General features: G+C 44.9%; 1 protein-coding gene across 2 annotated transcripts; it reads right to left on the bottom strand.

The window, feature by feature from the left end:
• Nucleotides 1-26370: 26370 nt before the first annotated feature.
• Nucleotides 26371-69421, bottom strand: NHLRC2 (NHL repeat containing 2). 2 transcript variants are annotated; one of them, XM_078593039.1, is made up of 12 exons: nt 69232-69421; nt 57628-57780; nt 54713-54977; nt 53867-54072; nt 51128-51249; nt 50556-50688; nt 46803-46896; nt 43793-44027; nt 38108-38230; nt 34295-34510; nt 32540-32747; nt 26371-28159 (listed from the first exon to the last, which is right to left on the bottom strand). In XM_078593039.1, exons 1-12 carry the CDS (start codon nt 69392-69394, stop codon nt 27894-27896), a joined length of 2184 nt encoding a protein of 727 aa, XP_078449165.1. In that variant the 5' UTR covers nt 69395-69421; the 3' UTR covers nt 26371-27893. The 2 variants fall into 2 exon arrangements, with proteins under 2 accessions (XP_078449165.1, XP_078449166.1); XM_078593040.1 differs by lacking the exon at nt 69232-69421 and adding an exon at nt 69121-69224.
• Between the last annotated feature and the right edge of the window lie 2668 nt (nt 69422-72089).

The following is a 72089-nucleotide window of genomic DNA, read 5'->3' as shown; positions in this document are numbered from 1 at the left end:
GCGCCCTTTGCAGGGCGCTTTAAGATGAATTCCGACGGCGTTCAGTGAGGAAGGTGACGGAATGGATGGAAGGACAGGGGCTGGGACTGGAGCTGATGTTGCAGGGGTAGGTGAGACAGAATAAGGTGGAGTGTGACGGTGAGTGAGGGTGTCTGATGGGTGGTGCAGCGTGGATGAGAGGCAATCGGGTATGGGGCGCATGCGTGAAGTGGTGCAATGGGCATGGATGACGATTGGTGGAGAGTGGTAGAGGCAGAGGTCTGGTGGCCGGAGATTTGAGCCGATGGAGACGCATCGAGTAAGCTCAGAGAACGACGCCGGGTCCGAGATCAGGCTCGAGTTTTGACAGGGCCACGGACACGCGCTCGAGAGAGAAGCACCACCCTCACTTGACAATTATAAAACCTGGCCCCCCACCACTGCCCCCCGTGACTGACAAGGCAGCCAAAGCCGCCTCCCCTGTGCTGTTTGCGAGCACAGAGCAAGAGGGGTCTGTGTTGGCCAGCACCACGTCCGGTCGCATCTACCTTCCCCAGTGATGATGTTCACGCACTTCACAAGGTATTCATTCATTGGCGGCTTAACCGGAGGATGCCCAGCGCCGATTCAAATAATCGCCAGTGATGTTCGCTGTGGCCAGGAATACAAGTCGGGTTTCCGGGTGCGTTAACCACAGCGCCACCGCTCCCCTGTATCACCTATGAAGGCTGGCACGGCACACGAGGGGGTGGGTGGCCAGCACCACGCCCGGCCGCCTTTGTCTCCCGAGCGACGATGTTTACTGCACGCCGCTCCGGGTACTCCTTTTGAGGCTGAATCGATCGGTGTTGGCCGTGAGCGGGAATCGAACCTGGGTCGCCAGGTTGCTGCTGGAACACACTCCAATGCAATCAACAAACGATACACATTTTAAAATCAATATTACGCTGTAAGCAACGCCTCGAAGCACACTACTCTATTGTCCACGTAAATGCATATTGCACTTAAGCTACTGCACCGGTATGTGAAAATGGGGAAAATTGGAGGACGAAATTACTTATTTTCTTTTTTTTAGCTGCCACGCTACAGTCGGCTCCTACGACATCGCATTTCCCCAGAGGACTCTCGCACATCCACAGGGCCGAGGTGACCAGCTTTGCCGCAACTCACACAAAGAAAAAAAAAACAGGGGTGAAGGCACAGCCCCGCAATTGCTTGCTCGTGCCACTGCTGGCGGAAGGCGCCTCCGGGACAACGACAAGGGCCAGCAAATGCATCTCGCGCCACCCACACACTCGTGTGCCGTGCCCGGCCTTCATAGGTGCTCGCTAGCAGCACTTGCCCCAACAGTCTGTTGAGGCTATACGGGGGATCTTTGTCTTCATCTTTTTGTGTTCACGTGATCACCTGCGTGTTCATCTGTATGTGGGGAGCGGTACCGCAACCCAGCGACACGACTCCGATTCCCGCTTGCGGCCAACACCAGTGACGAATTAGCTGAACCGGTCATGGGCCTCCCCTAGGTCAACTCAGCCTCAGATTAGTACCTGTGCGGTGTGTAAACATCCTCACTGGGGAGACAAAGGCGGCCGGGCGTGGTGCTGGCCACCCACTCTCTCGTGTGCCGTGCCCGGCCTTCATAGATGCTCGCTAACAGCACTTGCCCCAACAGTCTATTAAGGCTACACGGGGGATTTTTCTCTTTGTGTACATGCGTGTGTTCATCTGCATGTACGAGTGTGCGTGTGGGCGTGCATGTGTTGTGTGAACTCGGCTGTTTAACGGGAGACGTCTACCCAAGAATGTGCTTAATAAGTCTGACAGAAGGAATCGACTCAGAACAGGGGCATCGGAAACCAAAATAACAAGAAGAGCCATTGTTTTTTTCGAATTCGGTAAAACAATCAACAACAACAAAAAAAACAACCTCAATATTTCAAGAATACGCAATACAACGTGGATACGAGACCGGCGGTTGTCCATGATAAATAAAGAACCGTCACGAAGCCGCCGGTCCTTCAAGAGGCCACGCGCGTCACTGGACCCGCGGGTTACCGCCCGCTGCCCTCGGAGCATTAAAACTCATCGGCACGTACACCCAATCGATCTTTAATTGAGCCGATGTACTGTACCTTTCTCCATCTACCACCACACAGCAGGGCAGCTGCGTTGACTTTCTATTGTCTGAAAGCCTACCGTGAAAACAAGAAAAAAAACTGAACAATTAAAACAAAACATTTTTCGATTTAAAGCTTTCGTGACTGCAGGGATTCATCTTCTTGGTTATTTCGGTAAAGTCACGTCTGTCGAGAAGGCAGAGTCTGAATGTAGACTCTGCCTTCTCGACAGACCTGTTCTCCACCTGAAGACAGCTGCTTGCGTTGTGGCCGAAACGTCGTGAGAATTATTTTATTATGTTTTATTTTTATTATTTTATTATTTTCCTTCTACGTGACTTTACCGAAAGAACCAAGAAGATAAAACAAAATATATTCAGTGTCTGGCAGTTTGGCAACGAGGTCCGAAATCTAAACTCTAAAACTCTGACCTCTCTTCATATTCACTTGAACAATGGATTGTCAGACAGACGCATTTAAGTATTGCAGCGAATGTAGTATAAAACATGTGTGTGTGTATATATACGTCATTGATGTTAACTGGTAGATAAACCCCCGTAAGAGACAGCTGACATGGCAATGCACAGTCCATGTAAAGCCCCCTCTTGTCATTCCACTGCTGCATGAGGTTCTCCCAACGCAGGCAGTGAGGGTTATTTGACCATACTTCACCACACTGGCGAGTGCGAGTCGGTGAAGGGGGGGGGGGAGAAGTGCAAAAATCAACAACGGTATCCCGCTGCGTTGCCCTCTATTGCCCACGATGGCTCACTGCACCCGTTTTTTGTGCATGGCAGTCGATCCATCCAGGCACCATCCGGGCTCAAACCTGCTGACAGGATCGGGCGCGTTCAGGGCTACTTTGGTCGTGTGCCAGTAAATAATGTACGAGGTCAAAAATAGGTTCCTCCAAAATGTTGCTTGTAAAATTACATTCTGTGTTGTATGGACAGGGTACAGAGTAAGCGTATAAATAGCGGCTTGCGTGTGTGTGTGTGCGCGCGCGCGTGTTGCTGTGACGTTCGCCACGAGAGAAACTCGGCTCTGCGTGGCCAATAAAAGGCTTGCGTCGTGCCGCGCACCGCAATAACAATTTCCAGGTCATAAATTTTAATAACCCAGGTTTTATTGGACCATATTTTAAAATTTTAAATCTCTTTTTACGTTGTGAAAATGGGGTTAAAAATAGAACATCATCACAAGGGCCATCCAAATTTTGGGTTTAAAATTTTTTTTTTGTATAAATCTAATCTACGAATAATGTGTTTTTTTGTGCGCGGCGATGTTTTTTCTCTTGGGTGTGAGAGGAGAAATTGGGTAAAACATTTAAAAACAGGAAATGACAAAATCGAATTGATCAGTCAGATGACTCTGAGCCAAATAGCACATTCATCCCACTGTTTTGTCTGGATAAAAAAAGTCCCCATGGTATTTCACATCGCAAGATTAATCTAAACTCTAAATGTGCTTGGCAGGGTCCAAACCCCACACAAGACCGCGTGACAAGAGGCTACTTACAAACGGGGCATAAGCAACTCAACAGATGTTAGCCTGTTACAAATCTACCAACCAACCCCTGCACATATTTGGCAAGTATAAATACATTTTAAAAGGTGGTGGGAATTTACGAACTTGCCCACATTTTTAAAGAGTGGCACCAGGGAGATTGAATCGAACCTGCGACCTCTGAGTTGCGAGCCCAGTGTGCCGACCGTAACACCACGACAGCCTCACCGGAAGTACGTTAAGTGAACGTTAATTAAAAACAAACATGTCTGTTTACTATGTTTCATTTATCATTATTTTCTGGGATGAAGCACCGTACACACTACCTTCCGCAAAACACCCGTCTCGCAAAGTCTCCGCGCTAACGCCAGCACTTATTTTTTGTCAGAAGCTAAAAGCCCTCTTCGCGTTCAAATATGCAGAGCCCCGCATCAAACGGTTTACATGCCGACGCGTACGAGCTTGCACACGGACACACAAAGCTACACCCGCGTGCACTCACACACAGACACACAAGCGCTAACAAGCTGCCTTCCTCGCGCAACGAACATGCGGTGATTTTAGGGAAGGAACATTTTTCCTTCATCCTCATGCGCAAGGTTCTCCCAATCTTGCACGTGCCGTGGGGTGCCCGAAGGTGTGAATGCATCCTAAGCGGAGGGCTGGACGACGGAGGAATAGAAAATTGTCATTGCGTCCTAACATCCAATCTTTTTTTCGGACGTCTTTGAACATGTCTCCCTCTTGGTCATCGCCTTTGCAATCTTTACTCAACCCATGCCGTGTCGGTCGTCAGCAACGTGTCACCGTACTTCATCGTACTGGTTGGTGTGGTTTGGAGAAGGGGGTGATGGGCGGGAGGGTGACAAGACTATTTCAGATACCATCCACCACTGAAGCTCTCCGTGGCCAGGAATCAAACTCGGGTGGCCGTGTCACATTCCAGGGCGTAGATCACTCACTGTACCACCGCTCCTCCCATGTAGATCGAGATACATGCAATTTCTCTAACATATATAATCACAAATTCAATCGGTTCCTCGTGCCAAGGAACACACGCGTAATGTCTGTGTATATGTATCAGCTCGCGTATACATGGCCACTTCGTGAATTAACCACACAATTTGGATTAACAAGACTTTTATATAAATAAATACAGCGTTACGTATTATTGGTGAGATGCCATATATATAAGTAGCGTTCGATGACCTTTCGTCGATAAATGCGAATTTTCCTAACATTGTAATTGTAACATTCATTGTAACATTCAAACCATAGGCCTAGTGGGTCACTGGGAGATCACTGCGAAATGACTCAAATATCTGGTGGCTTGCTAAGGCATCTCGTGGTGCATCGATTCGTCAATTAAAAGCGATTATTGCACTAAAGGTGCATAGTCTAAATAGACTCGTGTGTGTGTACAATTCGGTGATATAATAATACAGTATTCTCAGGTTTTTTCGGTAAAGTCACGTAGGTAAAAACATTAAAATTAATGAAAGTAAAATAAAACAAAACAAAATAAAATTCACGAAGCAATGATTCAAGATGTAAGGGATTACATCTTGAATCATTGCTTCACTTGATGCAGCTAATTCGGCTGTGACGGTCCCACCTGATGACGGAGACTTGTGTTGCCTCCGAAACGTCGTGAATTTTATTTTGTTTTGTTTTATTTTACTTTCATTAATTTTAATGTTTTTACCTACGTGACTTTACCGAAAAAACCTGAGAATATGAATCATTGCAGTCACGAAAGCTTCAAATCTAGAAATAATACAGTAGTTTCATTTTATAGAGCGTCATTCAAACAATTGCATCCCACAACGCTGCAACATCAATTAGCCAGTCCCGTACACAGACGTTACAAAAACAAAAACCCCACTACTTAGCAAATACATGTTTTTTTTATTAATGCCAGTTATAAACAAGTTATGTACCCGTTGAGCATTTAGACTTATAGGGGAAAAACGAAACCTTGCCAATGAGACGCAAGTGATGAGAAACCAGACGAGAAACGAGGGAGTGAAACATACTGTAACTGCTTCTCCAACTGCATCGCCATCCATGAATTGTGGCACTTCATCGAATCGCTGGTCAAACCTGCGGCTGGATGGAAACCTCTCTTGTGATCCTGCAGGACAAGAGTCCATCCAGTAATCGCACCCGAGATAATTTCAACGCCACTTCTTGAAATGCACGATAAACAAATGATATACCCATCCTCCTCGACACGTTTTATTCATTGCGTCATTATTCTTCTTGGTTCTTTCGGTAAAGTCACGTAGAAGGGACGTAATAAAATAATAAAAATAAAACAATAAAATATATTATTTTATAATATTATTTTATCATGTTTTATTTTTAAAGTCACGTAGAAGGGACGTAATAAAATAATAAAAATAAAACATAATAAAATATATTATATTATTATATTATTTTATTATGTTTTATTTTTATTATTTTATTACTTCCCTTCTACGTGACTTTACCGAAAGAACCAAGAAGATGAATCCCTGCAGTCACGAAAGCTTTAAATCGAAATTGCATCATTATTATTCGTGACTATCTGCCATCATTCCGTCCAGCGGCGATGGATGTCCTACCCAAGCCGTTTCATGTCCACAGCTAATTGATTATGTTTGCATTTGTGCAGCTAATCTTTGTTTCAGCTTAGCTGAGAGCAAGCAACGCTAAGTTCATGTTGTGTCATCCAGTGATGCACAGATTTCCGAAATCCGTTTCACTCCCTTTTGCGTGAATGAAACAAATATCATTTGTGCAGCCGGCGCTGATATGAGGGAGGCCCTTTCATTGAGCCCACGAAATTAGGACAAGGCCATGCACTTATCAGACTCTCTACGATGCCAATTATCGTAATGTAAGCATGTCGGAAATGTTGCATGCGATACATTTAATGAGTTGTTTACATCGATTTGCATGAGCAATTGTTCCCATGACCCCGCTTCCACCGGGTAAAATTGAGTTCAATCCTCAAAGAGCCTCTTCTCTTGGCCTTTCCTAATTATTATCAATACAATTTATTTTAAAGCTATATTTACCACGGTGAAAATGTAGTAAACCGTTCCACTGGGAATATCGCTTAACATATCGGCGTCCCAACAAATGTGCAAATTAGCAAAGTCATACATTATAATCAATTATGTTACCTTGACATAATTGATTATAATTGTACAGCTCTTTGTCAAAACAGTGCTGGATGAAGGCCTGCACACTCACTTGGTCATGCCGGTGTTCAGCCATACTTCACCCCGCTGGTCAGTGTGGGTTGGTGAAGAAGGGTAACCATGACCGCTTCAAATATCACTCGACACTGAATCGAACCCGGGCTGCGGCGTTCATAATTCAGTGCGCTAACCCCTGCGCCACCGCTCCCCCCAAATTGATATACAGAAATTATAACGAGGAAAAAAGATGACCATATGAATTGTACGCAAAGAAAAGCCCCGTGAAATGTGATTGTTCAATTATTTCATTAACAACTGTATTAACTGGTAACATAATACATGTATTAAATAACCGTATACGTTTATATAAGCAGCAGTTCACGACAATTTGATTTGGTAAAGGTATTTAAACCTTTCAACAAAAATTGTTATGAGGACATCACATAATACTAGCCGGGTGGCACGAAAATGAGTCAACTCAGCCCATCATCCCTCCCTGGCCAGTAAAGTAAGTACCACCTTGTGAAGAAGTCAACGGTGCTTACGGAGAGCCACTCCCCCCGCCATAGGAATGTGGAATGTTAATTGCTGGCTCAGGGCTGTAAACGGGATGTAAATATTAATTGTATTATGTTTACATTACGCAACAATCAACGCGTCTCGTTGCCAGCGTCTGTCAATTATTCGTATTATTAAGTCCCAATTATTTTCAGCGGGGTGGGGGGGGGGAAAAAAACTTCAGGATAACTTTCGTTCCCTCTTCCTCCAACAATCGGAGCGTCGCCTTTTGGGTGCTACGGGCGCCTCGGCAAGAGGCTCGAGAGCGAGGGGGCCTGTGCCACGCCACGGGCGTTCACGACCCAAGCGAGGGCGCGTCGCGCGCACGAAGCACGCCGGTGTCAAAGGTCAACGCGTTCGGGTCGTCGACCGCGCGTAACCTTTTTTGAAACGCGATGGACCCTCGTCGTCGCCCGGCCTCCAGGTCACGCGGACACCCAAAAGATTGTGCCCGGCTGTCCGTCAACCGAGAGGGAAGAAGTGTGAAAGAATCGAGCGTCCGCAATGGTATTGCACACGCGGCGATTTGCGCAACACAGAGGCGCAGTTTTAAAAAAATAAAACATTGCATTCAACGCCCCATTTATAGAAGAGTACCTTCGGCGTATGAGAGAGCATGTTCGCCGATGTAGAAGATTTAATAATTGTTTTTTTACCCTTCTATCTGGCAACAAACGGACACCTTTTTACAAGGAGTCATGTTTGCATAGACCACAATACCTGCAGTCATAATGCAAACAAAAAACATAACTCTGTATGCACTGTCCTTAAAATGATTGGTCCACACCCGAGACAGCTTTCCTGATGACGCCAAAAGGCCTTTTGGCGTCATCTGGTCCAACCCATGTGAGACTAGGCTCTAAGGAAAGCTGTCTCGGGTGTGGACCAATCAACTTCAAGGACAGTGCATACAGAATTATGTTTTTTGTTTGCATTATGACTGCAGGTATTGTGGTCTATGCAAACATGACTCCTTGTAAAAGGTGTCAGTTTTGTTGCCAGATAGAAGGGTAAAAAACCAATTATCATATTTTTTACTGGCAAATGAGGTTCCAATGATGTAGAAGATCGTCGACCATTCCGAGGACCAGAACCCGTCACTGCCAGGCCACGTCCGCACGTCCGATTCGCGTGGTTGGCTACGTACGACGCGAAAACATTTTTCAACATACGAACATACACAAGGCACTTCAAGGCCCCACCTCTTCCACGTCTTCTACCTCTATAGCCTTGGCTTTCAACGCCGATCTTGGCGCCACACCTCAGAGTACAGTTTTGAGCGCGTTACAAATTGCATTATTATCATCATGATAAGCCATGGTCATTCCACCGCTGGATGAAGGCCTCCCCAAGCTGCTGCCATATCTCACGATCCTGCAATGTATCAATCCACCCGGCACCCTCACACGAACTGATTTCATCGCTCCATCTCCGCGGAGATCATCCTCTCATTCCCCAGCTGTGACTCCGTCATTATTTTTGAACAGCAGCCATTATCGCTTCTGGCACGTGTCCTGCCCAGGCCCATTCTTATTTAACAGTGTGAAATATGCCTCTAAGCTGTCGATGTCTCCCCAAGTCGTTACAAGCGTGCGTCCTCTCCGTGTTTCTTTGTGGGGGGGATATCACCATCCACACCCCCAATGGTGAAGAACCATGATGGCAAGAATTGTTCGAGACAATTTTTCTGTAAGTTCACCTCAATGGGATAGCTGAGTTGTCACCTCCTAATCTTGTTCTGGAGTATTGTATGTTTGTGTGCGTGTACGTGTGTGTGGGGAGCGGTAGTGTAGCGGTTAGCGCGCTGCGTTATGAACCCGGCGACACGGCTTCGATTCCCGCTCACGGTCACCACCAGTGACGATTATCTGAACCAGTCATGGGCCTCCCCTAGGTCGACTCAGCCTCAAATGAGTACCTGGTGTGGTGTGTAAACATCGCCACTGGGGAGACAAAGGCGGTCGGGCGTGGTGTTGGCCACCCACCCCATCGTGTACCGTTCCGGCCTTCATAGGTGCTCGCTAACAGCACTTGCCCCTACAGTCTGTTAAAGCTACACGGGGGATCTTTGTCTTTGTGTGTGCGTGGCTAATCGGAGGTGCCTTGAGAGAGAAACCCCGCGCGTGTGCCCAGCAGTCACGTGATGGCAGCAACAATAGGGGACAACCGTCGCCCCCACAAACACCGGCTGCTACACTCAAATATAAAACATATCGTTTTAAATTCTAGATTTGAAGCTTTCGTGACTGCAAGGATTCATACTCTAAAAATAAATAATAAAAAATAATATTTATTTTAATTTTTACCTACGTGACTTTACCGAAAAAAGCCTAAGAGTATATATCGTTTCAAAATTAAGCAAATTATTTGGCGACGCTGCATTGGCAGTGGTGCACAAGCACGTCAAATAAATAAATGATCTCGACATTCGTCAATAACAAAATGAAGCAAACATTTTAAATATATGACAGGCATGCGCTATGAAGAAGGCCCATTGCCCAAAACGTCACCTGTTATGTCTATTTAATTTTTCTTTTAAGGCAGTGTTATTGACGAATGCGTTGGCATTTGTTTGCATCATTTTTTAAGTGCAACTGAAAATGCACAGAGCTTCTTTATTCAGATTAACGGCGCTTGAATTCTCAACGCTCCAGAGCGTTGCGAGCCGGTCCAAGAGTAACAGGGAGGAGGAGATTGCGCAAAACTCGGCTCACGTTAAACTCCCCGCCCCCACGCCACTTTGAAGCCGCCTGGTCGCGAACGGCCCAAGCGCTTCTCGCACCGTGTCAAGCGTGAACGACGCGGAGAACATTCGACGAAACATTCGTTGAATTCGTCGAATGTTTCGTCGCGAGCCACTGGCTTTGCGGAGACCTGCCAATGTGCCCTAGAGGGACCGTTGGCATTGTGGGGTGGGGGGGGAGGGGGGTGTGGGGGGGATGTGGGGTGGGGGGCAATGGTAAGAATTTCAGAATGCCAGATAAGCATTGTCGCGTAAACCGCGCATTATCAGACGTGGAGGGGGGGGGCTGGGACGCTTTAAAACCGTGGCACTGATTGCGCTCCTGAATGGGGGGGGGGGGCGTGTTACGGTGGATTACCTAAGCCACGCGTTACATCACTCGACCTCGCCGTCCTAACATAGTTACCGTACTCCCAGAATTTGCTTCTCGTCTCAGAGTCGTTGCCACGGTGTTAAGGGTCTAACGCACGGGGGGTAGTTGCCGGCTCGATTCGATCTCCCGGCACGGCAGGTGAAACAACGGTGAGACTTTATTAGCCCCCCCATCTACACCCCCCCCCCCCCCCCCCCGTCTTTGTTCACCGACGACAAAACACAATGGGCACACCACAGTCACTCGATCGACGGATCACGTGTGGCGAGGTAAAGTGTCGGTTCCTTCCTACCTTTGCCAAGGCGTCTAAGCCAGGGTGGAAGAGTAGGCGAAAGTACCCCCCTTCCCCCCCCCTCCTCCCAGAAGTACTCTCTGGTTTGAGACTCTCCCAGGAGTAAGGGGAACGAGCGAGTAATCGCAGCGCCGCAAACTTGCCGGTAACCATCAGGGAAGATGCGTTTGATGGCTTTTACCCATCGCTCGTCCCGGTGGTTGACGGTGGTGGTGATGATGGTGGTGATGATGATGGTGGTGATGGTGATGATGATGATGGTGATGATGGTGGTGATGATGGTGGTGATGATGATGGTGGTGATGGTGGTGATGATGATGGTGGTGATGGTGGTGATGATGGTGGTGATGATGATGGTGGTGATGGTGGTGATGGTGGTGATGATGATGATGGTGGTGATGGTGATGATGATGATGGTGATGATGATGATGGTGGTGGTGATGGTGATGGTGGTGATGATGATGGTGATGATGATGATGGTGGTGATGGTGATGATGATGGTGATGATAATGATGATGATGGTGGTGATGATGATGATGATGGTGGTGATGATGATGATGGTGATGATGGTGGTGATGATGATGATGGTGATGATGATGGTGGTGATGATGATGATGGTGATGATGATGGTGGTGATGATAATGATGGTGGTGATGATGATGATGGTGATTATGGTGATGATGATGATGGTGGTGATGGTGGTGATGATGATGGTGGTGATGGTGATGATGGTGGTGGTGATGATGATGGAGGATAAATCTCGAGGCGACGGCGCAAATGAAAGCGCCGCGCCCTGTCTCGACAAAGCCGCGGGGAGCGGAGTCGCTCTCTGCGTGCGGAGCGCGCGGACGCCCGCCGAGACGTTGATTTGCACGGAAATTGTCCCAAACAGGACGTTTGCCAGCACATTCGAAACAATGGCTGCAAAGGGCACCGTTAACGTACCACCACGGTCAGGGGGTAGGGGGGGGGTTGGAGGAGCCGGGATTGGGGGGGGGGGCTACAGCGTCAAATTCAATATAGCAGCAGTAGCAGCAGTAGCAGCAGCAGCGGCAGACGGCAAGGTTAGCCGTCAAGCCGCCGCGAATGTGGGCGCAAAAGATTGTTCCGAGAAATGTCACCGATCGGCCTCCTTCTTACACCCGAGCCGCAACTTCAGTCTAGACAATGATATTTGATAATGTGCGATAAAATTGCTTCATCGTTTTCCCTCTGTATCAACATTTAGCATTTTAAGCGTGGAGACGGCGCGTCATTCATCACCGTTTAAGAGTTTCGTTGCTTTTTTCCCGCCCTTCGAGTATTTGTTTTAATTTCCTGTCACATATTACGTGACCTTAACAAAACATAATCGTGACAAAAGGTATGCAATTTTACGAAATGTTTCTCTTATATCAATGTGTAATATTTATGATGCAATATACAATCTTTACGATTCATTTTTTTAAGAGACAGCTGGAAAAAAATGTGACTTTTTTTTTTTCAAAGTGAACTTTCTCTTTTATGGAAAATCAAATTACTTGAGAGTTTTTTTTTTCTCCCCACGAGAGAACGAAAACACTCTAGGGACGATATCAAGAACGGCAAAAACAGACTGCGCATGCCAATCACGATCGTGGTAAGGGTACGTGGAGAACTCTTTAGAAACAAAACCACCGGACAGAACTATTTGTAAGTGATCAAATTGAACCTGCAACCACGTGCAAATAATTCTGCGTGTCGAAGCGGGAGAAGGGGGGGGGGTAACTCTAGAACTAAACTATTTTGCTTATCAGTTAAAGAGACTTTTCAGACGCCACCCGGCTACACATGATAGTTCATCGCAGTGGCTTTTATATCAACACACACGTGGGAATTTATATTAGCAGCCAAATAAGCTAAGAGCGTGTTTCTGAATGTGCAGGGCAACAGCGGAGGACCCGGATAATAAAATCCACACGACCACGAAGAGAAGATGCAAACTCCAAATATGAAGGCATCGTCAGGGTCTGGATTGAACCCACGATGTCCTGCATAGCAGGCGAGGGAGATAACATCTCGCCATCGCAGCAAGATAGGAAGGCAAAGGCTGCACTGAAACACATTCCTGCGGAGGGAGCTCGTAGGAACGTTGGGTTGCTCGGTTAATGGCCAGGGTCAACGGCGGCGTGGTGTATTCCGCAAATATGGCCGACTGGGAGAGCGGGCACAAGCCGGCGTGAGTAGGTTAAACGTTGAGTTTTATAAGGGCACCACGGGGTGACCAGCCCCTCCCCACCCAGCCCCACCCCTCCCACCCCCCACCTAGCCCCTCCCCACCCTCCCCACCCAGCCCCTCCCCACCCTCCCCTCCCCACCCAGCCCCACCCCTCCCATTTTTGGATGCACGACGGATGGATGGACACAATAATCCCCTGTGGGCTGGTGTAACCAGGATGATTCTACCAGTAGAATCTTCCATGTTTAGAGGCACGGTCAAGAAAACTCCTTTCTAGGGAAGAAGAATGGCCTCTAGGCATGCGGCAATGTATCGATTCATCAATGGAAAAACATCGATTCTTCCACTCACGATACTTGCATCGAATTGTTCGCGTAAACGCCGATTGTTGATGATTTATACAAATCATCTGCTGTTATCGCACTTGGCTTATTGGGGGGAGCAGTGCAACATGGGACAGGGGAAAAAAACGAGAAACGATACAAACGAGGTGGTAAAAATTTGATTAAACAAGTGAGTCTTGATTACTTTGGGTAAGATCATGTAGGTGTAATGTCAGAATTCGTTTTACTGTACCCCTCCATCACCCGACAGCGCGAATCAAAGCATGCTAACGTGTGGAAAGCAAAGCACTTGATTAAAATCATCCTCGTTGGGCCTTGGTAAATTATGGCAGCGGAGGTTTTTAATGCCACAGCGGGGAAATTCAATTACGACGGCAATTGTTTTGTAAATGAAATCGAGTCAACATTTTTAGAGAACACTCACTGAGTTTACTGGCACACCAAAGAGCACGTCCCTTGAGCACATTTCTTGAAAGAGAAAAAAAAATGAAAGACAAAGCCACTGAATGTGCCAAAGTTGGGCCAACATTGGCACGCGGAAGGAAACGGTGGGCCAAACGTTCCACATTCAATGGGAAGGCATTTAAAATAAATACGCGGGCTACTTCTCCATCCCCGAGACATTCAAATTTTTTCATTAAAACATTTCGATGTCTGCAACTTGTTGAATGATGCGTGTTTAACTTTGCAGTTAACCCTGACATTTCGTGCTGGAATTAAAAAAAGCAAACAGCGAATGCTCATTTATTCACTTATCACACGATGAATAATGCAGGCGTTTGTGTGCTCGTGCGCGTGCGTTCGTGAGGGAGGGAGTCCGCACTGCTTGAAGGCCTTCATGAATATTTAAACCACGACTGCCTGTTCGTTCCTCAGTGGACATCAAGCTGATTTATGAGACTGGATTTGCGAAAGGTTTGTGGTAAATTGTCCTCCCTATTTCTTTCCGCTTACCGAACACGACCTCATGAAACCTTTATACAGCCGCGTTTGAACGAATAAAGGAACACAATCATATTTCTTACGCGTGCGGACCCATGGGCTCTTATCTAACACTGTGGCCCCCGTAGATAATTAATGACTTTCTCTCTGGAGAATGGGAAGCGATAAGGCAAGTGGTTGCCACAACAGATACATGAGTGGCATAAAGAAACTCTAGCACATACACAGGAAGCGTTATTCACCGTGTCGGAGTGAATCCGTCTTTTTTTTTTTTACAAAAAAAGTTGGGCACGCGAAGAGATAAAATCATCAAAGCACGAACGCCTCCACTCGAGGTGGACGTTCAGGACCACATTCAACGTCCTTCACGACAGCAGACCAATTGGTGTGACGGTGCTCTCTTCTCTCATTCAACAGCTAAACAAGTCTCGGACCAAGTCGGATCAACTAGCCACAGCTGGAAGTGAAAACACAGAGCAACGCGAAACTTTCATCAAGACCGTTCGGCAATAAGTCTCGAAAGCTTCTAATGGCACGGTGATAAAAACTCCGTCGCGAGGATAAGAAGGTTAACTCCGGTACTTCCAATAACCAGCTTATGGCATATATTCATATTTTATTTCACAATTCCATCCCCGAAATAACAAATATCCTTTGCCTTACATAAGACGGGCGTTCGCAGCGGCGACCGGCTTGATTGACGCAGCAGATCCCAGGACCGTGCTCCATCGCAGGCTGGAAGGCAAAGAACTACTCTCGTGACATTTCGTGCTCATTACAGACATTTGGAAGTGTGAAAAGTCGTGGTATTTTACCGGCAATAATATTCAAAACGATAGAACGGCGGGGCGTTCGTAACCGAAGACAGATGAGCGGCGCGCGCCGATGCGGAGAACGGTGGGTGATGGAGAATGCGACGTCTTCGCAAAATTCTCGAGCACGCCGACTCAACATGACAGCGACGGGCAAAGTACGTGGCAACACTCGTCTTGGTCGTTCACGAAACAACAACAATGTTCGTGTTTGCACCGGACAATCCAACATTCACGTATTGTCGTGTTTTTGCTGTTGTTGGAGACTTGAAAACAGATGGCAATTGCCAATTGTAATATAATACAATTGTAAAATACTAGTGCTTTGTCATTTCATGGAAAAATACATTAGGTGTAGCTGTATAATGATGATGATGATGATAACAATGATGCCAGTGTCACCAGAAAATGTAAAACATTTAGATTCTCGAGAGTAAAATAAATAACGGAGCGCCGCGGGAGAAATTTGGCGTCTTTACGAGCAGAGTTTGCCCACAGCTTTGGGTTTTTCCCTCCACATTTAGAATCATCGCGCGTTTAGAGCATTTGGCTGCTATAAATTTCCACACGATCGCGTCTAAAAAGAGCTATACAGCTCAGTGGGCCATAGTTTTATAGTTTAGTTTACAATCTCGATGTCAGCATCGGGGGGCTCTGAACGGAAGCTGCTGCATGAAGCTGGGGCAGTGAGGCATCAGCCAAAGGGCTTCCAATAATGAAGAGGAGGACCATCGCCCGAAATCCTCTATGTGTGTTGAACTTCTTTTGCACCTTACGTAGCTAACCGTGCTAACAATCGGAGGTGATGCCAACGAAACACGTGGTGCTTAAACCGAGGCCGCTGCACCACCTCTTACAATCGCTCGTTCAATTACCGACCTGATAGTTTCTGCTCACAGGAGGATTTATGACGTAACCACAAGAGGCACTTCTCCATCTGTTTTCGTTGTTTCCAGAGGCCGGTGTCGTAGGATCTTTTGAGGTAAGGAGGGTCGAGCCTAATTAGTACTTGGATGTGATACTGCTTGGGAATAACAGGTATTGTAAGCTTCGTCTGTTGCGTGCCCGAGAGATGGCGAAACAGAAATTGATTCTCGAATCCATTAATGTGGAGCTTTGAGTGTGACATCTTCACACGCCCGGGTTTCCTCAGGGTACTCCAGTTTCTCCCTGCACGCCAAAACATTTCTTTGTTTAATCGGAATTGGCCAAGCATCTCGAAGCACGCCCCTCCTGAATTGATTTATCTTCTCATTTCATATTTATAGAGCTCCTTTGACCAATTTATAGTGGACGGAGACTATTATCATTATTACCTATGACTACCCACAGAGCCACCTAAATCTCTCCCCCCCCATCACCCCCGGTTATTTCGTGAGGCCTCCTTCACAAGCAGTGGAATTCAGCCCGAGGCATCACGAGAAGCCCGAAGCCTGTAACGCCAAACTTCGCGCGACACACCACACACACACGCGCGCGCGCGCTCGCAGATAACAAACAAGCTCTGCAAAGGTCAAGGACAGGCCGGGGCGAGAAGGCAAATTAATGATGGTGAAGAAGCAGAAGATAAAACACCATAAAGAGTAAATAATGAATGAAAAATAGGGCGGTGAAAAAAAATATCACGCGATCAAATATATATAATGAATGCAAGCCCTGCACGGTGCTTACAAAGAGGCCTATGACAAGTAAAAAAAGCAAGAGGTTGTAAGAGGCACGAAATGGCATGTTCTGCAGCGTGGGGGTGGATTGTGAAGGGGAGAGAGAGAGAGGACTTTTTTTTTTTAAAAAGTCCAATCCGCAACAATTCCCAAATGCACCTCACCGCCTGAGGAAGAGATATTGAACTAAACGCTCCGCCCCTGGGGGCGTGAGTCGGCAGCCAGGAAAATGTACACAGAGTGGAGTCTGACTTCTGTGCCCTTCTCACCGAACCCAAAAAAAAGGTCGCTCTGCTACAAACACCAAAAAAAACCGCCCTAAAAACAAAAAGCATCGCCCGAGGACGCAAGCACGCACGGCACAATGCCAAAAACGACCGCCTTTCTTTGCCGCTACTCGGCAAGTTCGCCGTGTCACCGCCCTGCCCAGGGGGCATTGCAAGTGTCGAACGAGCACTTTCGTCGAGTGTTCGCCCCCGACCTTCCATTCCGTCACCGGATTTGTTGAGAAGATTTCAGGTCGAACTTGGTGGTAATATTCAGTGCGCCGCAAAACGTTCCAGGCTCGACTCGGCACGTGCTGGCCGTACCAAACGCTCCGGCTATATCCGCAATGCGCCCATGTGGAGGGAATTATGGTGAGGCCGAGCGGGGAATTGTTACGCAATTGTTTTCCGAAACTTTCTCTCTTCGTTTCATGTTCACTGATTTTTTTATTATTATTATTAATCCCAGCATTTTCCAAATGACGATGTATGTAGTAGATACGTATATCTCCCACCTCAGATGAGCACTGCTGGTTGGCTTCGTACGGTGAGAAAGAAGTTCAGCGTGCATACAAACATGCGACGAGAGAAGAGGCAAATAGCGTATAAGCACGTGGACGAACGTGCTGTACGAGTAGCTGGCCACACGCAGCAGTGGGACTTTTGCTTAAAATAATGCGTCTATGTATGTGTATGGGTTCCTATGTAAGTCTATGCAAGTGTATATGGGTCTCTATGCAAGTCTATGTATCTCTTTCTATGCCTTCAGGTCCCGATGTGAGGGCAGTGGACGTGACTATTTGACATCTGTGAAAAAATTGCTTGATAGCTGATCGGATGCCTCCAGTATCAAAATTATGATTCCATGATTCCAGAAAAGGCAGAGAATACGTGTGCGTGAAGAAAGAGAATCCGCGAACCCAATCTCCATGCAGTCGTGGGACTTTTGGCTTAGAAGAGACGCATCTAGGTACGGACAATGACTAACCTAGGATGTGATTGGGTAAAGGGGCCTGGCCTAGGTGGCTTGCTATGATGGCCTTAGAGGGGCTTGCTATGATGGCCTTAGAGGGGCTTGCTATGACCGTACCAACGTAGCATGATCGAGCCAAGCCGTGATGCCACGTACGCTTTTGTGCCAATGTGTGCACCTGGGCGCAATGGTTCATTAGGGCTGGCTGCTTCCAGATCTGAATTGCTCATATGCTCCTTTCACACGGTGTGGGATTGAGATTAATTTTCAGGCTTTGTTTGGCAAGGCACTAAAGGCACCTTGAGAGTATCATCATTCCTTTAGATTGAGAGCAGATTTAGTAGTGGGGGTGATTCATTGCGAGGTTGTGGCTCCAGTGACACAGCTATCATCAAAGTCATCCTCACACGAGCCATTTGTTATTTGAATTCTTTAAATATCTGTGTTTTGTGCCGTTTTTTTCGACAAAAAAGTATCAATTTTCATTTCCATTGGTTGTCATGACTGTGCCATCAGGAGAAATATGAGATGTTAATGTGTTTTTGATTAACTTAATCTATCACAAAAGCTGCAAAGTTGGGCTCAAGATAATAAGCAGGGCAAACTGTGGTGGACAGCAAGTACCCAAAACAAATGCAAATATCTATTCGAGGGACACAACTGGCAAGTACATCAGCGTCTGTGTGCCTTGGGGAGTCTTTCCAAGATGAACCAGCGCTGAAAATGGTAAAACAAAGAAAAGGACGAGAGCAGGCGGGGGTGAGTTAGTTTGTAAAACTGACCTTAATAATGAGAAGCTACGTACCAACGTCCCTAAAGTGGAACGATTTTGAATCAGTGTATATTACCCGCTTTTACGTACAAATAAGAGATATGGACATTGTTGCAAGGCAATGGAACGAGAGGTTATGAGTGTGAAACGGCGCATGGAATTACACCAGAGACATCGGGAGAGGAACACAAGTATCGCAGAACGAATGCCGGTCGGAGGCGTTATTATTATTGATCGTTATAAAGAACAATCAGGTTTCCCCGCGACACATCACTCGGACGGATGATTGCCGATTGAGATGAATGAAGTCATGGCAGCCACAGGAGGGAAGGCGGTGGAGGACCAGTAACCGTGGAGATGCAGCGATGAGATCGACTTGTGTGCAGGGAGGGTCTAGTGGGATATTTGGCAACACGGGACCATGAGAGACGGCCACAGCTTAGGGAAGCAGCAGTGGACTTGATCATGGCTGGCAAATAAAAAAAAACAGGAATTGTATAGACACCGCCAACGGAAGAACGGTCATTTGTTTCAATTAAATTACGTGCGTAGAGATGTACAAATATACTGCTTCGTGCAATGTCAAACTGTTTAAAGAAAAACAAATTTAAAATACAGCCCAGTCATCAATTTCACTGCCAATTGACGAGCAGTAAAAAGATTTACCAGTCGAAATATGGGTTTATCGCTCGTTTTAGTATCTGGTGGCAAAAAAAATGGCCAACAAAAAAACTCAAATGACTTGCGATTTTCACAGCCCACAAGCTCTCCCAAAATAGGGCTTGTAATCACAGCAATTAAACTCTAACCCTGCCGAAAGCCTCGACGGGATTTTAACATTTCCGTGACGGCCACGCGAACCGCGATGTGGAAAGCGCAGGCTCCGATTTAAACCGGTGAAATCCTTCATTAGATCGCTGCCCCATTAGGTCGCTAGGCCATCCCTCTGCTTTGAGTGAGCGCCTGCCCCCCTGCAAATTACGGTCATTATAATTAGTCCTTCCAAATTGGGCACACGTAAATGCGAGAAAGCAACCGCCTTAAAGTGACCTCCGTATTTAATAGCGCTCTTTGGTTTTTGTTGTTTTGTTTTGAAGACTTGTCCGTGTCGCGCGCGCGCGCTCGCGACATGCTGCCCCCCGTCTGATCGATGCGCAGGGCGCAAGCCCCCGAAGATCCGCGGTCTGTCGTCTCGCGACGAGGACGAGGGCGGCACGGGAGCGTGAACCCGGCACGAGGCCCCCAGCTGTAGCATGGCAACTGCGGCCAGTTGACGAAGTTGTTTATTGTGAGTTGTCCTTATCTGGAACCTCTTGCACTGTATGCCGCAACTTTCGAAACATCTCATGTGCAACAAAAAAAAACTAATAAAAACATAAATTTAAATAGCAGACAGGAAGTCTGTGGTGATTACTCGTGCGGGGCTTCTCTGCCTTCCAGCACCGGGCGACCAATTATGCCCCGGAAATAACTTAACGGAAGATTAGATATAGCTTTGTGCGCGCGACTGCTGCTGCTGCTGCTGTATAAATGGGGACAGTTTGAATGGGGAGGAACGCGTTTACATTGTAACCGATTTTACTAATCGAAGACCCTGGGTAATTTGAAATGTAATAAATAGGCTAGAGGCGCAGCCCCGCAATGACTTGTTCACGCCACTGCTGGCAGAAAGGGCCTCCACTGTAGAGGGAATACTAGAGAGGGCATCTCTCTCTGGAGGGCGTGTTGACCGATCCTGCCACGCTGGTCAAACGTCAGAGAAGAGGTTTGGAGAAGCCACTCTTTATTTCGCAACGCAAGACCTGCCTGATTGACCAACCGTGTGAAATGTAATCTCTTGTTAAATATGGCTTGCATCAGTAGAATTTACAATTAACGGTGTTGGGTCACACTCCGAATTAGTCATCGTGAACAAATTTGTGGGTCTTTATTTATGTTCTGTTCAAAACTTTCCCATCTTTATTTTGCCCAAGCCTCACGAACAGACGCAATATGGTATCTGGATTATATTGGTCAAAGGATAATTATTGTTAATACACTTGTTTACACAGGAAAGCCTCACTGACTCTCATGGAATCTTATTCCAGAAGGGTGTTTCCATACTTTCGCAGATGGGGGTCGACAATTGCTATGTATATTCCAATTGAGTCATTTTTAGGAGATTTTCCGAATTTTTGGACTGGCACGCAACCCGCCTCCTCTTGCGAATGACCTCATGGGATGTGTAACGGCCACTGTGACGCAGACGGCACGTGATTATTACCATTAATACACACGCAGTATTAATCAGGGTGGCCGCTGGGCACAAACTGTGAAACTTTGCAACAAGCGCTCCCGCCAGATCACCGCCTGTTACTATATATGGACTAAAATATATGTTTATTTTTACGTGGAGATACAGAATGGAGTTCTGCTTACATATTATTTCGCCTATAACGCTCACACAGTAGAGCATAATGAGTTTGTGTAAAATATTGCTTTTTTACGATGAACAGAGCCAAATTGTTTAGATGAAGTCCCTTTTTCCAATAACATCAGTAACACAGCAGGATTTTCCTAAACAAATGCAAGTGGGTAATTTTGTTCTGCAAATCCAATAGGCTGATGGTCTAAAATGGGTTTTTTTTGCATTTATATGTGGAGATAAAGAACGGAGTTCTGCGTACACATATTGGTATCCCAAGAGGCTATTTTGCCCGTGTCTCACTCACAAAGGGAGACTCGCAGCGCCACTCAATTTACATTGATGAAGATGTCTTGACATAAGAAGTCTATTGGCAACAATAGCAACCACCGAGGATTACATATCGTTCATATTTACGTCGGCAGTGTTTACCCGGTAAATGTATGCGATGAACAAAAACCAAAGTTAAACAAGTGTATTCGAAAACTTCGTGCTGTTGTGAACACCTCTGAGTGACACAAAACCTCGTCAATTCACTGCCCGATGGACCTCAATTCACCGTTATACCTATAACTTTCGTAGAAACGTATCTGCCTGTAAAAGGGCAAGCGCGGTTTGTCGAATTATACAATTTGCACAACTACCAAGTCGCGTGCTCGCTGTTGTTGTTCAACATCGCGAGAGAAAGATATCTTAACCGGTCCCTTCTCACCAACGCAAACCGACCGGCGCTTTGAAAAGAACGGGGGTCAAAACCAGAACAGCCCCCAGGATCCACGCGGCGTCTTATAGGCCTTCATCCAGCAGTGGATTTGACTAAGGGCCGTGTGATATCGATGAACACATAGCCGGTGATGCGCACACCAACTGCGATGTAATACAAAATAAAACCAAGCTTCTTGCCGTAACAGTTTATGTCACAGGATCTTTAGCGCACACTAGAGATGGATGGCACCTGACAGAGTGGGTGGGATTGCATTTCATGGAGAGAGAGAGAGAGGCGAGTTTCACCTCCTCTCCAGTGTCAGAACCCGGCAACGGGATCAGCTGTTCCACTTTTGTGCGCATGTCACCGTAGCTCCCCCTGGCTTGGCTCTCAGAAAAAAATTTTAAGAAAAAAAACTGCTCAGCATGCAATTAGCTACTTGGCAAAACGTTCAAATAACTTGGGGACTTTGTAGACCAAGATTTTAGAAGAAATAGCAACTTACAAAGACAAAGATCCCCCGTATAGCCTTTACAAACTGTTGGGGCAAGTGTTGTTAGCGAGCACCTATGAAGGCCGGCACGGTACACGAGGGGGTAGGTGGCCAGCACCACGCCCGACCGCATTTGTTTCCCTAGTGGCGATGTTTACACACCGTGCCAGGTTACTCATTTGAGGCTGAGTCGACCTAGGGGAGGCCCAGGATCGGTTCATATATTTGTCACCGATGTTGACCATCAGCGGGACTCGAACTTGAGCGGTTGGGTTCGTGGCACAGCGCGCTAACCGCTGCACTACCGCTCACACTGCAGTGCTTAAAACACACGCGCACACAAAATGGCACTGGCAAAATAAGCTATTTTAGTTCATGTGGCTCGAGTAATTAAAAGCCATAAGTCATGCCTACTTGATAGTTGTCCAGCATCCACTTTGAACACATTACTGTGGGCGCAAGTGAAATGAGCACCACTCGGCCTGTCTCCAGCCGAATGTCACGCCACCGTTCAGGGAATTGTGCGCAAAAGGTTACAAAGATCAGTTTTGTCTGGTCCCACGGCCCCGCTCCCCACAAGCAGGGATGAGGCTGCAGCTTTGGCGTACATTTAATCCAACATTCGGGCAAAGCAGGACACTGCATGTTTGTCATTCGAACACGGCACATCTTTAGGGTGAAAAAAATTTTTATTTTGAATTATTTCGACGATTAATGCAAATCCATCATTTCTTCCCCCCCACCCCCCGTTTTCGACTGATGGGAGATCAAGAGGCGAGGCCTCGTCTCATCACGCATTAATTTGTCTGATTATTTATGAAACCCCTTGTATGGCCTTCTGAGCTCGCCGCATTTGGCAGGGAACGTGTTGGGGGTAGAGAAGGAAAGAGCCTTAACATCTCAATGGACCACTTTTTGTTTAACTAAAAGCTATTTTTATTTTACCAGGTAAGGTCCACTGAGCTATGTAGCTCTTTTTCAGAAGTGACCTGGTCACAAATGAAAGCTCAACGAAGTGGCTTATGGAGAAATTTCTAGCAGCCAAATACTACTCTAAATGCATGTTTCTAAACGTGGAAGGGAAAATCGGAAGACCAGGAAAAAAATCCACACGACCACAGGGAGACAGACACGCAAACTCCAAATATTCAGCAGGACATTCAGGGTTGGGATCGAACCCACGATCTCCTGCATACCAGGCGAGGGAGTTACCTAACACCTCGCCACTTGCTTTCACATCGGGCACACACACACGCACACACACACGCACGCACACACACACACGCACGCACACACGCACGCACACACACACACACGCACGCACACACACACGCACACACACACGCACGCACACACACACACGCACGCACACACGCACACGCACGCACACACACACACACGCACACACACACACACGCACGCACACACACGCACGCACACACACACACGCACACACACACACACGCACACACACGCACACGCACGCACACACACACGCACACACACACACACGCACGCACACACACGCACGCACACACACACACGCACGCACACACACACACACGCACACACACACACGCACACACACGCACGCACACACGCACACGCACGCACGCACACACACACGCACACACACACACACGCACGCACACACACGCACGCACACACACACACGCACACACACACACGCACACACACACACACACACGCACGCACGCACACACACGCACACACACACACGCACGCACACACACACGCACGCACACACACACACGCACACACACACACACACACGCACGCACACACACGCACGCACGCACACACACACGCACGCTTAAGAGGCATGATGCACCACAAGCGCTCGTCCTCAAAATGGGCGGTTGTGTGTATCGCAAAATGTACAGTTAATATGTGAAAACATGCAGCCTTGATGCTGTGCAGACACGGAGCCGTGGCTTTTGGGGGGGTAGGGGGGAGTCTCAGTGGGAAAAAAATACCAAAAGAAAGCCCCCCCCCCCACCGCTACGCCGAGATGCTCGGCCGACAAGTCAGCTGCGTTGAGAGGGGGCTCCGTGTCTCCTCTTCAAGTTTGGAGGCTTGAGTGTAACTCCCTAAAGAGCCGGCTGCCATTTCCCATTCGCACACCCGTGATTAATTTAAACAAAAGCACTTGAGCATGCTCTTGTGTGATTCAAACTCCCATACATAGGCCGTGCGAGGCACGGTTGCGTTGAGTTATGCAAAATGTGCGAGTCGGGCAGAAACTGAATCGAACAACGGAGGATAAATCCACAAAATGTCCCTACGATTGCCAACTTAGCGAATGCTCTGCGTAGCAATTTACGGCCAAACTCTTTTTACAAGAGGCTGAACAAGGAAAGTACTTAACACCCTTAGCCATACACGGGACTATGTAACCCGTTCTTTCTGAGGACGAGGGCTTGACCCAAGAGCAAAAACGTAAACGTGGCGATCGCGAGCCTCACGCCCGAACAAACCGCGCGCACGTGGAAATGTTTACACCCCCAAGAATGTACATTTGTGCAGCATGCCGTTTTGCGAACTTTACACCGGCAACACCACGCAACGCTTCTCACAATCCATTACGGGCTGCGTTTTCAGTTGATTTAATAAGTCAACAAAGCTCGCAGCGCTTTTCTCAAGCGGAATCAGCCAAACACGAGGCAACGGCACCTTCACCCCCCCCCACCCCAAATTTACAGCCGTACACCTGGGAATACACGCTGACGACTTGTTGAAATGCAAAACACCCCACACGGCATGGCGCAGAACTCGGGCATATGCAGCCGTGCACGAATTATCCACGTACGCAGGCGAATGCACGCGCACACAGATCGGTGGTGCGTTCCAAGACTGCGTCGGTTGACTGGCCAGCCTGTGCTGATACGGGGTTGTGTTGACAAATGCAGGTTTTCAAAACTCGTGTAATATTCAAAACCGTGGTTCAAAACCCCCGGACAATTTGTTCGGGTCAGTAGGTTTATCAGATAGTTGTATGCGGTGTGTGTATGAGTCTTTTGTAACCGCCGGGGACGTAGTAGCACACTGGCACCGTTGTTTTTAGCGAACGGCTCGATCAACGATTGTTCACAGCAGCCAGCAGTATGGCATGGGAGAGCCTCCAGACAGCTTCGTGGTGTTAATTTAAAACCGTGCAAAATCACGAGATGCTCTAAGGCACCGCCGATGTTAATAGTAAGGTTACATAATGCCGTAACATGAATGCGTGTGGTGTTGCACCATTCTCATATAGCGCAAGGCCATTAATTTAAAAGGGTGTAATTTTTGAGAGACAGGCGTAGTTTTCCAGTAGGGGTTGATGTGGTTTTCCCCATTTGGATACATGAGATAATTACGAATGTATTTTTTTATTTAGAAAAACCTAGACCGCAGCGAAGGCACGCACAGGCCTACTCGTTTTCGGATAACGTCGCCGGGTATTTAACATCCACTCTGAAAACAGAGGGCACGTGTTTGATTTTTGTGTTTGTTTACGTTTAACACGCCCGTTGGTAGAGGCCGGTGCGTTGGGTGACATGCTCGATAAAAAAAACATTTTAATCTAAAATGATCATCAGCCGGCAGGGGCTTTTCCTCATTGACCAAGAAGGGGAATTGAAGTGCAGGTCAATGAGATGTGTGAAGCGGCAATAACAACCAACAATTTGCCAAAAAAATGTTTTACACGAAGGAACAGGGGATTAGGTTTCACCAATGAAAAATACATTTTAAGTGCAAATGCGCTGCGCATGGCGGTTTCAAAGTCACGAATGGCTCACTTTCCTTTTACCATCACCGAAATGTGTCATTTCCCCAGACAGAACGGGACGACTATCGCGCCAACAAGCGTGGCGGCGTTTTTGTGGACAGAAAATAGGGAAACGTATTTGTGGATGATTTTTCTCTCTCTCTGTTTGAACTGATAACGGAGTAAGCAGCGGTGATTACGAGGTGCGACTGCCACATGGGACACCTGAAACATCACAATCTATTTAGCAAAATAAACGAAAGCGACTATTCACAAAAGACAAACGCCATTTATTTTCACATTTTCAATGAACAAAATCCTTTGGTATATTCTATTAACTTACTATACGTGTGAATACGTAGAGTACACATATATATTTTTAAAAAATGGCTAGTGTGCACCGCATATTATTGCAGAATATAGTGCACAGAGAAGTCATATGAATACCGTGTATGCGCCCCAAAGAAGTATATCCAGGCGAAGGAACAATGCATGTCTGTGCTGGACCCAAGCATAATGAAAGCAAGCTTCAGATCCGAGCAAAGGCCGCAGCTTTTCTGGCGTTGCCTTCATCGGGGCAGGGGGATCGGGTAGCATTCACTCAAGGTTACACTTTGTCAGATAATTTTAACTTTTTTTCTGTACTTCGCCACCGATTCATTACGGCCATTTAAAAAAACCTGACATTTGTTTTGGCAACAAAATGGTCCAAAATAAACGTGATTAATTAAGGCACCCATGTCATCGACGTATTTTCTATTTCAGAACTTAATACGGAAAATTGGCTAGGTCAACTATTTTTTTTAAATGTGGCTTTTGAAATATATATTTGTACATATGATCTGCTTGTTTCTCGGCAAGGTTCGTTGAAAGCTCTAAACGCTGCATATTTTTGTCTAAAATTGTGCTCTGTGGTAATTGGCTGTGCATTTTAATCACACGTATGTACACCCCCCAACACATTCGCACAAACACATGCACGCCCATGTTCTCACGTTGGTAGAGATTTCTGCCAAACTGAAAGGACCACCTCCCCCACAAACCCCCCCACTCGCGAACAGAGGAAAGTTGCCATACGGGCAGACTTGCATCGTTCAGGATTTAGCCCGGTCATGAAAGGAATAGAATCATCTACCCACGCAGACCCTAAAGATTCAGCAGCTTTGCAATCGTTCCAGCAGAAGTATATAAAACAAGCTTCAGTAGCAAAGGTGAACTTCTGATCAAATATAAGATTTGGAGTGATTACATTTAAAAAAGTGAATTAGCCCTATCCGTCGGGCTAATTGGTAGGTGATATCTCTTCCAGATGATTGTTGACCATTCTAGTCATTTGGTTTCTGCAATGTGGCAAGAGTGGCAGCTGTGCTAGAGAATTATGTGCATCAACCCTTTCCCATTCCGAGACGACTGCAATTTGCAGGGTAGATCCCGATCGCCGCTGAAATTCGGAGACTGCTTTAGCGACATGAACGCACTCTACGATACAAACTGTGTCACACGCGCTCCCGCGTGGTCTTGTGTGAGCTCGGAACTGATAAAGTATTTTTTTTTTCTTCCGGTTGAAACGGAGCTCGAAGAAAAACTGATGACGTACTCGTGCGTACGTCATCGGAACGGGAAAGGGTTAAGAAGTCACACGGACGCTGGCGGTGATACTGATCAACAACACACCCACCGACAATGCTCCCGAATTTTGCGTGTCTCCTGCACACACGGGAGAACCGCAACACTGCAGAACCACGAAGGGCCCCCCCCACCCCCCATGCCTCTCCACATCAGCCCCGTCGCCAGGAGCTCAGAATCGGTGCTCCAACCTGACGGCGACGTCCCCGCGACCCGGGCCATCGGCCACGACCCGCAGCGGAACGCGGAACGCCACGCCGCCCATGAGGCACGTGCCGCTTGCCTCCGCGCAGTAAAACACGGCGGCCTCCAGCGTGATGGTCGAATCGGCACCGTCCTGGCCCCCACGGGACGCCACGAGCAGCGGCACCGTCGTGTCGGCCAATGGGCGCGACAGCTGGCCCCTGGTCGACTGATTGCCCAGCAGCCACTTGGGACCTAGGAGAGAGATATTGACAGTAATGAAATAAAAAATGTGACTGACCGGTTGTACGGTTGTTTGACGACAGCTGCCTCCTAAAGGCAATTGAGGAACTCAATAGGCAAGCCTCCAAGTAACGTGGGTGGCACTAGCTTCTTGATCTTGTGGGAGGCCACATTTCATCACACCGTTTGCACCATGCCACGCACTGTTCAAAACAATTGTTTGCGCGGTGTGGGAGTCAGTGGGCATGTCTCTCGCGTGGCGTAGCTAAGTATGAGCCCCCCACCTTCTCCGAGGCCTCTGACCGGTGTGGAAGATAGGGCCAAAATTCCCCCGAGAGGGGCTCTCTAGAGCTCCCTCTAGTGGAGACCCGATATAATACCTGCATACGCATGGCAAATACGGCCTCTGACCAATCCACACTGACAAGCATTATGAAGTATAGTCAAGTATGCGCCAGGCACTGCACGGTGAGTGGGAAGCCCTCGTACAGCAGTATGTTTATATTTATGTCTTCAGGGAAACGTATGCACTAAAAGTTAAAATAATAACTGCCCAGCTTACATGATCAATAATTACCGTTGTGAACATTTACATTAGATAATGTACTCGTACGGCAATGGTATATTCTTCGACAGCATTCTAATAGTCGATAAACATGATGCACAGATGAAAGGATTTTTTTTCATGGGAAAGCAAGCAGGGCACAAGGCTTGAGCCAAATTGCTTTCATCAGGACGCAGGGGGAAAATAAACAGAAACGCCGACTATATGGCAGGATTAGAGTTACACGGCTCAGATGTGGGGGCAGTTCATTGTTGAGAGTTCTAATTCAGACATATGCCCATAATCGAGCCAAATTTTTCAATAATCACAGCTGGGGGCTCCACAATGCTATACACCGGAGGGGCATCTTTAAATAGATTAAATCGGCAGTAATGCTGAAATACGCAATGAGATGCAATGCCGAAACTCTAAAGATGTCAACTGCATATACCTGAGATGTGTTAACGATTCACCAATAAACTAATCAAAATCAATGTAATGCTTGCGATCCAGGCATCGAATTGTGCGTGTATCAATTGATTAGTTACAATTGATGCATATAACGCAATATGGAATGTTACATTTGAGCTGATGGAAATTATTGAAGCACAACGAGGGAGAACATACGACATATCGAATATAAGAGAAATATAAACAAAGTAAAAAAAAATGCATGATCAGTTCGTGAAACAAATTGACAATTCGTTAATGCACGAATGGTGACAGAACCATGTGTGTACACAGTTGTTATCGCAACCTTTATATAATGTACTAATAGGGGTCACTAGATTGTAAAAAATAATTATGAATATATACGTACTTAATAACCTCGTACCACAGATAAGAGTGCCCGTCAACTATAGAGTATACATATGAGTTACGCACAAATACCCATACACACACAAAAGTAAATGCTGTACTGTATATAGATTAACGTGGATACATTCTTGCTGGCTGCGTGCAGCAATCTTGCGAATGAAGAGGCATGCAAGTTGTCCAGGCATATTTCGAGGTTGCAAATCGACATCGCATTTGCAGTGCAACAATTTCCTGCACATTCAAGAGCTGTGAATGGACCCCCTCCAACGTTGCCCGTGCGACTGCCGTGCAAAAGGAATCTAGCAAATTATTTTTCGGACAATTTCTGACGTATCATAGTAACACCTGGAATTTCCACTGGCACAAATGGTAGAAAAAAATCACATTAATCCGGCAAAGCCATTGAAGGCGGGCAAGCCACGAACCCAACAGCGAAACAAATTGTTTGGTGAGAATGTATGCAAGGCTCCAACAATGCGGCCAAAGCCAGATGGCTTAATCACATTTCATCAACGCCCATGTGCAGAACTCATCCGGCACAGTGGCCTCACTCCCTTGTTCCGAAACTACATTTCCATTTGCAGAGACATCCGATCCTCCACCGATGTTTAATTATTTACCCCTTCAGTTTTCTTTGTTGTTGCTATTATTGTTTGGACTTCTGCGTATGTTAGGTATGGTAATCCATTCAATGGGATCAGGAGTTGCTACATGTAAAGCACTTGTGCCTCCCTTTTGGATTTATTATCATCTTATTGTATTACCGTTATTATATTATTTTCTATACTTACTGTTATATATGTATATTGAGATTCTGTGCTCCTGACCAGAATGTAAAAATGTTGGTGATTTTTTTTTAAAGCTGCCCTTTCGATTTCAGTATTTGAATTACAACAAACAGCAGCCAATTTTATCACATTCCTTTGCAAACCGCACATTGTTTTTGTGAAACTGTAACCGAGGCACTCCTAAAGACACTAGAAAATACATCTGATGTACACTATTTGGGCACTCAAAAAGAGGCTTAGCTTACTCCTTTTCGCTCCCTGTGGAGCATAAAGTCGCAACAAGGCCACGCCATGTCGGATGGTCTTTAGCAGCTTTCTCGACTCAAAAAAATGGCAACCTCGCATTTGAGTTCCCACACCGCAGTATCGCTGAACGAGACAAAACAATGACCAATGTTTAGCAAAAACTCCAAAAAGCTATTTTAAAGAAAATAATAAACAGAATGATCGATTTACAATAATATTTTTTTGTATAGAATAATATTTTCAAGTATATACGTTAGATTCAATGTGCTTCAGCAGCGGCTTTGGTGCCATCTCTGTAACGGTAATAACATAACCTTAAAAAACGAACGTCTCGTGCTTGCACTACCTTTGCTTTTTAAGTTAAAAGGACATGCAAATATTCACACGCATCAGCAGCGGTATCATACTACGGCAATATTAAATTTGGTGGCCGGCACGTGGGCCGGCCCAGTGCGCGGTGGTGACGTCACCGCATCTATCTGCGTGATGACATCACGCGCATCCAACTGCGTCGATACGATTCGCGCGTCGCAGCGCCGACTGTCATAACGCCTCTTCCACGCGCACCCTCCACCTCAGTCGAGTGACCCGCACAAATCCGTGGCCAGTCCTGGTTTCTGTAATGACGAAAACGTCTTTTAAATCAATCGCAGTACCGCACAATGACGATTTTGAAAATACCTTAATTGAGCCATCTGTCAATAGGCATCTCGAGTGCGAAATAACAAGCAACCTATCATTCCGTTTCGACGTTCTTTTGCTCGCTGTCCCGGTCAGGTCATGGCCTCTGAAAAACACAAAATGTGTGTATTTTGAAATGGGAAATTTTTGTGAAGGTAATTTTTGGTCTATTGTTAATCCTTCCACTTTTATATGAAGAATAACAAGCGAACGAATAGTATTACACTGAGGACTTTTTGTTATATAAAAAATACGTATTCGCATGCTCTGCAGCTGCATTGTAATGATCTATAGTTCGAACTCTAGCTGTTTAGATGTGTTAACTCAATACATGGGATTATTTATTTGATTTAAGAATTGCCTATGTATTTTTTGCTGATGTCTGCTTGTCCCCTCATCCCACTGATCATGTTTATTTCACCCTATATCGCGTTTGTTCAACACAAAGTGTACAGCGTGGTACGCTCTTGTAGTGTGCCCTGAGGATCCGAACGGGTGGTATAAATCGTGGGGCTCGCAACGTTACTGCAAATGCCATGGACAGCGCACACAATTAGCCACGAGAATGGAGCCAAATTTCCTTCCATTCAGGACAAAAACATCGACTTCGAGCCACCATTAAATGAAGAAAACTGCCGTTCTTTGGGTGCATCAATAGAGCCGGTAAACTATCCACGAGGATCCAACAAGAAACCATTATGGGGACAACAAAAAAAGGACACTGCAAGGAATACTTGGATTCACAAAGTAACAGACTGGACAGACTTAAACAACTCCAGCCAGCTAATCTGTGAGAATCAGGACAGGGATAGGTGGAGGGAGATAAGTATGTATGCGTGTATGTTGAACTTCTTTCGCCCCTATACAAAGCCCACCGTGCTAATTGGAGGTGCGGAATGATGATCAAAGCTGCCAACACAGAGCCTGAACAACCTCGTTGCTAAAACCGGGAATGGGAGATAGGCGGAGATGGATTATCAAGTCCATTGTAAATACGGGTAGGTGGCATGGCAATTAAAGCAGAAAGCTCTTCATCGGAGAGTTGTGAGTTTAAATCTTTAGTCGGGCATTCACTCAGCCATTTATCCCTCCAGAGCTGACAAAACGAGTACAAATTTTGAGAGAAGCCAATTGTGCGGGCGTAGCACAGACCACATGCCATACGTGGAATTTCAAGCAATGGCTCAGAGCGCCTTAGACAGCTGACAAGCGCTGCCCCCACATTCGCTCGAGAGAGGCGGCGCACTTGACAGTTTGCTACGGGATCACAAGGTGCGTCTCTGCTTGCACACGCGCGCGGGGGATTCCGCGCACCGAGAAGTTGCCACGCGCTGGGCGCTCCTGCCGTGAGAGCTGCCCCCTCAGGGAGACTCAGCGACAGCACCAGCGAGACCACGCGCCCCACCGCCACCTCCACCGGCGGCGCCACGGCGTGCGTGGTGGCCGATCGCGACAGCAGCGACCGCACAGGGCCGCTGTCGGACTCCACTTTATCCACCTTTTCCGGAAAATGAATTGGCAACTGTCGGGGGGGGGGGGGGGGGGAGAAAAATACATCTTTGAGGGCCTAGGAGACAAATTGACAATCTGATGAAGTACTGAGTGCAGTTATAAGTCAGTTACATCTCAACGGGTCTTTTTTTGACAAAGGTTTGAGTGATATTGTTTTGTAATCACAATGCTACCTCACATGACCTAATATATGAACACATTTCTTTTTTACTATTACGTTTGGAATTGCGTGTGAAATGTGAATTATGCTTTTGCCTACTACGAGGTATTTCTGCAAATGATAAACTAAGCTTGTTGATAAAAGGACTATGGCTCGCTCTTTGCAAACAAAGAGCGAGCAGTGGAGTGGTTTTGCGCACTGCACTATGAACCCAAGCCACCTGAGTTCAATTCCTGGTCCATGCAAACATCCGTGGGAAAGTGATATTTGAACCGGTCCTGGGTCCCTCCATCACCAACCCACAATGATCGGTTCGGTAAAGTTTGGTCAAACAACTCCAAGATTCGACACGCCATAGAGAGGCCTTCAACCAGCAGTGCAATGGCAAAGGTCTGTAAATTATCATTATTATCATTATTATTACGAGTGTGCAAATGGGTTAAAGAGGTTATTTGGAATGAGTGACAATACCGTAAAGAGAAACAACTTAAAACATTTTCAAATCTACACGATACAGGTGGACGGTACAGAACACACCGGCATGTACGTATGTGCACGGGTGTTCATCAGTTCAAAAAAATGATGGGGTCAGGGGAAGGAAGGGGGATTAGTCTGCCAGATTTAGAGAAGATTAATGCCTCCAAAGCCACGTGTACAACTTAGATATACAGAAATCACAAAATAAGGAAATGTGTTCTCAAGATACCAGCGATAAATATTAGATAGGGGGACACTGATGGAAGCGAGTCCAAAGCGGGAGAAAAATCAAGCGTGAAAACGGACATTTTTTTTGCAAAGGCCTTACATTAATAACTCAGCCAAAACTATGCCACAGACACCAACGAATACATTTCAAGAATTCCTCAAAAACCGAGCCTTCTATATTTTGTCCGTTTTTAAAATGAATCACCAAGACCAGCAAATCCCATTTATCCGCCACCCCCCCCCACCCCCCTTACAATACCCCCCCCCCCCCACCAGCCTGCGAGTGATTCATGTCCCGGTGTTTTCACAAGAGTGCTCATCTTTCGGTCCAGCACCCTCCTCAAAGCCGCCTCACCAGTCCAAGCGCACCATACAAAACGATGAACTCTTTTGTCAAGAGACTCGTCACGCTTTGTAAACACGAACGAGATTTTCTACGCCCGACATCCCTGGCAGCGCCAATAGCAGCAATAGGTGGCGGTCATGCCTGTGGCCTAGCGTGGTGGTCGGCATGGGCCCTGGTGCGAGAAATGCAATGGGCCGCGCCCTCCTACCCCGATCCTATCCATTTATTCCCCTATTCATTTGTAGCCCGGCGTCCCCTACAACCTCTGTGCCCCAGCGTGGCCGAGTTGCACAGGGCAGCTCCCACCCGCCACGCTGGGCGACGCGGACACTCGACGGCGGCTCACCGTGGACAGGGCGCACGTGTCCAGGTCCACCACGCACACGCGGTGGTTGTTGGTGTCGGCGACGTACAGCACCTTCCCGCCGTCGCCCACGCACAGGCCGCCCGGCTCGGCCAGCGCGTCGCGTCCCAGCGGGGCAGCCGAGGGGCCGCCGTCCGGGGATCGTCCCGATCCCACCAGGGTCACGCACGCCCTTGTGCTGGGGTCCACGGCTTTAATCTCCACAGAGGTGAATGAGGAACAAGACGACGATAAAAAATTATATTAATAACTAAGCGATTGGCACGCGCTGGCAAGCGAGGGCCTCCCCATGCCGTGCGGAGTTTGTGAGGTTGTTGGTTCACACTTCACAACGCTGGTGAGCGCGGGTTGGTGAAGGCAGAGAGCGTAGACGTGGGAGCACAGAAGTAGAGTACAACGATGGCTTTTGCTGCACTGCCATCTGGTGCCTGCCCATCCAAGCAGTATCTGGGCTCAACTCTGCATAACTTCCAAGATCTAACAAATGTGGGTGCGTTCTGGGTGACTTGGTAATAGGCAATAAAATTATTTATTTTATTTAACCAGAAAGGCTCACTGAGTCTCAACACTCCATTTCAGGTGGATTCTGCATTAGGAGTCTTGGAAAATGTAATGAATTAGAGTTTGACACATTGGAAGAAATTCGAGAACCCGGAGAAACCAAACATATGAGGGATGAACACACAAAAGTTCCGCACAGATAGATGAAACCCATCGCAACAACGTCATCTCCTCGCCACGCAGCAGTTGAAGCCGACAACACCAAATACTAACCAGGCTCTAAAACACTACTTAGCTTCCGAGATGTGAAAACATCAGGTCTTGGAGGGGTAAACATTGTTCATCTCAACTCAAAAGCGAGTGACCTCTACATAGCGAGTGTTTCAAAAGTAGTGCAGATCCCAAGAAAGGGTTTGTATGGTAGCCACAAAATGTATTTTGTGTTGTTGAGTTGTATAGGTGAGAACATCCCGAGCAAACTTTCTGTTAACACATTGCATCAATGAGTTCATTTATAAAACCACATGTTTAAAATTGCAACGATAACAAAGCCAAATTAATCGCACATGCTCGATACACAATAAGAAATGAGAAACAAGAATGGGGGAGAGGGTGCGGGTACAATTGAGTTCATCAGCAAACACAATAAACAGAGAACATTCGTTTAGGTTGGATAAACCTCAGCAGAGGATCCCGACAATCACTGTAGAGTTGATGAAGAGACTATAAAAGGTATTAATACAAAATCAGATAAATGTCAGCACTCATTAGGTCTGTCAATGAATCCCACGATCTCTTGAGTCTATGACCATATATTAACCAACCACATATGCATTGCTCCACACACCCAGTTTATCCTAGGGCTCTGTATATAGCAAAGAGTCACTGAAGCACTGTGCTTTTCAAGCTTTGACATTGAGCATGTAACGGACGCATCAATTCATCGAGGTTTTTTTGGTTAAGTAAACACGCACCGAACGGTGTGAGAATCAATTTACTATGATTTGTACGCATTTTTATGCGAAGTACAAACTCATTTAACATTCAGGATAACGGAACAAACGAGATGGTAAAAAAAATACTTAAACGAATCGTGAACAAAATCGCAAAAGTGAATCATTAAATGCCTATTTTACATCCACGGTGAGACTGCAACAACTACACGTTTCATCTTCTTGGTTCTTTCGGTAAAGTCACGTAGAAGGGAAGTAATAAAATAATAAAAATAAAACATATTTTATTATGTTTTATTTTTATTATTTTATTTTATGTTTTATTTTTATTATTTTATTACTTCCCTTCTACGTGACTTTAAAAATAAAACATATTTATTACGTTTTATTTTTATTATTTTATTACTTCCCTTCTACGTGACTTTACCGAAAGAACCAAGAAGATGAATCCCTGCAGTCACGAAAGCTTTAAATCGAAATTTAACTACACGTTTGGCTCTCCGCTGTTTTTTTTCATCGTGTTGAACCAAGCGTGCATTGTTCGGCAAGATGTCTGACATTTCCCTCCTCTTAGCAGCTTACATTCTCCCTAAGTGGTGCACTCTCAAGCAGCAGGGCTCTCTACTCATCCGCCAGGGTCCCTGCGAAGCGTCCGGCTGTGGCTCGCATCCACCGCAAATCTCGAGCGTAGGAGGAGGAAAGTGCCGCAGGGCACACGCACGGCCCACCACATCCCAGGGGGCTTTACCCCCACACCGCATTATCCTATTACGCCCGTCAAACCCGACGAGAGGTGCAGCCTCTCGTGTGAAAATCTCTGAGCCAAAACGGCGCAGCTTTGAGATTTAAAAAAAAAGTTTAGACAGCAGCACGGGGTGGTCCGGCTCACAGGCCTTTGCAAACCGCTAAGCGTAAATCTTACCTCACATGGGCATGGCCCAACCAATATGAGAGTCTCTGGGTTTAGTGTCTAATGTCGAAAATTATTTTTTATCATACTAGTGGGCTGGGGCCCAAGGCTAATTTTATCTCTTCACCTACCACAGTCTTGGCCTCAACAAAGTTATTTTTTATTGCACTTCTTTGCGGAAGGTTACCGACTTGTGTAAAATGGTAGCTTGCATTCAAGCAGTGCATAAAAAATAAGACCTACAGTGCAATTTACAAGCTGTAAAAGCACGTTTACAGTTCTTCTTAAATCACAACATTAACAGGTTTGGAGGACACTTGCAAATTAATGATTACAAACCTTTCCCGTGTGTAACTCATTCCCACAGTACCACAACAACAGCAGTTCAGAAACTCAAATTGAAACTTTCTGCCACAGCCAGGGATGGGTCTTAGTGTAAAATAACACTTTCTCCTGCCCCCCTGCATTCCAAACACATTACTTGTTTTTTTCCAGCCAACTGCTTTCCCACTAAATTGAGTTGTATTGAGACGACCCCGTTGGGCACTTCAGTGGGAGGATTAGTGTGACAAGATTAAGTTAGCAGTTTTTGAATTGGTTCATGTTAGTTTGAAATTCAATTTTCTTTACATTTTAAAATCACCAATTTGCCAAATCTTGCAAAACCACTCAAGTGGAACTAACTTTATTTACCGTGTGCATGCAAAGAGGGCTTGCTCAAGTTCCTACGGCAACCTGAGCTTTTACCTGGGCTGACCTCGGAACAAGTCCTGATATGAGAGGCCAGCGACATCCCTCACTTAGTTCACCTTCAGGACCATGTTTTGTGTGAATAACACAGCGGAAAAAATACAAAATTTATATATTATAGCTTGTAGTCGCCTATTTTATCACAACCCAAGCCTGCCTTGAAATTGCTTGCAATTATTACTAAGGATTTTTTTTTCTATGTACATCGATTCCTCACCCTCCACACCCGTTCACAGTGGGTAGAGAGAGAAAAGTGGTATGGAAGGGCATAGCAGATGGGGCCAAACCCACAGAACATGAGGACACAGGCCCATGGCCTTAGTGCTGATCCTGTAAGTCATATGGGCAATTCCTAGGTCTACACAGCCTGATTCGTAGTGGCCATTGAAAAATAGCATTCGAAACCCAGCGTAAAGAGCATTAATGAATAAACTAAATAAAGAAATATTAATATTCGCCAGCCGCTCTTCCGACCACTGAGAAATTAACACCCCAGTGCCCGGGGGGGGAGTCTCACTCTCTGATGGTCTTAAATGAGCCACGAAGAGGGGACAGCCTTGCCATCTGGCCCGTAATGTACACAGCTTTGTCTTTAGGGCTTTTCTCATCGTTCCAACACGTTTCATGGATACCGCCGAAGACGCTGGAAGGCAGAGGATGCGGGCCCGTGCGACGCCTCACCTTGTGGTTGTAGGAGTCGGCCACGTAGAGCAGGCGACGCGACGCGTGCCACGCCACGCCCAGCGGGTGCTGCAGTTTGGCGTCCACGCCTTTCGCATCCACGTCTCCAAACGCAAACAGGTTCTGTTTCCCCCCCCACCACCACCACAGAGAAAGACGGTCGCTCAAACGATGCGCCATCGAGGTCATCAAAGGAAACTGTTGCGCAACTTGTGCACACGTGGAGCGGTTGCGTGGTGGTTAGCGCACTTGCGCTGCGAAGCTGCCAACCCGAGATCGATTCTCAGTCACGGCCAACATCTGTGATTTTTATAGCTATCTCTGGGCATCCCCTTCGTTGACCCAGCCTCACATAAGTACCTTGTGCGATGTGTAAACATTGCCACTCGGGAAAACAATGATGGCCGGGCATGGTGCTTGCCACCCACCCCCTTGTGTGCTGTGCTGACCTTCATAGGTACTCGCTAACGGGACTTGCCCGAACAGTCTGTCAAGGCTTTAGGGAATCTTTGTCTTGGCTAGAAATAACATAACGGATACATAGAGCCAAGGTTCAAATAAAATATTAAAAATGTCAGTTTAAATTACTTTATGACCTTATTCTGAAACTGTTCACGTACTTAAATTTAAATGAATGTTCGTTTCCGCTTCTATTCCTGTTCAGCCAAAATTATTTTAAGACACAAGATATGTTAAAAGAATATAAAACTTATTTTTGAAATATAGGGTTCCGAAAAGCTTACTAGTATTTCAATTTGCTTCATATTTATATGATCGGTTAAGACTGTTTAATCATGCACACACTGTAAGAAGATGTACAATATTTTATTTTTGGTTAACAATGAAGAGTAATTGAGAAATGCAGAAAATACGAATGCACTGCAATAACAAAAACAATATTACAACGTTATTTCTTCGTGCAATGAATACTGGCTATTTACTCCAATTTTTTTTCCAACAAAATCATGAAAAGAATCACATTATCATTCACAACCCGTATTCCCAGACATAAGGCTTGATAATAAGCGTTACGTATTCATCATTTGTTATGCTGCCGCCAGAAACAATTGGGCATCACATCCAGATGCACACCGAAGGTTGAATTGACCCAAAACACAGAGCCTGACGAATAACATTTCATTTTTCATTGCTTTGAATATGTATGGGTGGGAGGGAGAGAGGGGTGTGTTGCTGGGCTTTATTGCATGACTGCCTCCGGTTTTAGAAAGCAATTTTTTAACATGTCCCTCCATTACTTGTGATGAAACCATTTTATAGAACCATTAGCAACATCTGTATTTTACATTTACCCCTTGCTGTCATAGTGCCCATAACCACAGCATTAATCTTTCCACGCCTGTGCAATAATTCCTTTTTTAAAAACCCATGCATAAAACGTAGAAACTTTTATACAGGTGGCTTTTACAGCACTTTTTAATCCAGCTGTCAATCAACTGTTGTAGAAGTCCTCCCCATATCACGTCAGTCATGGGGATTGTTTGACCATACTTCACCATGCTGGTCATTGGAAGTTGGTGAAGCGATGGGTTGGGGGGGGGGCAGGACAGGATCGGTGCATATTTCACAGGGCCACTGCTGTTAGCCGTAGCCGGGAATCGAACTTGAGTAACCGGGGTTCATAGTGCAGTGCGCTAAGGACTGCGTGACCAGTCCACCAGGCTCTTGCGCAGCGGGTAAGAAATCCACAAGTGCAACATCGACCTTTGTACAATGGTCCCCCCGAGACAACTCGGGGATTACGTCAGCAGAAGCATACACTTCTGAGAAATATATCGTTACAAAGTTGGTCTCTCTCACGCTAAAAGTGAACAGGCAAATAAATATTGAAATTTTCTGGCTGACTCAGGGTTCAGGGAACTGAACCACCAGCACTGAGAGCCTCAGTTCAACTCCAGGTTTTAGCCGCCCATGATTAAACCAGGTTCTCAAGTGTAGTGAGATGATGGTCTTAATTCTAGATTTGAAGCTTTCGTGACTGCAATGATTCATATTCTCAGGTTTTTTCGGTAAAGTCACGTAGGTAAAAACATTAAAATTAATGAAAGTAAAATAAAACAAAACAAAATAAAATTCACGACGTTTCGGAGGCAACACAAGTCTCCGTCATCAGGTGGGACCGTCACAGCCGAATTAGCTTCTTGATGCAGCTAATTCGGCTGTGACGGTCCCACCTGATGACGGAGACTTGTGTTGCCTCCGAAACGTCGTGAATTTTATTTTGTTTTGTTTTATTTTACTTTCATTAATTTTAATGTTTTTACCTACGTGACTTTACCGAAAAAACCTGAGAATATGATGGTCTTAGGCCAATTGTTGATGGCTGCACAAATTCTCACATTAAATTAGATTTTGTGATGCATTTGAAATATACACTGGTTTGAGTGCAATTCCACTAACATTTCTCTATAGCAGCGCATGTGGCAAAGTGCAGTACTTCATTTGTGAGAATTTAACACGTCACTTGGAGTGATCTCAGAAGTAGTTTTGTGAGATCTCCATCCCCAAGCCGTTGTCGAACACAGGGGAGGTTGTATCCTCGCGTCGTGATACTACCAGAACAATTTGAATAAACATTGGGAAAAATAATAATACAATTTTGATTCCTTCACGTGGCAAACATCTTGTAGAGGTCTACTACACTTCACTATGAAAAATTGGCCGTACAACTTCACGGTCGAATGTTAAACACTGAACGTGGCTTAGCACGGAAGGCCGCCAGCTCGACCAGCAGATGAAGATAGGAAGTTTTGCAAACGTCGCCATACAGCGCAACTGATGTATTTTTACATTTTCAAGTAAATGCTCGTATTTTTCTCAATAAATAATCTGTTGAGGCTACATTTTTAGCAATTAACTGCAACATGAGCAGACTTGAAAATGCAAACTGGCAAACGTTTATTAGTTTTATATTACATGTTCTGTTAACTTTAGTTCTAGTACATCATGGAAATGACTGCTTAAGGCTAAAACTCTGCTCAAGTTTGTTTGCCTTTTTAACATACAAGAAAAAACTGAAGAGGTAAAGACAGACATTGCACATGATACTTACAGCACTAGGAGGCAAGATCACCCCATTTAAAAGGACACTCAGCCTGCATTTTCCTGCTGGCCAGAAATATTGAAGTCAACCCAAGCTATCGAAAGCATGCGTTGCCCAAAGTTTATTACTGATGATGATGATGATCTTCTTGGTTCTTTCGGTAAAGTCACGTAGAATGGAAATAATAAAATAATAAATAATAAAACATAATAAAATAATTTTATTGTTTTATTTTTTTTTCCATTCTATGTGACTTTACCGAAAGAACCAAGAAGATGAATCCCTGCAGTCACAAAAGCTTTAAATCGAAATTTGATGATGATGATGTAACAAGATGTTTTTGTTATATAGATACCTACATTTGTATAGTCCATTTATTGACAAAATGTGATTTGGGAAACATTTGACGAATTGGCAAGTTCTGTTTACGTGACAACCCTTACTAGTTGGCTGTGTCGGGTGGTGGCGGGTTTTAACGACACATTTATATATTTACGCGATCTACCCCAAAAAACCTCTATTATGGAAAACATTTGACATGTCCTATAAAGGCACAAATAATGATACAAACTAATTAAATTGCAATCCTAATCACGTGCATTCTATTATATACGAAGGGTAAAAAACCACAAAACGATTAAGCACATGCTAAAGCACCCATGTTTGTTTTCAGACAAGCTCCAATTCTAAACATTTAAGCGCTCGCACGGCAGGATTGCTTGGGGGAACAAAAAAAACCAAAACAAAACTGAAAAAAAAGATCGCTAAGTACTGGGCACATTCAGGCATTGGCTCACGACAAACCACTGAGCAAGAGCTTGCTAGTGCACAAGGGCGCATTGAGATGCACCATTATCCCTGGGCCTGTTTAAAATGTACTTGCAGCTCTGTCCAATTTAACCAATCTCTATTTGTTAGCTACTCAGTCCTGTTGTCCCCTAACACAGCCCACGGCTGGCCACAAACCCCCGTGATTGCCGGTGCCTAGGGATTGGCAGACAGCCCAGGTCAATGCTTGCAGCATCACCAACTCAACGTCACTCTTATTACTGGCCGCTAATTCTTTCACCCACCTGGAGTCAAATTTTTCCCGGAAACAATTAAGCTCGACATCAATGTCCAGACAGGCAATCATGGATCGTGTCATTTTATAAGACTGCCTCCTTTGCGAAATTGTGCAGATGTCCAGGATTTGCGGAGGAAAACGGGTCTGTAATTTAAAGTTTTCATTGAAAATAGGACAAAATCATTTGCATATTGAAGGCCCTGATGAGACATTATAGTTGCAAAGCAAATAAAAAAGAGTTTGAATAAACCTTTGATTTAGAAATTAAAACACAGCCAATCAAAGTGCAATCATAATGTGATGTTGAATAAAGTTGGATTTTCAGTAGCGAGGAGCCAAAAAAATCGTGTTTTTGTCCCCTTTATCAATGTAAAATCACAACCAAACGTAAAATAGGAAGCTGCTTTATGTATATAAACTACCCCGACAGTATTAATTACCAACTTGTTCTATGAGACTATGGGCTTAGGGGTTGTGGTTTAATTACAGCACTGACACCGTTGTACTTTATTTTTATGAAAAGTAAGAGTAAACATTTTTTATTTATGCACACACATTACTAAAATTGTTGAGAAACATGCTTTATCTCAAATGGATTATTATTTTTGTGTTAGTGTTTTTTCTAGACTGAATATTGTTTTGACTATACTTTACTTTGTATATATCCGAGATCTCCCTTGCTTAAGAAACTTGAGCCTCAGTGGGCTCTCGCTTGGTTAAAAATAACGGTGATGTGCTGAATGTATAATCATCCCATGTGGTAGGTAAGGCATCTGGCCAACACGCATGGAAATTAATAAATTATGCAAAGTCCCACGCAGTCAACAATTGCCATCATCAATAACGTATTTGGAAGCAAGCTTAATTTCTCACTGAATATTTTCCATGTCTATAGTAGACTGGAGAAGGAGCGTGTCTAGTGGCCACAGCCATAGCAAAACCTAAACTAGATGCGGTGTCCCGGGCGTGAAAATATTTTCTGGAAGCTGACCCGGACAGTCCTGGCTGAAATTTAGTCCAGTGTGACATAATCGGATCAACTCAATCAGACTTCAAACGTGCGTGCATCTGCATGGGCATCTTTCGCAAGGCCGAGCGGTAGTGCACTTACCAACTGTTTCAGAGGATCGTGGTTCAAGAAATACGCGCAGTGTGCTTCACAGCAGACGGTCAAGATCCCGTGCTGTTATTCTAAAGACAGTAGGCCACGTGTGCCGACACTATGGTCCAAAATGTGAACGTTACCCACAAGTTACTTAATTGTTGAAAAACCACGTCAACATCACCCCCTACTGGCAGACAGTATCTGCTAGACCAGGGGTTGGCAACCTGCCGCTCTTTAAGGACTGCTTCGCGACGTTATTTATTAAGGACCCACCGTCTCGTATCCACATTGCATTGCTGCTCCTAAAATATTGAGTTCTTTGACCGAATTCGAAAACAAAGCCTCCTCTTTATTTTGGTTTGCCGACCCCCGTGCTAGAAGAATGGCACGAATACGAAGCGCACCAATGGTCTCGTGGGGAATCGAAAACTCATCCGTGGAGCTCGCAGTTACCATGGGGTCCCTCTCGCCTCCGACGAGCGCCTTGACAGCTCCATCGCGGAGAGACACGGCCCGCACGGCGCTGCTCTCGCTGTCCGCCACGTAGAGGCAGCCACCGCCAGCCTCAGGGGCGAACGAGAGCCCCGAAGGCTGTGCGAAACTGGCCTTGTGCGGGTATGAGTTGTTCCGGTTCTCCTCGTTGCCACTTCCAGCCAATCGCACGCAAGTTCCTGCTTTGTGCTCCTGGCTGCGGAACGGGAAAATGCCAATGAACGATGGCGATGCCAAAACGCACAAAAACAATCAGATGGCACACACAAAGCTCCCCGCTGCCCTGCTCCCCCGCTCGCACCCCATTATAGCCATACGGACAGGGGCAGTTAGTGGGTACCTATTAAGGCTGCCATAATTAACACGTACGATGCAAACGATGAATTAATGTGTCACTGTGAAGTGAATGCATTTACAAATTGATGCGATCGCCTCGTAAAAAAACCTCTTACGAACTAAATCTTTGCGACAAACAACATGGGAGAAGTCATGCTGGGCACAGCAGCCTTGCTTTCAACGAGCCAAAGTGGAGTGACCCACGGGACAGGAAAACGCAAATGGTATCACGTGGATGCGAGAGAAGCTGGCCAAATGAACCAAGTGCGTTCTCCCTTCGCGCCACAAAGTCTGAAGCACAAACACACAACGGTGGTGCACAGATAATCGATCTGGGTGAACAGCCAATCATACATTTCCCGCTGGGGTTTTAGCACACATGGTAATAGGTACGCGCTCATGAACATATGAAGTTGAAAAGAAAACCAACATGAGAATTGAGCCGTGGCAAGAATGAGAGTCCCAAAACGCATCACATTTGGATGGCTGTGCAGTTTGTGCAAACTCTGACATTTTTAGAAGGCTCTTTGCAAGCAGCAGTGATTAAGTTGTCTCGAAACAGCTGTGGGGGTGGCGCGGCAGAGTGGTTAGTACACTTCACCGTCAACGCGAGTTCGACTCGCAGCCACGGCTCACATCAGTGGCGATATATATCTGACCGATTCTTGGGTTCCCCCGTCACCAACCTGCACTGACCAGCGTGATGGAATATGGCCACAACACTTTCAACCGACAGTGTGGGGGAGGCCCTCATCCCTTTGTGGATCAACAAAAGGCTGTACATTACATTATTATTATTATTAAAAGCTGTAAGCAGCCACAACAATGTGGACCACAACAAATTGTAGAGCAACAAGCAGTATGGCCTAGCCATGTGTTAACGTAGCTTAGCCATGCAGGTGTTTGCTGTTTAAATTCTCAAGGGGACCACACGCATAATAAACTGCATTCCCAGCGTGGCGGCGGTGATCGTGATAGATTATTTAGGCATACAGGGCAGTCGGCGCTTCACCACAAACGGCTGCAACGACATTACAGGCCACACAGACACAAAATACGCTTTTTTTCATTTTTTATATACAGCATAAGGCCACCTGCTTCGAAAAGGAATAAAAACACGCAAACGTAAAATCTTATGCCTGCCAGACATTTAAGGAGTGTACATTTTTGCAATGTATCCAAGCATGGGCTGTGACGCTGGGGAAATATGGTCGCATGTAGATCTGCAACTCGGAGCTCTGAATCATCTCCTGTTGAATAGTTTCCCTGTTGCACTCCCAACGGCGCTGTGATGGCCTGGGCAGGTAAAGCATGGATACGTTTCAAAATATATAAAAAATCAATCTGCCTTCATGAAGGTAGATAAAACAATCGTAGGTTATTTCTTAATATTGATATGTATTTATTTGCAATTGCTGAAAACAAACTTTCATTCATATATATTTTGATTAAAGGCCCCAACTCATCGCCACTCAGCGGCGAGGTCGTTCCTTTTCCTATGCTGCCCCCTTAATTTTTTGGAACTCTTTCACCCTGGCCATCCGTGCTTCTGACTCCCCGCCCTCTGTTGCTTCTCCTCCACCAATGACTGTCTCTTCTCTTACAACAATAAATATACTCACCTCCGTGTGCCCCGCGATGTGCATGCTACTGTTTTGTACAGAGTCTTTAGATCAGTGGTTCTTAACCTTTTTGGAGGTACTGAACCCCACCAGTTTCATATGCGCATTCACCGAACCCTTGTTAATTGGAAAAATAAAATATGATTCTTTCAAATTCAAAACATAGGTATATGTTTTACTGGTGCACAATCATATGAGTCGGGTGTGTGTCTCAACCTCCGCCGAACCCCTGAGACTGACTCACCAAACCCCTGGGGTTCGATCGAACCCAGGTTAAGAACCACTGATTTAGATGGTTGCATTTGTCATAAGCATCGCGATCTGTTGACACCACCCCACGTCGTGCCATTCCTAATGGCCTTGCATTGCCACGATCCATCTCGCTCCTTCACTTGGGCTAATTTTAATGCTCCATCTCCACAGTGGTGATCCTATTTGGCATGTTCCCTCCTGTGACTTGCCATTTCATTATCAATAATTTCCTGCAGTTAATTTCCATAGGTTGTAATCATGAACGTGTATTCAGAAAAGCTGAGATAGTTAACATTTTACGTTTTAATTTTTCCACTCCGAGTTTGGGAAAATATCTTCGAATAGTGCTGTGAATAGCTGAATACTCTTGTGATTTGTATTTTGTTAATTTATTCATGCAGTCTCAGTGTAGCTGTCCTATCTTTATGCATGTTACGATACATCTATTGTTGTTTTTAATCAACACATTCGTTTGTGAATGCTTCCACAACTGCGTCAGAATCCACAGAATAAAATGCATTATCATAGTCCACAAAAGCCTTATGTAAACATGATGGTTTTTTGGTGTTTTCTAGACTCTGCTTGATAGTATGTATGCAGTCAATGTTGGACTCAGTAAAGTGAGGAGAAAAAAGTTTAAAATCCCATGCACTTAAATAGAGGTAGCTATTTCCATCATAGCAGGAGAGTTACGCAGTTTCAGCTTAGGCATCTGCCCCATCTCTTAAGGATTCTAACAAAAGAATTGTGGCCACGCTTACCTACTGCGGGGAAGTTTTCCGTCTGAGAGGAAGTATGCCCAGATCTGGTGTGTCCCAGCCATGGCAATGAACAGGACACTGTCGGGTTCGCCATCTGTGGGGGCAGTCATGCATGCAGAAGACGTGGCAAGTAGAGGGGGGGGTGCAAGGATTCGACTCGGGAATCTATTATGTAACACTGCGGGGAACGGTAGTGGCCCATAGTGTCCGTACGGGTGATGTGAACCCATAACATACAACGCATGTATGTTTACCCAGTAGAGTTTGTTATCAATTTGCAACAGGCATTTAAATTATTAGGATAGAAAAAATAAGTTTCGTTTTCTGCAATGGGCTCTTTATTGGTCACGGAGGTAAACTATCCGTTGCTGATACGTCATTAACATTTCTTTTTTACGTGTAAGCACACGTTAAAAAAACGTAAAAGCCAACAAGATTTCAGGAATTTTAAACTAGTGAAGAAAGTTACGAAAGTAAAACATTTAACTCATTTCATTGTTTAAAATAGTTGTTTATCCTCAACGCTAATGACAGTTTGTTGGAGGGGTAATTAGGATTGAGAAATTGCACAACTAATTTACATTTCTGGCCACTTAAAAAAAACACACACACTTTTCCCTCAGGCTAGAACACATTACCATTTGCCAGCATACAATGAAAACAACATGCTAAAGGACGGAGCGACAAATAACATTCCCAATCTGTGCCCAACAATAGGAGCGTAAAGAGGTTACGGCGGAGGTTTTGGCGATGTAGAACGCACCTCCGATTAGCGTGATTGGCTACGCACAGTGCGAAAGACGTTCAACATACATGCATACATACATACACGCGTAGAACGGAGGAGCACGTTGGAAAGAAGGGGCAGGACAAAGGGAGCGTGAGGGAAGCTGAAGCAGTTATGGCTGGATACCAGCTGACAGAAGAGTGGACAGTGAGGACTCGATGCACTTAGGATGGTTGCCACGGTGAACGTGAAGATTTCGTGACCGAGGCCACGTCAACACCACATTGTCCCACCTACAGCGTTGATTAATCCATGCCATTGTCCTTGACAGCATTTAAAATGTTAATGATGATTAAGGGGTTTCTGCTGAGGTTAACTTGTGGTATTTGGTCTAATGCTGGAAGTAAAAAGTCTGAAAATAAGTTTTTGGATTCATTTAAGCAGTGGAATGACATAACCATAATGCAAGTGAACATCAGTGCACATATTTGTACAGCTATTGTGGTAGATGTTTAAAGTGCTTGCTTTTGTTAAGTTTATGTTATGAATTAACTTAAAATATCTGTGTATGGCAGACAGGTATATTATTTAAATGGCTGGCTGCCTGTTTGCAGGAAGAGACACATTGTGTAAATAAATAAATCAGTTGAATGTCGTTAATCTAAACAAATTAAATCGTGTTTGTTACAGTTTAATAAGCATAAGCCGGATCTGTCACTTTACATTTTTGAATAATACTGTTAAGTGAGGAATTCAATTTTTTTGTGCTGACAAATATTCGAAGACTGAATATACGGTTTATTTGGCAACATTTTATCAAAACATTGCATTGAAACGCCTTTAAATTCTCGAACAGTAAGTCCATTAATTAACCAAAAAAATCAAATGACGGCAAAACGAATAACATTACAAAATAACAAGCAATAGGGCGCTTAAAATAGTCCCAGGAATAACATCACATTACAGGCAAGACCCACACACAAGTGCGCAGTGGTACTGGAAAACTTCTTAAACCAAAGCCAGAACAGCTTCGCCCACAAAACAGAGGCTGGGGGTTACCGAAACTGGGGCATTGTTAACACATCAACTTACAGTAACTCCAAAATACAAATAGTTGAGGCTCTTCTTCTACTCACATATCTACCAACGGGGATTTTCTTGGGACGTTTTCGCACTGTATTGTTTTGTTTTAATTGTAAGGCGACGGGTGTTCACGGTGCGGCAAAAAGCTGGAAATAAATAAATACGTAATACTTCCAGTGGAGGTCCAACAAAAAGAAGAGGGCGGGGAAAAAAAGGCCGCAGCACCAGCGGCGCGGGGCAATCATGAAACAAGGAATGCTGCCACAAGTTGCCTTCATAGCAGGCAGCAGCACGAGCAAAGTTTACGAGCGCAAGGCGGCTACGCAGTTTCTATACTGGTGCAGCCAGTGCTGCGACTAAGGCAATCAACTGTGTATGGATACGTGACAACAACAAAAACAATCACTCAACTACCTTCATTTGTAGGTGCAGTTCGAAATGTGTAATTTTGTAATGAATAAATTCAATATCGCGGATTTCCATACTTTTTAAGCGTTGCCTTTTTATCAGAGCTAAGAAGCATTTTGGGCCACGAAAGAAATATACCCATACGCATAAGCGCAGGTGTAAGATTTCCCCCATTATTTAATGAGAACATTAAACCAATAAAGCTGTGACCTTTCTGGGATTACGGAGGCCTGCTTAAGGCCAGAGTCTTCATAAATTAGCAAAAGTGCAGGCGTCTTTCAAAAATGTTTTGTTTATTTTTTAAGTAAAGTACCCTGGGCAGATTTCTGAATTGTTGAGGGGGCGCATGCAATGCCATTGGGTACTGAACCAGCAGGTTTTTTGGAAGCCTCATTCCAATCCAGGCGAAGGGAAGTGAAGTAAGAGTTTCTGCTCAATCTAGAGGGAGACCCTTCTCTCATTTGACAAACTTGAAATGAAGAAAAACTCATTAAATTAATCACTAACACTGCAGTGCAAAAGACAGAGGGCTCACAGTTTGGGTGAATGACTTCTTGCTCAGTGGAGAGTGCAGAAAGACTGACTTAAAATTTGATACGGCACTTTAAACTGCGCTGTATAACTATTACTAAACTATACATTTCGATCAAGCTCTCTGTTGTAAAATGGTGCCATTGCTTAAATGTTAGCCTGTGATATATATGTTACAAAGCAGGATTAATGATGTCGTAATTTTTTTTTTTTGCACTACCAACGCAGCTCCTTAATCGTTCATTTGAAATCTTCAGTCATGTCCCATGGTCAAAGTTCCTTCACAAAAGATGCATTTTAATAAGCAATCTTAATACGTGGCTGGACTTGATTTCAAATCAAGATTGATTTCACAAGCTGATAAGTGCACAAAACACGTGTAATGTCGCAAGACGGCCAAAATTTCATGCACCAAGCCCAGCAGTGAAATGGTACATGTTGATGTGATTGTCAGGAAGGTCACTCAGAGATCAGGTGAGCAAATTAAAAACATGCAAACGTAGTTCCGCCTTTATTTTTTGCCAACTGTAGCCAACTGTCATCGACAGGCATTTTAAAACCAATTTTCGTGACAAATGAAGATTACTTTGGCGGACATCATGCGAAGAGAGTATGTCCAATTTTCCTTGGTTCCCATCGTTAATTAAAATAATAACAAACATGTCAGTTTCCTCTGTTTTGAACAGAATCAATATTGTATGTTATGAAATATTAACATCATGAGACAGAAACGTAAAATATGTCTTTATTTTTGGTAATTTATATTCCCTGCACGTTGCAGCTAATAAATATATATATGATTCTTCAATTAAGATGAGGAAGGGTTGATATTATTTTAAATGTCAATTACTTTACTCAAGTCACATACTTACTGCCTTATTCATTATTCATCATCAAGGCAAAATGTTGACTTTGGGCTGGACGGAAATAACTGCGTACTAAAAAGAATGGCATTAGTTAAAGCTATTATTATTGTCGAAGTGTGTGCTTTGCATGGAACAGACCTGCAATGCTGCCAAGGACCAGGTCCCAGGGGGAGCTGATTGGCTGCTTTAGACCAGGAAGGCCGCCCTCCTTGTCCGTGCCTTGCGACCCCGTGCCGACGAGTGTACTCACTCTCTTCTGTGTCATATCCACCTGTCGTAAGAGCCGTGGGCATGCAGTGACCAAGACAGTTCCGACAAAGAGAAATCCATGAGTTTCATATGATTGCATTATGTAAATACACGTACAGCCTTTCCGTTAAGCCACGCCGTGCGGGTTGTGGGGATTATTTGACTATCCTTTGTCACGATGGTCAGTGCGTGTTGGTGAAGGAGGGGAGCGTGGATGTGAGAGCATAGCAGCACAGCACGACTGATTTTGCTATGTTTATAAATGGGAAGGAAAAACCGGAGGACCCAGAGAAAAATCTACATGACCACAGAGAGAGAGACATGCAAACTCCAAAAATACAGGCATCAGGGTCGGGATCGAACCAACGACCTCCTGTATACCAGGCGAGGTAGTTAACATCTCGCCACCGCGGCCACCAAACGTAGCTCACAACAAATGTATGCGTATGGGAGGGGCTTACGAGCCGGACGAGGTGGTTGTTCGTGTCGGCCACAAAGATGTGCTGACCCCGTACACAAACTCCCTGGGGCGAGTTGAAGCGAGCCTCCGAAAATTCTCCATCCACACAGCCCGGCTCGGGATCTGGGGTGGGACCAGGTGGGTGGAGCGCAGTGGTGGTAGCATCAGGACAAGCGTAACGTAAATCCAGGCATCATTAAGCGGGGTAGCGCACGGGAAACATAGCACGCAGGCTCTCACACCCATTTAAGATGTTGGTTCAGCGCAAGTGCAAGCAAGACAAATGAAGGCATCATTGAACACAAGTGGAAAATAAAGTGAGCGATTTTTTCAATTCCATAATTAAAATCCTGAAAACTAACTCCGAGCAGCATTGCTCCTGTTGGGAAAAGGAACGCATAAAAAATGGGAAAAGTTCATTCGAACACTCTTTGTGTTGTGGGGTTTGTAGCAACAATAACAAATGCAGCTACGTTCATTGTGAAGGTACATACATAAAGCATTGGCTGCATGTCCATGGTAAGAAGAAACTATTTATCTGTAAGTGCTCTGATGTTGTATGCCGGAATGCCCCACATGGGTCTGCCAAAACCTTCAACAAAAATCCGTCATCACAGAGAAATGTCCCATCAGACTTTGCATTACACCATGTTCTTTTTTTACACTCTGCTAAATATACATGCATGTCCACAGGCACAATCTCACTTTCAATGCAATAACCTTTTGGACACGTAATCCTTCTAACATGATAAATGTACTGCAGAGTGCTTTTGTACACTTGTACCTAAGACTCTGGTCATCCGAATACGTGAGGTACAACCTTAGGTTCCACGTCGTTTGGGACCCAATATCTCAAGCATTGACCCTGCTTTCATATACAAATGCCCATTTGAAAGAGAGACAGCCAAAGAAAAACAAATAGCTTTTGTCTTGTAGCTACATACCTAGACTGGGTGTCCCAAGTTGTCATATATGACTTTTAAGTGTTGTTGATAAGATTGTTTTTTTTATATAGCCAAGAAAACCATTATGGTACACTAGTAGATATGTCACTACGACATCAATCGAATATAACTTAAAAATGTATCAATTCAGTGATGTCACTAGAACCCGCTTCAATTTAAGGTTTTCTCATTAAAGCAGACTCAAATTCACGTCTTCAAACATGGGACACGCTGCTCCTTGGTTCTTTCGGTAAAGTCACGTAGAAAGAAATTAAATTACTTTGCCGAAAGAACCAAAGAGTACTTCCTGCAGTCACAAAAGCATTGGGAACACACTGCTTAGACCCATATCTACCACATCTGCATATTATGGAGCTGCATCTTCCATTACATTTCCACAACTCGCATTCACAACTTGCCTCCACAGCTCAACGAGCAGCAAAATTAAATGTGCACTTCCAATAATTTTATACAAAGTCCTCCAAAAAAAACCTAATCATTTTTCCACAGAACTGCTGCAATGGGTAAAATGTGAAAGGACAGTGGGGGCAGGGGGGGGGGGGAACTTTCATAAGCTATTTCGGCCTAAACTGCACCACTCCAAAGGAAATACCCGGCACCTGCACTGCGGGTACGCCAGCCATATCAAGAACCGCAGGTGTGTGTGGGCACTAGCTGCACAGCGCGCTATTGTGCACAGAGGGATCGTTGCCGCCAAAGTTTTAAGACACGGCCAAGCGGGCAAGGCCTTGAGCGCGGGATCGGCAATAAAGAAGAGCGCTGGCATCGCCGGCGACACGGGGAAAACGGGAATGCCGGGAACCCGCGGAGGGAGTAAAAAAAAAAACTCTGAACCAACGCTTAAACGCGTTCATCGGCGATTGGGTTTTGTCAACGGGTTAGGCGACAAACACGGACCCCCGTACCGTGGCGTGAGACCGAAATCTGTCGGGGACAAAAAAAAAATCAAACGGGTGCGTACAGTGCGGCAGTGGAAAAGTAACACCGCGAGATTTCTGATAATCCTTCAAGCCTGCGCTTCCTGTTGTGCCGGTGGTACTGGGTCTGCAAAGAAGTGCGACTGACAAAGCGCCGTGAACATTGCGACATCAAGTGGGACGAATCCAACAAAGATGCTGGCCGCAGTTTCAGCGATTGAGCTTGCTGGCGCTTTTTTGTGCCATTCGTTTTTTTTTACTGAAGTTTTGGTAAAAAGAAAGCCATCTTTTGTGAGTAAAAACGGAGCGCATTAAAAAGCCATTAGTTAATGTTCGCAACATGTGGGTGTGCAGAATAAAGCACACAGAATATTTTAAAATAACAGAGGTATTTTTCCCCAAGCCAGAGTTTAATTCTTGATGAGCATTTAATGGTATTGTAGTGTGACACTGCCCTCTGCAGATTTCACAAGTATTTCAAATGCCAATACAAACCCGTGACTGCTAATGATACTTTAAGATTTTATGATAACATTTGAAAATAATTCTGTCAATGAAAATGATGTAATAATTTTTTGGTGAGGATCATTTTAAATCCCGATGGTAGGGCCTTACGGCTGCCCGACTGTTGCCAAAAACCGCACGAGGCTGATGTAATAAATACAGCCGTCTCGATACGCAGATAATCCCTCCAAACCAAACCGCCTTCAACGAGCTCGTGCATTCGTAAAATATGACGCATGTGCCCACAACCCATTAGCGCAAGTCTGGCAATGAAAGGGACACGCAAGCCACGCTGACCTAAATCCAGAAGAGAACTCTTTTCATCAGCAGCCCCTGCCTTGCTCACAGGCTCACCTCCAACGCAGTGCAGCACTCGGCCACTGCTGTCCGTCACGAGGACGGTGTGGTGGGCCGTGTCTGCCACGACCAGCCTCTCCTCGCCATCGGCGTCGAGGGCACGCGTCGTGCACACCTTCCCCGGGAAGAGCAGCAGGGAGGGCGGGAGGGAGTCCTTGTACGGCTTCACTCCGACGCTCTTTGCATTCAGCTCACCCTTTTCTCTAGGGACAAAAACGCCAACCATCATCATCAATAAACCACTATTTAAACCAGGTAAGAGTGTATTGAAAGCCAAAGCCTCCTTTTGGGCCCGCAATGCAATGCAATACATTAATGAATAATAAACATGGTAAACACAACACATTTCACAACAATTGAGAATAAAGCAGTGTAAATATTAGTACAAGATAATAATATTAGGTGCTTTGAAGGACTTAGCTAAGAGTACATGAGAATTGGTTCTCTGACAAGGTTTGTTTTGAAAAGTTCACAAACTAATGAGCTTTACTGCTCCCAATAAAGACCTGACACAAACATCTGAACCCAATTCATGAGAAACTCTTAAATGGCGAACAAAAATTTCACCGAATGCCAACAGAAGCTCACACTACAAAAAAGATATGGTGGGGCGTTTATAACTGGGCGGATATCACGAGTTTATTTTCAAGCTCAGACACGGAAAAAACTGTATCCACCAATAGCGCCCCCCCATCACGCCCCACCATATCGATGGCAATCAGACAAGCTCAAATTACCCTCCCGGTAGGCAGCACCTATCTTACCCAGCACTGCCCGCACAGCGAGCAGCATGCTGCCCCCCTTCCCCCGTCTCTTCCGTCCGGCAGCTGAGTCGGCGCTCACCGGTAGTAGCGCAGCGCCGCCGACACAAACGAGTGCAGTGTGGCCGCTCGGCCCTCGCCGACAAGCGCCAGCAGCGGGTTGGCCCGAGGGCCCAGCACCAAAAGCGTGGGCCAGCACGACACGCTGAGGTCCTGCCAGAGGCTTGCTTCCCCGTCACATGCCACCGGGTGGCCGATGGCGTAGCGCAGGACGGCCGCGCGCACGCTGGCCGTGAGCTTCTCGTGCGGAAACTTGGCCGAGTGCACACCGACCACCAGCAGTCCGTCTGCCGGGCGGAGGGAGGCAGAGGTTAAACTCACGGTTATGGCCAGATGTGAGGTCGAAGGGAGGGTTTAACGTCACAACTAATGTTTTGCTTTCTTTGATGCCATCAGATGAGACGAAGCAAATCGTATTAAAAACTCATCCTGTGATGTGAGAGAATGGCCCAGAAAGATAAAAGTCACAAAACTGTTTCTAAGTCACTGCAATAGATCGCTATATCACACCAGGGGCACGGATTGTTTAATGCCCGGCAAAGAGTATTTTTTGCATGTCAAAAAACTTAAATGTTCAAGTTTTTGAGCTGGAATTTGTAAAATTTTAACAAAAAACTAGTTTAAATGTGACGGGTTATTTGTAAAGTCGATGCTAACCAGGCTGAGTCCAACAAATTGCTATATTTGAGAACCCGATTTAATCCTGGGCATCTGCTCAGATTCAAGCCCAGGATATCAGCAGTGCCAGATGAGTGTTGTGATCCCAGCACTATCCAGTCACATCTGATAAGAGTTTAGCCGTTAATTCAAAGTTAAGTTTGTAACCTCGAGTGAAGCTGCAATCGCAAGCCTACTCATAATGAGAAACACTCTTGCACTGGGTATGCAATGAATGGCTGTCCAAGCAATTTGATGAATTGGCACTTTTCGTGGTAAAGTATTGAAATTCGATTCAAGAGCTGATTCTTTTGTACTACTGCGGTGAACGTATTTACTCGAGCGGTAGTAGGGGTCACGTGAATCAATTTTATCCAACGTCAATTCATTGACAATAATTGATCCTCAAACGCATGATTTAATGCAATTATCATAGGTGTAAGAATCGATTATTAAGTAAAACTGTGATCACTGCATTATTACATACCTACATGTGAACACAGTAAGAATTTTAATGCAATTAAATTGAAATGTTTTGTTTTATCAAAAGTTTTTTTCATATATATTCCATGAAAAAATATATCTGGTGTCAATGGACTTTTACCTGGCGATACAGGTATTCAATTACATATCTTAATTAGAACTCAAAATCTCCACAACCACTGACAGAAATTTTAGTCAAAAACCATTTACCGTATTGTATGATTGACAGGCACAGACACTTTGGCATTATTGCTTTAGAGGGTATATATTCGTAACATCCACTTGTGTTTCTATCGCTGACAAAACTTGGGATGTGAGACATGTGCCTACATGCAGCGATAACCACATGTAAGTCCATCCCGTCGAAACAAACAAACCAACCCCGCAATTCATGTTTGTCTTGGCAAAACTACGTGGCTTACCCAACGACATTATGCAACAAAAATTAATCGGAGGGTATTAAAGATCGATTTATTTCAGTGCTCAATACAACCCAATCAAGTGGGTATAACATTTCTGCGCCGGTCTTTGGCGCATTCATCAGTTGCTTTTAATAGACGTGGGTGACGACTCCACAAAACCCGTCTTTTAAAGAGGGCAGCCTCCCACAACATCAGTCACCATAGCTATGCTTGGCTCCCGTTTGCTGCTGTTATGCTTGGACGCGTTTCACGTTTGCCTGGTCAATGTTTCCCTTTCTAAACATCCCTGAAAGCATCTCACTCAGGACTCCTGCCACCAGGCGAGCCCCTCTGTCAACACTCGGCTGTCACCATTTGACGAAGAAGCCAAACGGGCCACGGAGGCACACCGCAAACGCTCCCTTTTGTGAATCCTCGCTTATCAACATCATCGCTCTGAATGCAAACGTCACCTTTCTTGCGTGGCGTTTACAGCAAATATCACTCGCTGTTCCAACCAAATGTCACTGCTTAGAAGACCACACAATATCTAAATGGCGCTCAGTACATGTTTACAATAAAATGCGTTGGCCAAATGCTTTTAGTAATTCTCAGCATTATTGATTTTAATGAACGTCTGATGGTTTTGTGGTCATATGAGACTGCGACTCATATCCTCGGATTATAGCACGTTGGTTACAAACGATGGATGTTATGCAAGTCGGCCTCAGAGAAATAATTAAGCAATTATGGCTTTTTTTTGCCATTTCAATACGCATACCATGGTCTGACAGGGGCCTTGTAAAAACAAATCGCCGTTTAAATGCCCACATGGTCGAACCGTTACAGTGAGAGAAATAATAAAACAAATTCACAGAAGAAAAAAGGTAATCCATTTTACAAACCACTGCATATTGGGTCTCCAAAAAGTAAATTTCATAAAACACTTTACGGTGCAATAAATGACTCACCCTTGCTGAAAAATACATAAATATAAAAAGAGGTCACTACATCACATCACTAGTTTGAAACGCAGCTGGAAAGATGACAACTCAAGTGACTTGGGTAAACGTGCCAAACTCCACAGATGCCCTCTCACCATACCCACATTAACCTCACAGTCCTCAATCTCATCGAACAGTGCCTGCACAGCAGAATGCAATGCATCAAAGGTCATGGTCACTTAGTAGGCTAGGCTTAAGGGGTCAGACTCAATATTTCACATTATTACAAACCACATCCACAAACCCTAATCGTGATCTGTCAAGGCGGCAATAGGACACACTATTCCCGCAGGCGTAAAGGCAAAGGCATGTCGCCTTAGGGCTGCGAAGCAATCGGGCTTGTGTGCGGACGTGTGGCGAAGGTGGCGATTGGCTGGGCATTGGGTAGGCACCTTTCTCTGAGAACTTTTCCTCCAGGGCATGCAGGTCCGGGAGAATGTGCATGCAGTTGATGCAGCAGAAGGTGAAGAAGTCCACCACCAGCACCTTGCCCTGTAGGTCTGCGTGCAGCGAAAGAGGTCGCTCCACATTGACCCACTCCAGGTCTAAAAGGCGACAAGAAACGCCGGCACGTCAATATCCGGTAGGGTCAGGTGGGCCCGTGCTCATCAAATCTCCTGAGTCAGCAGCTTGGGATTCAAACAGCAAGCTCGGACGCCACGTGATTATGCACCAAAGGAATTATCGCTGCAAAGAATGCACACGGCGAGTGCTCGCAGAGCAATTCTTTTGCTACGGAGTGTGAAGCTATAAAGTAATATAGCACTTTTTTATATTTGCCGAAAGCCAAACACCTTGAATGTGCACGATCTTGCGAAATCTCAGATGGTGAGTAGATTTGCGAGACCTGGTTAGTATTTGAAAGGGTGACTAACAGGGCTTGCCAGATGTTGTAGACATAGAACTGCAAGGTGGCACAACTGAGTGTCTCCCCCTCGCATGGTTTCTTGCTATAAATGTGGTGACATTGAAATGCTATAAAAATCATTGTTGTATTGTAAAACCGTCCATTCATTTATGTAATTAGCCAAACATCCCAATGCTGAACCATATTTGAAAAAAATGACTTGAGACCCCCGAGAGGGTTTTTTGTATAGATGCTTAACATTAAAAGTAATTGACAAATTACTTACGTTTTAACACATTCACATTATAAGCATTGAGATTAAAATGGGATGTTTAAAAAGATTAACAAATGTCTTTGAGATGTGGTGCAGGCTCTATTTGCTTGGAATGACAGCGAACCTTTACACTGGCTTATAACAGCTTAAGTTTGGCAAGGGTGCAAGCCTAACTGTAACCACCACCACGAGCCAGTGACAGAAAGGGACGTGGCTCATGCCCTTGGCACATTGCCAATGAGGCCAGGTTTAGGGTTTCTGGCCAGTGAACCCTGAACTTGATTTCAAAACGTCCAACAAAAAAAAAACCTACAAGGAATTTAAATTGATGTTAAGCAAGCACAAAATGCCAATTAGGCAATGTTTAATCTAACTAGCCTTTTTAAGGACAGGATAAATATTTGGAAGTTTTTTTTTGTCTTTTATATTATTTTTACGCAGTTAACAGAAGGATTTTGAGAAAATCTATTGGGGATATCAATAGTGGCGTGCCTGGTTCAATAGGAATTTAGAACACTTGCACTCTATGTTCTATTTAAGTAGGGGCTGATGTTTATACTTTAAAAAATATGTGGTGTAGACTTCCATGATTTAATCCTCACAGCTGGTAAAACAGATATACAACTGTAGCCATGAAAGTACATCAGAAGCAAAGCGAAATGTTGGGAGAGAGAGAAAACTCATTGATGAATCAATACCTTTATATACGCAGAAGAGTAGCGATATAAATAAATACAGAGACGAGAGAGGTGGAATTCAGCCAGTGACTTGAACAACACGTCACTAAAAGCTATGTTAATACCCAAGCACATGTTATCGAGGTCAAGCCGTGCTAAAGGAATTTCAGAACATCTCATAATACCAAATCAATACCACCATATTTAAATTACCTTTCCATACACCATCTCCCACAAGGGGCGGGATAGCAATAGCTGTCCACCTCGAGTTGCTAAGATATATTCTTGTAACTTAATTTTTCATAGCTGAGCTCAAAGCAATACGATACCCTTGCCAAATTGAGAAAGTGTGCGGGCCAAGGTCTGGAATCGTTTCGTGGGGGGGAGGGGTGGAGGCGCTTATCAAAATCGTGGCGCGGTCAAAACTTCCACCAGCCACACGGCGACTTCACCGTGAAGACACACGAAAGCGTGCTCAGTACATTCCGTGAAAACCGGGGGAACTTACCCCAAGACATGGACCCGCACGGAAGCCAAGGTTCATGAACCACCCTGAAATATGGAACAATATTTATAGATATTTAGAGCGGAGCATTTTTCAACTCGCTCTTTTTTTCTTAAGGCTCTCGACTTCGATGCCAGTCCCGTGGTAACTAATAAAGATTAATGGGCCAACCATTTTTGGGAGACGAAGAGTGGGGGGCGGGGGCGGTGCGGAATATAAATGGTAATGATGGCTTGTGTCACGTTGTTCATACTCTCAAGACAAGAGAGATTCCTGTACTCGTGCTGTGCGCTGTTGTGCGTTGCACACTCCACCAGCCAGCAGACAAGGTCAGAACTATGTCAATGCGGTGACTCTTTTTTAATAAATTAGCTCTTAGCTCTGTCGTCTGTCTGTAGCGGGGGGGGAGGGCGGGACGGGGGCGAACACAATAAATCTCGTAAAAATGTATCAAATATGAACTGAAGTTTAGTGTAATGTTTTATTGCTATTAGGGACTTACCCAATTGGAAAAACCTGCCAAATAAATGAAACGGTCGCCCAAAACAAGCACCGAAGGAATTCACAAAACGGCACTAAAGGGGAGGGGGGCAAGCCTCGTCTCTCTCCTCCCGATGATGGCATGACAGGTGCTGTCCTCTCGCGACATCAAAGGTCATGCGCCGCGAGACGTCATGTCATTGTGCAGCTTTAAATATAAGTTATCGCGAATGAAACACTTCTTAGGTGATGGTCAGATATGCAACGTTGTGCTGTAGACACTTGCATTAATAGTTTCTTAAAGCGCGAGTGCTTCTTTTATATATTTTTTTCATATTTTTTTTATCTCGTTCTTTCCTTTCGCACTAAAGGCAGGGGGAACCACAGCGAATGATGTGAATTGGGACCGTACCCTTGTGCACATGGCTGCTACCGGCAGCCGAGGTCCTAGTACTTAAAACCCCTTCGCTCTTTAGCATTGACACTGTGTAGGCAAAGCTTCAAAAACAATTACCTTCACGACCCCACTCACCGACAGTCAGGGGTCAATAGTACAATGCACATCACTGTGTAAGAGAGCACACGTATATATGTATATACGTCATGACCGGCAGTCAAATGGTTTAGAAATACATATTTTGAAAACTGTGCTAAACTAACGTCACTTATTTTAGAAGTCCTACCGTACCATAATCATGGTACACAGTAGTAGAATTAAGAGGTGCACAGTGTGTTTTAATAAAATGGATTTTACCCATGAGCCTTTCGATGTCTTAAATGTCCTGTTCAACATTTTTACCAACCCTTTGTATACACAGTATAACAGCACCAACATGCATGGTCTATCCACTGCTGAATGAAAGCCTTCCCAAGATGTCGCCATCTCTTACGGGCTAGTGATGCAACAATCCAAATCCAGCTCTTGCCCACCAGCTGATTTCATCGCTCCACCTGTGTGGAAGATGTCCTCTCGGGCGTGTTTTCTCCTTTGGATAAATATGTTGACAATAGATGTTGAGAAAGCACGTCCACCGAGGAGATGGAGCAATCGAATCAGCCCATGTGCAACTGCGAGGTGGATTGTTACATCACAAACCCATGAGATTTGGCGACGAATTGGGGAGGTCTTCATCCAGCAGCGGATCGATCACAGCTGCATGATGTCGTTAATACCCTGTCTAAATATTTAATGACTATTGGTAGGGAAGTGCAATTTTCGGCAGCCTAAATGGTCTGTGAACTTGAAAAAAAAGACAAAACGTTAAATAAAAACAAATAAAGAGCAGCAACTGGCATGAAGTAGCCATAGCAGAAAAGACATTTCTCCAGTATCAACAATAATCCCTCTGTGACCTTTTAGATCGGTACCAGATGTGGCAGACACAAAACCACTCACTCCACCCACCAAATTCCTGCTAACAAATGAACCGGTCGTAAATATTTCTTCATCGTAAACAGATCACATTGCCGTCCCATCCACATGAAAAGGAAAAACAGAAAAAAATGCGTAACATTTTAACAACATCCTTGGGAAGAAAGTAAAAAAATATTGAAAGAGGAAAATTAGAAAAATAAAAAGACTGGTAAAAATGTTGTTCTTTTGAATAACGTGAGATTTTGTGTAAAAAAAAACCCAAATAAAATCTCTTTTTCTAAATTTAAACATGTTTAATTACACCCTCTGGACTTGCCCGTACCCAGTCCCTTTGAATTTACACAAACTTAACGGAACATTAAAGCGGGGTTGGCAAATTTTCCCATGTAATTACAGCAATCGTGCCCACGATAACAGCTGCCTGCGTTATCAAACCGTTCAATATTTCATTACAGTTTATTACAAAAATTAGATCATAAAATAATTAAAATGACAATAAGCAATGTGTTATAAAGCACACAAGTGCAACAAACATAGGAGTCTAAGCCAACTATTGCCCATAGTTTTTTATTTTTTGCCAAAATAAAATGTACATTTACATTTCTTTAGTAATCCACTACTGGACGAAGGCCCACCCGATGCAAAATCGTCATCGGGGTTGTTTGACCATACTTCACCGCATTGGACAGTGCAGGCTAAAGGTCGGGGCGCAGGACTGGTTCAGATATCACTCGCAATGGATGCTAGCGGCGAAAATCGGATCGTGCCGAAATCACCGCGGTTCGGAGCGCCGTGAGCTAACTGCTACATCACCGCTTCCCCTAAAATGCTGAACCTGAAACTTGGCATCAAAACACAAATGTTTTGGAACTTTTCCACACTGTTTGCCATGCATAAATAATTCAATACTTCGGCCTGTTTTACATATTAAATAAACATGTTCTGACCCGCTTTCGTGAAATAATCTTATTGTTGTAAATTGGGGGGGGTTGGGGTTATGCTCTTTACGAGTAAAACACAATCTTCACACGACGAAAATATAGCAAATATAATTTCGGATGCACACCTACTATTTTTACTGCCAATTTTGCTTCTGACAGGAAGAAGAAACATTGCCGTGTTTTCGGCACTCAAATACAGCCTTCCGTCAAGCACACCGTGACAGTTAGTTTTCCGCATGAATTGGTTCCAAATCTGCCCAACTACAACCAACATCTCCGCAAAAAGTGTTTTATTTCACTCAATGATGACGCCGCCGGCTCTCACTTTCCCCATTTGCTCTGCAAGCAGGCAGCAGCAGCATTACCTAGGGAATTGTTACGTTTAAAAAATAAACAAACCATATCAATATCGCTATTTCCCTACCAATGACGATCTATTCCATCCACACAAAGAGACAGCCCCTTTGGAGAGGCTATCGAGGCATACAAGTGCAATTTGTCATCATAGCCAGGATTGCTATCTCCACGGCATCTTGCCATCGTTCCTCTTCTTGACACCTGACCTCCCAAGCCCTGCTCTTAAAAGTATCCACTTCCAGGGATTGACATTGAGGGTGCGGATGTTGGGCATCCTAAGTGATGCCCCGTGTTTCTTTCTTATCCATTAACATCCCACTGCAGGGCAAAGGCCTCCCCCCTATGTATTCCACTCTTCACCATCCCTTGCCACCTCCATCCAGTCAGTGTACTCCTCTAAATATTCAAATCTTGCCCCATCCCATTGTCTGGCCCACCGCTCTTTGTCCTTCCTTCCATGGCCATTCAGTTGTTGTCCACTTTGGAAAACCTAAAGCCCTAGTCTTACTTTGACATGCCAAATGTTGGCAGAATGACCTCCACTAGAGGGAACTCAAGAAAGCCCCTCTACGGGGTATTTTTGGCCTACTCTTCCACGCTAGCCAGACTGTTTAAATATATATAAAAGTCACCACTGCTACTGAAGATATGCATATGCGTTGCACGCTAAATCTAATACAGCATCAAACTAGATTCGAAGCTTTCGTGATTGCAGGAATTACTCTTTGGTTCTTTCGGTAAAGTCACATAGAAAGAAATTAAACTAAATAATAATAGAATACGACGTTTCGATTGCAACACAAGCAACCATCATCAGGTACAAATGAATGACACAACAGTCAACACCCCACCTGGTTGATTACGTTCTTCCAAAAATTTATAAATTTGAGAGACAAAACATAGACACGGAGACACACAGACAGACACACAAGCAGAGAGAGACTCACACAGAGACAAACAGAGAGAGACAAAGACCCCCCGTATAGCCTTAACCAAAAGAACCAAAGACTAATACAGAAACATTTTCCTTTATTTAGAAATCGGTGCAGGTATTATGTGACGTGACGAAAGTGGTCTGTCCAGTGCGGCCAAGAATGAATGATTGGGTGGGCCTCCCGTCACATCGCCACCACCATCGTTGCCGAAAATGGCAGGCAAAGAGCACCAGTCCCAAGAACATTCTGCCCTCTCCTTTCACTCGCAAAAACACAGGTCCACACAGACATTCACCTCCTCGTTCCCCATCACACTCCCAACACTCCCCAACAAGCCTGCAGGAACAAATGTTCCCCTTATCCTCGCTGCAATGCGACTCCCCCCACCCCCCAAGTCCGTGACGCCCTCTCACTCCAACATTTGGCCACAGCACCGAAACGTACTGACTTTATGACGGTGACAAATGTGATTCACCTTCACAACGCGCTCGGCTTGTATGGAAGAGCAGTTATTATTCAATTGCTAGGAATGCAAAGTACACTTGCAATCAGACAAATGAAGTGCTTTGCCATTATTTTAAAGCGCAATTGAAACAATGCAGCATTAAAGAACGATAAAAGTAATCATATACGGTATCGAATGGTAAACTTCATCGTGTCTATTTTTGTAACACATTTAAATTATTATATTTGAATGAAACTCTTTAGTTCAGTTTCTTAAGTGTAGCGGAAAATTCAAATCCAATTGTTCATATAATAAACAATTTAACAATATCTACTCCTTGGTTTTTTCGGTAAAAGTCACGAAAAAACCAAAGAGTCACTAAAACTTCAAATCTAGAATTTAACAATTTACCATCAATGAAGAAAATGTATAAATTATACAAAGGGCACGGTCACAATTAATGTCGAGGGTAAAGTCTTCCAGTTTATCGAGTCGGATGTTACATAAGCCAACTTTGTCGCCCTTTTTATTACACGCTTTTATATTTAACTCACTCTGTTGTTGTCGTATCCTCAAATATTGTAACTCAAATTTTAACCCACTTCCCAACGTGGTATCGACTGAAAACTTGGTATACTTATGTCATACTGATGACAATACTATATTCTTTAAAAATATATATATATTTTTAAACATACATTTTTTTACGTGATGTTTCGGCTTGGGTCTAATTGTCCACGCTCAACTGACGTTGGCTGTAAATCACCAAGGCCCCCTGACGTTATGGCAAGCTTCGGGGCCACTTCCTGGAGTCGTGGAGTTCTGCCGTTATGAGTAGGGTACATTTAATTAAAGCGTATTTTTTTTAAGTATTTTTAAATATTACTTATTCTTTGATGCAGAAACAAGCAACGTACGTCAGCAGCATTTAATCAGAGGGCATTAACCAGCTGCATTTATCAGCACGCATCCATTACTGCCTGGACTGCTGCCCGCTTTGCCAGTGCAGTGCCACGTGCTGAGGGACGTTAAGTTCTTTACGTTAAAAATAAACCAAAAATAATGTTGTACCAATGACAAACGCTGTGTGACTATGATCCAGCAACAAACAAAAAAAAACCACCCAACTTGAGAACATCGCCACTTTAATTGCTCGCACCGTAATATTTTAAAGTGCAACATAATCCATGTCGCTGTTGAAATTCCTTTCCTTATCCAGCAGAGGGCACGAATACACTTTAGCGTCCAATGCGGCTAATCATTAGGACTGTACAAGTTTACGTAATTCCAGCTGGCAAGACTTGTGCTGCGCTACATTCAGGGGGTAACTATATTCCTTAACTTGGCAGAAAGCGAAAACAAGTGTTATTCTGTAAATAATGTAGTTTCTTTAAAATGTATATTTTGCATATGGTAGTGACAAGGTTTAATAACAATGACAATCTTATTCTTTAGTTTTTTTCGGTAAAGTCGCGTAGAAAGAAAAATAATAATAAAAAATAAAGTGAATAAAAATGATACAAATAAAAACGAATGCAGACTGTAGCCTGGTTCTTAATCAGAGTGAGTGTACTGGCATTGTATAATGTAGACTGTAGCCTGTTTTTTAAGCTGATGAGCGTATTGTCAGTCTATGATGTATTACTGTAGCAATGGTTATTAAACTGAGTGAGCGTCCTGGCAGTCTATAATGTAGACTGTAGCCTGGTTCTTAACCTGAGTAAGCATACTGGCAGTCTATAATGTAGACTTATTCCCGGTAAAGTCACGTAGATAGGTTCAAAGAAAATTAAAAAAAAACTTCGACGTTTCGATCGCAACAGAAGCAGTCGTCATCAGGAAAAGGGGGGTTAGCTTCTAAAGACAACTGCTTATAAAGGTTTGAAATGGGCATAGCCCAAATGTCAGCAGCCAATGCAAGTGGTGGGCGGTGGTGAGCTTTCCACCAATCAAAGGGCTGCCAGACAAAAAATGTGCATGTCAATGTAAGAGATTAGCGTGTTAATGGGAGAGATGAGTATGTTAATGTGAGAGATTAGCGTGTTAATGGAAGATCGTGAAGCAGCAGCCTCGAGGATGGTGCGCGAGGTAGCTGTGTTAGTGCGACATTTAATCTGTTAATGTCAACAAAATCAGAGAGCCTAAAATAACAACTAACATCGGAAGGTGGTAGGATGGGAACATCACAGCCAGTTATGACTTAAACTGGTTAATAACGTCCTTCCAATGATTGCTCAGTTTGTACCCATCTTCTCGGTTTAAATTGTGCCTGTGTCTATATATATTGATGGCTTCATGAATGAATCTTTGTTGATAGCCAGTGGGTTTGCAAAGTACCTTCGTCTTAGAGAAATATATTTTGTGTGAGCCCACCGCATTAAAACAATGATCAGCCACGGCCTATGTATTGGTCCTATCGTGCTTCAGATCTGCCTTATGTTCACGAACATGGTCCTGCAGTCACGAAAGTTTCAAGTCAAAAATTGACAATCTTCATCATTTACCGTAACAAGTGACCAAAATTGACATTGGTAAAAAAAAAATGCAAAAAGCAAACAACAGGAGAAATCTAGACAAATGACACAGAAAACCAAAACAGAGCACTGTGTGTAGACATCATGCAGACCCACAGGAACATCCACCAAAGAGTGGATATCAACACCCGTCCGAGGTCTCAGTGCAGTGGACAATCTCATCCAAGACTCCGACTTGCAACAAAAACCTCCCCAAACAGCCAGAGTCATGCACCCCAGAGTCGAGCCTCTCTACTCCTCGACAATCCACCACCGCCACAGGTGAGCGCTCTGCATACACCATGAAGCCCAGCACCAATCAGCTCTCCACTCATACTCATCAGGCATCTATCTACCTAATTCTAGATTTGAAGCTTTCGTGACTGCAATGATTCATATTCTTAGGTTTTTTCGGTAAAGTCACGTAGGTAAAAAATTAAAATTAATAAAAGTAAAATAAAAATAAATAAAATTCCACCTGAAGACGGAAGCTTGTGTTGCCTCCGAAACGTCGTGATTTTTATTTTATTTTTTATTTTACTTGTATTAATTTTAATTTTTTACCTACGTGACTTTACCGAAAAAAACCTAAGAATATCTATCTACCTACCCCAATAAGGACACAACTCACGACAACAACAAAAACTCAACACAGGCCTCTGCTCCTGCTCACCTACCACTCTGTAATTCTAATTCCACTCTTCAACCTACAATATCAATCCCTGTTCATCATCTGGCTGGCCACCCACCCTTCCTCAATAAAACACACAAACAACAATAACCGCTTACATTCTAAACCAAATTCTGGTGACGATACCATAGCATTTTTTCCAGGCTAGGTGCACTCTGAGACGATGTTAATAACACCCATTGGCAACAGGTCACGGGACAGATGGAAATGGTGTTTTTTTTTTGTTATAAATTTCCCCCCAAAGTTTAGCCCTTAAATGGCTCACACCAACCAACTACACCAGGGGTCGGCAACCTACGGCTCCGGAGCCGCATGCGGCTCTTTACGGGCTGCTTCTTGACGATATGTACGTATGTACAGTATGTACTCAGATGCATTGCGGCTCTTGAAATACTTAATTTTGTACCGAATTGGAAAGAAATGGCTCTTCTTGTTATTTTGGTTGCCGACCCCTGAACTACACCATCACAGCACAATATCATACCACACCCCACACGATACAATGATGGCAGTGTTCTTCAGAGGCCGTCCATAAATGACGTCACGCGATTTTGGACGATTTTTGGCGTCACAAAAAGTCAGACCCCCCCCCCCAACCATATTTCCATTTTGAAAATAAAAATGTTTCAAATCGCTTTAAACTATTGTCATTGTAGTGCGTATGGCGCTGCACTCTGATGTTGTAGGAGTGTTGTTATAACAATTATATTTATTTAAAGTTGCGCATTTTGATGTGGTCACATTTCTCACCCCCTCCTCATCACACATCGTCACAAATGTCTGACCCCCCCCCCCCCCCAGGTGCGTGACGTCATTTATGGACGGCCCCTCATTGGAAGACCAGTGGGCCACTGGTACGGCCCCCCACAATATAGAAACATGAAATACCCCATCACTGCCGTCAAGCCCCAATGGTTTCCAGGGTGTGGCAGCCCTCACACGGATGTCTTATCCGCGAAAGTGGTCCCCCTCTGAAAATTAGTGAGGAATACTGGCAAACCATCACGCCACAGCCTTGACACCACACCAAACCATACTACACCAATAGGACACATCACACCAAAATCAATGCAAAACCAAACGTGTTTTTTGTTATCTTGATTTGAAGCTTTGTGTGGAATTGGTGACCGGTATGAGACTCTCTACACAGGCAGCTGCCTGGATTCAAATCCCAGGATCGGTGGTCAAATTCCAGGATCTGTGGTCAAATCCCAGGATCTGTGGTGCCAGTTCCGGTATTATACGGATTGATGGACTGATATGACTGGCAGATGTTACTAAATGTGCTCCAAACTGTACCAACTTGCTGTGTTTTAGCTGCCCGGCGCTCTGACAATCTCCGTTCAACCAAAAGGAAAGCTGCTCGGGCAAACGACTGCTCAATAAAGAACTCACGATGACCCGGGCTTCGTGTCGTTGTCAATCAATCTTTATTTGTTTTTTTTGTGTGCCAATATCGCCCTCAATAAAGTCGGCATCAGCTGTGTTGGTTCGACCGTGGTGTGACGGATATAGCAATCGAGCCAGACCAAACGGCAACCAATTGAGAAACCTCCATGTGTACATGTAATCATGGTGTAATGTAACTAGAATTATATCCAGGAGAGCCTGAATTTCAAGTATCTTTATCAGGCGGCTCCAACCACTTTGGGATGCTTCCTCATTTCCATTCATCAACAAAGTTGAATCACGGACGCCTGAAACACGGATATGTTTCCTTCCTCAGAACTATGTTATCTCCCCGAGTCGCTAACGCATCTGCTGCTTTGTTTTAATGTCAATACAGTACAAGTTAAACATTTTAAACATCCAATTGACTTTGCGGTGCGGCCTACGAGCCCCTACCGAGAAAGACGCAGGCTGGGCGGCAGGGGAACTAGTCGAGGAGGCATCACACCCCTCCCCTCCGCCGCTCGTAACGTCCCGCGTATCTCTTCTCGTAGCCTCCCAACTCACCCGTGCCAAAATCCGCGACCTTAGCGCCGCTCTCTGCGTCCGCCCTTTTAACGAACTCAAACATGAGGCGTTCCCTGTCTTCTTGAGATGCCGCCGCTTCTAAATCTTCCTCGAGCTGCAACTGAGCGCTTAGCACCGAGCCGATGGTCACGGCGGACTCCATTGCGCGCCTCGCCCTGAACGCCAGGGACCGCGGCGAACGCGGAATGAAACACGAAGGAAATTTTAAACAGTGCACGCGGAATGCAGTGGAATTTTACGGAAGGAAAAAGGAAGGAAAATTAAAACCGTGCACGGGGTGCAGTGGAATTTTACGGAATGAAAAACGAAGGAAAATTAAAAACGTGCAGGGAGTGCAGTGTAAATTTGCGGAATGAAAAAACGAAGGGGGAAAACCGTGTACGGGGTGCAATGGAAATTTGCGGAATGAAAAACGAAAGAAAATTAAAACCGTGCACGGAGTGCAGTGGGATTTTACGGAATGAAAAACGAAGGAAAACCCCGTGCAGGGGGGCAGCGGAAATTTGAGGAAGGAAAAAACTGTGCAGGGGGGCAGCGGAAATTTGAGGAAGGAAAAAACTGTGCAGGGGGGCAGCGGAAATTTGAGGAATGAAAAAAACGAAGGAAACCCCCGTGCAGGGGGGCAGCGGAAATTTGAGAAATTACAAACGAAGGGGGAAAACGTGCACGGGGTGCAGCGGAAATTTACGGAATGAAAAACGAAAGGAAAAAAACGTGCAGGGGGGCAGTGGAAATTTGCGGAATGAAAAACGAAGGAAAAAAACGTGCAGGGGGGCAGTGGAAATTTGCGGAATGAAAAACGGAGGAAAACTAAAACCGTGCACAGAGTGCAAAAAACATTTGTTAAGGCTATAGTCAGAATGTGATGGCACTCACACATGTATATTTGAAGCTTCGTTATCTATTAGGATTACAGCCACTGAACTGATGTCATTATAGTGCTATGACAGAGTTGCCCCAGAGTCATAAAGTATTCAGCAATTATCAGACGACCCATTGAGACATAGCAAAGACACTGGCGGTATATTCAAGACCAAGTTGGTGTTTGCGTTGCATATTCCCTTTCAGTGAGTGTATCATCATCAGCCACTGTCTATCCACTACTGGATGAAGGCCTTCCTAAGCCATTCCTCATGGTGCAGTGCGGCTGCTACCATTTATCTCACTCCAGCACAAGATTTGATGCCATGGCACCATCTTCGCAGTGGTCGTGCTCCTGAACGAGCGGTCCTTTGGCTGCCATTTCAATCGGCAGCCTCATCCATTGGCCATCATCATACTGCCGAGCAATGTGTTCTGACCAAACTCACTTACTTTTCATAATTGTTAAGGTGGTGTATTAAATCGTGTACGCTCAGTAACCAATGTCACTCTTTGCTCATTTGTGTACTTTTCATCTTTATTACACTTTTTTGGCAAAAATATAACTGTGCAAGAATAATGTGTTTCTTTTTAGTTGGCATATTCTTTTCAGCGAAAGTATACAATTAATACAATGTTGACTCAAAATCACGTTTTTTTCTTGGGTGAGCAAAAGTAATATCTTGATGTCACAGCTGAAAAACTTTCTGTAATAAAATAGGTCATCATCATTTTGCTCTGATTAATATTCACAGAAAAATGTGATCAGTTTTCACGTGTCTATGTCTCATTCATGTGTTTTCCATATGTTTGCAATGTATCCAAAGGTGAAAGTGATCAGCCAAGCGTGCGTGCTCTCTCACATTTTTCCAAGACGTTTGTCCAGCGTGGGACACAGCATAAAGCAAACTGACTTCTAGAGACTCTCTGGAGATACTTGCAGTGGAGGCCTTTCTGCCAGCTTAAATGCGTGTTATCTACCAATTGGTAATTTCATATTACGAGAGGCAATATCGCTTCAAGATGGGCTCATTTTCGGTCTAACACGCACATTCTCTATGAGGTTGGATCATGAACCATGATAACGCAGCATGACGTGACATCCTCTTTCCACTGGGCGGGAATGCTTAAATTTGGGGGGGGGGGCAGATCTGCAATCCAGTTGCCAAGCATTGGGAGGCACGGTAGCCACACACGTAACCAGCCATCACTGCTATACGTCCGATTGATTTAGCTCATCAGCAATGAACGACGACAGTGATGCCAGCGAAGGAGACATATGGCATTACAAGCCTCTCGCGAGGATGAGAAAAAGGCCCATTGGTGAGGCCCCCTGTCGCAAAGATCGGAAGAAGCGCATATTCAACTTTGCCACCACCGCTTTAAGCCAGCCAAAAGTTTCAGACAGCCGAGTGTTTCATTTCTCACGGAGCTGCACCGCACCTGCGGCATTTCTCGAGGATGGCTTCGCGAAAGACCTCGGAGGAAACTCAAACGCGCTTCAAATGCGAAGTGCACGTGGCGTGATTAATACCCGCGCTGCACAAAGTCAAAGTTCTGCGCCAAGCTCCCACTCAGGTAAGTGTTCGTTTATCACAAGCACTTCATCACCAATTAATCTACAAGATTTGTTTTGAAGAGTATTTTCATATATTTGAGCACCATCTGTACAGTAGTGGCCATGTATTGGATATTAACCTTTTTTATTGTGCGTTTAGTTTGTTGTCCTTCCCCTGCAAAAGCACGGTTGGCTATGTAATGTGCGAAAGAAGTGAAACACACATACATGATGGGAATAACACGGTAGCAGTAGTCGCTAAGTCATCAATGGGCAGTTTCGAATGTTCCTCCAGGTGTAAATAAGAACACAGATTTAGCAATAATCATATCATGCATTGTTTCACCAACCCGCACTACTAACCAACACGGTGAAATGTGGTCAAACAACCCCCAAGGCTGAGATGATGTGAAGAGGT

Source organism: Lampetra planeri, chromosome 4, assembly GCF_965212315.1.
Source record: "Lampetra planeri chromosome 4, kcLamPlan1.2.h2, whole genome shotgun sequence".
Classification (NCBI taxonomy): Eukaryota; Metazoa; Chordata; class Hyperoartia; order Petromyzontiformes; family Petromyzontidae; genus Lampetra; species Lampetra planeri.
The sequence above is the reverse complement of the archived record's forward strand: the minus strand, read 5'-3'. Positions and strand labels throughout refer to the sequence as shown.

Coding starts and splice junctions, on each gene's coding strand:
- NHLRC2 (XM_078593039.1), bottom strand. CDS start 69,394: ATGGAGTCCGCCGTGACCATCGGCTCGGTGCTAAGCGCTCAGTTGCAG. Junction 51,250..53,866: donor AGTGCTGCACTGCGTTGGAG/GTGAGCCTGTGA, acceptor GTCCCACCCCAG/ATCCCGAGCCGGGCTGTGTG. Junction 38,231..43,792: donor GAGGCGAGAGGGACCCCATG/GTAACTGCGAGC, acceptor GGGGGGAAACAG/AACCTGTTTGCGTTTGGAGA.